Raw genomic sequence first — 72089 nt, 5'->3', positions numbered from 1 at the left:
GTATTTCCAACATAATTAGCCTTACAAACGTCATCAGAACAACATAATTAACCTTACAAACAACAGAATCACCCGAGATAGCATAAAACTACATCGAACCCTATGTTCAAATTATGCATCAGATTCACTCGGCAACCACCAGTACTCATCGCTATCGTCGCCTGTCGTCAAACTATTAGAACTGTTGTAGTCATAAGGAAGAACGTCGTTCGGGTCCACGCTAGAATGTGCATCATCGCCCTCAAGGTGGCCAACATCTTGACGGTCCAGCAACTCGGCTGATTGAATTGCCAACTTCTGAAGGCTACTCACTACCTCCTCAAGTTGGAGTACAAGCCGGTTCGCATCCATGGAGCACTTGCACGAACATGGATCGAAGCTTTCGTTAGCTATCTTTCTTAGGCCTACAATTATATCATCGATCTTTTCAATGATCCACGCCCATCCATCAGTCATTGTTCTACAACCATCCATCAGTCATAGGAAAACAACAGTTTTTTCAGTTAACAAGGATATGATAACAATTAATTGATGATTGATTTAACTGATGCACTAATAAGATAGCACCAGACTATATCAAAACTCAGAAGTGATATATTTCATATAAATTTAATGACCACTGTAGTAGTACTGGTACTTGATCAAGTCAACAACTATATGTAGGCAGGAGGTAGAATTGCATGTTTCCGATAAAGAAACGCTAGTCATGTGATGTGATAATGTACAAATTTTAATTACGGATATATGTTATAATCTATGGAATTATCTTTTCTTGTCACTTCATAAGATCCCGAAGTAATGTGCACAATTTTAATCAAAGCATTAACACATTGCAGAAAGACAAGGGTTCAAGACTATCGTGATAAAGGTGACCTAGTTGGACAGATCTTCAAGATGTATGTGCCTGTATCCTGTCCACATTCATCCAGGGGTCATGGCCTTTTTCGGCGCATATATCAGATCCTACGCGGCTTGCCTTGAGAAGGAATTAAATTTTGGTAGTAGGCAGTAGGCACAACAGCTTCACCAAGAGCAAGTAGTATAACAACAATTAGTTAGTATAGCATATATAGAAGAACGGAAAATTAGCGCTCTTCTCTTATTTTAAGCAACCAGGTCAACCACACCACTAGATTCACTTGTCAAGTAAAATGGTGCACCTAGCTTGCCTTGCCTTTGCTAAAAAGTCTGTTGTAACAAAATTTCTGTTGTAACATCTTCATCTACCTTATAATTTTGTTTGATGTTTGCTTCATCTATCTTTCATAGTATAATAATGGCCTGGCATCTGTCAGCCGGAGAGCAGTATGACCTGGTTTTGGCTCTGAACAATGGCACTGGTTAACCCAGCGCATAAATTTTGCTTGTGAAAAATTGAATAATTTAGATGGCAGGGTTTGAGGCCTCACACTTGTTGAGGTACGTGTACATAGTTTACCCTAATAATATGAATTCTTTGCTTTGCACCATAATATATTCTAGTCAACCATGAATGTAGGTGCTACTGTGCCAAGTGCCAATGAATCAAACAGCAGAGAGCATGGCTAACTATGATAATTAGTGAATGATAACCAAATTAATTAGTGACAAGGGAGCACATTGATAAACTAAATTAGATGCCACCATAGAGCAAAAGAACAAACGACCACCAACTCAAAGCATCTCCACGGTCACGGCACGAGGGTCGGCCGGATCATAGAACACAAGAACGACGCCATCAAAGCAATCTCACGTGGTCACGGCACAAGGGCCGGCTAGAACCCTAAACCTAATTCGGGCGGAGGCTCACCTACAGGCGTCAGGTGGTCGACGGAGAGGGGGTTCGGGGAGGAGGCGTCGGGGGGAGGCGACACGTCGAGGTGCTGTCGGGGAGGAGGCGGCATCAGGGGAGGCGGTGGCGCTTGGGGAGGAGGCGGCGTTTGGAGAGGCGGCAACATCCGGGGATAATGCGGCGCGTCAGGAACTCGGGATGAGGAGCGGCGTCACGGGTGAATGGAGGGTTCCGCGAGCGGCGTTAGGGAGACAGCGGGAAGAAGCGGATGCGCAAAGGAGGATTGGAGAGGCTACGGCCAAGTCCGCCTTATATAGGGATAAACTATCAGTGCCGGCTGACTGATACTTGTATTAGTGCCGGTTGTATACCACAGTCGGCACTGAAAAGTCCCATATCAGTGCCGGTTTATTGATCCAGCCAGCGCTGATAGTGGAAGTATCAGTGCCGGATCCTGCATACAAACGGCACTAATAATTATTTTTCACCTTGAAGTACAATTAAAAGTTTTAATGTTATAAAATAAATGTTGTAATCTGGAAAATAGTTTTAGAAAATCCAAATTAATTCTGATAATTATTTAAATTCTAGAAAAATGCAAATAAATTTTATAAAATCATTTTAACTTGTTTTATAATTTTTATTACAGTTTTCATCTTCTTACTTTAGCAGTCAAAGCATACACTTTGAATATTTAGATACATAATTAGCTTTCTAACGATGTTTGAGACGGTCGTTGACTGTAGATCGATTTCGAGTGAAATAACACAAGAAGAAGGCTGAACTATTCAATCATCAACTTGTTTTGTCAAAGCCCCAATATCGGCCTCACTTTTTTACATGCCCCCGATACAAATTACAGTGAATCCTAAATTAATTATTACATCAAAGCTGCTTTCATTTAACAATTATAGCTTCGTTATGATTGTGGTGTATGTATGTAGGTTCCTCAGTGCCATCAATGAGAGGTAGGTTGACATTCTCTCCGAAAGGAGGCATGTCGTCAAATTGTTTGTAGTCTTCCTCGTCGACGACATCCTCAACACCGATAATCTTTTTTTTCCTTTTAGAACCACATGGCGTTTCTCCTTGTTAACTGGGTCCGTGTCCTTTACATAGAAGACTTGAGTAACATCTTTTCCAAGCACAAATGGTTGTTCTCTGTATCCAATGAGTTTGAGGTTGACGGTAGTCATACTGTACTTGTCGGTATTCACTCCACTTGGGAGACTGACCCATTGGCACCGGAACAGGGGGACCTTCAACTGTTCTCCATATTGAAGCTCCCAAATCTCCACTATTAATCCATAGTAGGTCTGCCTGTTGCCACCGCGGTCGTAGGCATCAATACGGACACCGCTATTTTGGTTAGTGCTCTTGTTGTCTTATGCTCCCGTATAAAATGTATAGCCGTTAATGTTGTATGCTTTGTATGTATGAATTGTAGTTGATGGCCCATTAGCCAGCATTTCCAACAGTGCATCATCTGTATCTTTATCCATCATCTGTCTACATAACCAACTGCTGAAATTATCTCTATGAGCTCTTGCAATCCAATCGTCTGACTTTGTTGGATTTGTGGACCGTAGCATTTGCACGTGCTTATTGACATACGGGTCCACTATAGTTGCTTGTTGCAAAACTGCGAAATGTGCTTGAGTGAATTAAACATAATCGTTGGAACGGATTGTATTATGACCTAGCATCCCTTTCCCCTTAAGCCTTCCTTCATGGCAAGATACAGGCTTACCAATTGCTTTCAGATCCATGTAGTTGACGGCGTACTCAATGACCTCCTCCGTTCCTCACCCTTGGGCATGCAACCTTTTGGCCGACCTCGGTTACGAACATATTTCTTCAGAACTGACATGAACCTTTCGAAAGGATACATCTGATGCAGAAACACGGGGCCAAGGTACTTTATCTCATTCACGATGTGAACAATGAGATGGGGCATTATGTCAAAAAACGATGGAGGGAAAATACTCTCAAGCTGGCATATAGTATGGACCACGTCTTCCTGCAGCTTTGTTAGTTTGCTCGGATCGATGACCTTCTGTGAAATTGCTTTGAAAAATGAACACAACTTTATGATTGAATCTCAAACCTTATTCGGCAGAATACCTCTAATTGCAACAACAAGCAACTGTATCATCATCATGTGACCAACATGGGACTTCATGCCAACTAACTTCAAAGTTTTCATGTTCACTAATCTCTTTACGTTGGAGGAGTAACCAGTCGGAACTTTGATTCCATGCAAGCAACTGCACAAGCTCATCTTCTCTTCCTTGTTCAGGGTGTAACAAGCTGTGGGAAGTTTGTTTGCCCCGTTGCCTAGGATTTTAGAATGCAGAAGTTTCCTTAGCTTCATATCTTCCAGGTCCAACCGTGCATTGAGTGTATCTTTTGTTTTGCCAGGTATGTCCAGTAAGGTACCAATCAAGCTGTGAAACACATTCTTCTCCACATGCATGATGTCGATCGTGTGTCGGACCATCAAGTGCTTCCAATAAGGTATGTTCCAAAAAATTGATCTCTTCTTAAACATAGGAGCGAGTTTTCTAGCTGGGAATTTTGTATTGCCTTTCCCCTTTCCAAGGACAACTCTAAGATTCTTTACCATATTATATACATGCTCCTCAGTGTGAACCTTCAGAGCTCGATGAGTCTCCATTGTTCCGTCGAAAGCTCTTTTATTCCTGTGGTACGGGTGATCTGGGCGCAGAAACCTATGGTGACCCATGTAGACCATTTTCTTATAGTTCTTTAGCCACAGCCCCCCTGTTTCATCCAAGCACCATACACATCCATTGTAGCCTTTTAAATTCTTTTCCGATAGGTTCGCAAGAGCAGGCCAATCTTGGATCATTACGAACAGCATTGTGCGTAGGTTGAAATGCTCATGTTTGTATTCATCCCACACCTGTACGCCATCTGTCCATAGTACAAGGAGATCATCAAGCAATGGTTGGAGATACACATCGATATCGTTGCCAGGTTGATTCGGGTCACTGATTAGCAAAGGCGTCATAAGGAACATCCGCTTCATACACAGCTAAGATGGAAGGTTGTAGATACAGAGAGTCACGGGCCAAGTGCTATGACTATCGCTCATGTTGCCAAAAGGATTCATCCCATCCGTACTCAACCTGAACCTTATATTACTCACTTTAGCTTTGAATTCCTTGTATTTTGTATCGAAGTTCCTTCATTGCATTCCATCAGCAGGGTGTCTAAGCTTTCTGTCTTTCTTGCGCCCTTCGGCGTGCATCAACTCGGCACTCGCGTTGTTGGCAAACAATCACTTCAGACGGGAGATTATAGGGAAATACCAAACCATCTTAGTGGGGGTCTTTTATCCTTAATGTTCTCTCCTACGTCATCTCTATCGATATCATCAATGTTGCGCTTGTACCGTGATGCACCACAAACGCGACACACTTCCAAGTTTGCATCCCCGTTGCGAAACAACATGCAGTCATTTCGACATGCATGTATTTTCTCCACTTCCAACCCCAATGGACAGATAACCTGCTTGGCATGGTACATGTTTTTAGGCAACTCGTTGCCCTCTGGAAGCAAGTGCCTCAAGAATCGTAACAACTCGTTGAAGCCCTTATCAGACCAACCATTGCTAGACTTCATTTGCAGCAATGTCAGCACAACATGCAACTTGTTGTACTCTTCCTTATAGCCCGGGAACACCGGTGTTTATTGTCCTCCATCATGCGTTGGAACTTTTCGTGTTGCCTATCACTGGTGCTCTCTCCGTATTACGCAACATTTCGTGAAGGTCGTCATCATCGTTGCCGACAAAAGTATCTTCGAAAACTGACATATTGATGTCTTCGTCAACCGTCATATCGTTGCTTCTATCTTCCTCGACTGTGGGCTGCTCTTCATGCACAACCTCCTCATGTTCACCATGCACGGTCCAGCGAATATAGCCAGTCTTGAAACCCCTACGAAGCAAGTGTGCACGGATCTGCTCTATGCCTGAGAACTGCTTCTCATTCTTGCAATCAACGCACAGACAACATATATAGTGATCATCACTCTTGTTTTTTTGGCTTTCTGTACACTGCGGAAGCCCTCAAAAAAGCATCCACGCCATGAAAGAACTCTTGACTGCGACGGTCAGACTTGTACATCCATGTCCGGTCCGTCTGCAAATTTATGATTTTTCTTTACTTTTTAGCAATCAATAAAAAACCAATGGAATGATAACCATGCAATATTTCAAGATGCACATCTAATTTATTGAATTACCTCACATCTTGATTGCTCCATATTAGATGGCCCATCACCTTCCGGTACTTGGTCTCGGTCGGAGGACCCACCTTCTAAATACTGCCGCGTCCACTTGCAACTAGTGGGTGGATTTGCCATCCCTACAACACAATATTCATATTCAATATGTTGATCTACTTAGAGGTAGTTTTAATCTTTTTTACTAAATCACTACTAATTCACAATATTCATATTCAAACACTAAAGCTTCATCTCTTCTCTCTTCCAGCCATCTTTCACAAAGTCACAAATAAGCAGCTCAACACTTGTATCTCTTCCACAATTATGTAATTAAAACAAGATATATATACTCCCAATCCCAATCCCAAGATATCATGCATGCAAGATATGGGTTTAAGGTAGAGATATGAATGAATTAGTGTACATGCATGGCATATCTCGATCACTATGTTTTTGGCTTCCATCCCAATCCCAATACATATATGCATCTCAAATCATTTGAGCTTTCCATGATGGAAAATCTCCAATTATATTATTTACCGCAAAATTCCAGTTTGATAGCATGCAAGAGAACAAAATAATATATCAGTAATATATGTTAAAGTAGGTAGCAAGCTAGCTAATTACATCTAGTGCTGCTGCGTCAGATCAATTCAGAGTGACCACGAACATGCATATGCCATTAAGTTTCTCACTTGGCTTTTCTTTTTTAGGGGCATCCAAGCTCAGCGATAACGAGTGGTATTTCTTCAGTTTTCGTGACTGAAAATAAGTGACGGGTTCATGCACGAACCGAGCAACAAAGCATGGCTACTGGAAGGGGTCGGACCGGCAAGGACAAGGTGATCCATGGCTACTGGAATGGGTCGAACCAGCATGGTGATCATAAATTCCTCCACACAAATGGTGTGCTTTCGATCAAGGCATAGATTTCCAAGTTCAGATGAGCTATAGCCTGCCTCTTCTCCATCTCCTTGCCGAGCTCGCTGGCCCATCCATCCATTCATTCTGGTTGAGCTCGCAGACAGTGAGGCAGCACGGTAGCGCACGACGCCGAGGGAGGCTGCGCCGGCTTCGAGTCGAGGGGAAAAAGAGGCGTGTGAAAGGAAGAGAATGACCCTGCGAAGCTCACTGTGTTCTTGGTGGGTGCAAAGACACGATGGTGAGGCGGCTCAACAGAGAGGGGCGCAAAAGGTTGCCACAAAGAGCTTGTGGAAGAGGAAGACGCCTTATATAGACAGTCAACTTATTAGTGCTGACTCATAATATGAACTAGCACTGATACTGCCAGTTCATAGTTATCAGCCGGAACTAAAGTATCAGTGCCGGTTTGTTTTAAGAGCCGGCACTGATACTGAGTGTCAGTGCCGGTGCAACCCAGCTCGATCATTGATCGAGGGCGACAAGTTATGAACCGGCACTGATACTTCATCAATGCTAGTTCTTTCATAACCGACACTGATGGGGCAGCATGAATGACTGTTTCTGGTGTTGTGGTTAGTCGAAGAAAGAAAACAACGAAAGATAAATTATCCCTATCAACTACTAGGTGGTGGAGGTGGAGTCACACACTCTCAAGCGTCTTAGCACACTCTTGCAAGTGTTCTTAACAATCACCGCAGTTGGTATAACCGGTGGCTAGTTTATGATACCTTATCGGGTGCGAGTGAGGTAGTTGCAAGGGGAGAAACCATTCTGATCGAGAGAAGGTGTAGCTTGGATAGGCAGTATTTAATAGCAAGGAATAGCAATAATTGAAATTAGATTAGCAAAGTTGAATAAAAGTTCACAATACTTGTCACAGTTGCTGGCCTGAACACGTTCCTAGAACTTGCTCAAACAAGCCGAAAACTATAACAGACACAAGCATATTGGAACAAAATTTGCAATGCAAATTGATTCTATTTTTTTAATTCTCTCTCTTTTTTTGCACTCTTTGCTTCTTCTTTTTTGCACTCTTTTGTTCTTGCTTGCTTTTCCTTTTTTTATGAATGTGACACAAACTCAAAACTCTTCTACTTCCTTTACTAAGACCAGTGAGGTACGTGGGTCACAAACTTTTTCCGGAGAGCACGAGTATAAAGGTAATAAAAAGATACTCTCTCTCTTTGAACTTCGGCTACCTCTGTTTGGGCTATCGAGTGATACTGGAACTTTGTCAGACAATGCTCGATATGATGTGTACGTAGGGTGCCCGAGAGTAGCCAGAAATGGATAGACTCTGACTAAGTTGTGGAGGCAAAGACCAGTGGATAGTTGAATCTGACTAGTGGTCAACCCAAAAGGATGGTCGAATCCAACTAGGTGGTCGAATCCAAGGAGATGGTCAAAACGACTAGTGATCGAACCCGAGTAGATGGTCGAAACAACTAGTGATCGAACCCGAGTAAATGGTGGAAACAACTAATGGTTGAACCTGAGTAGATGGTCGACTCAACTAGTGATCGAGCTCGAGTAGATGGTTGAAGTGACTAATGGTCGAACCCAAGTAGATGGTCGACTCGACTAGAGACACAATCTCGGCTATTGCAGACAAGGACATGCCGAGATACACAACGACTAAACAGAAAGACTCGACACTAGAAACTAATTCACGATGACTCGACCAACAACAAAGACACCGATGATAGACTCAAACTCAACAACGCGAATACTGAAAACAAAATTGTGAAGGCACAAAGTGATTTGGATAGCGGAAAACTAAGATCTAAATATTTTTGTGGGGAAGTTTTCTGGACTCTAGGTAATGGAAAACGATCAAACAAAGGGGATAACTAAGGTTACCCAATGGGCTACCGAGGCCATGATACCACTTGATGCGCGTTTGCCCGATCTTCTGAAAGGTAATATGATAAGTCAATTGGTAGAGTTTCGACATTGATGATCAAAAGGCTCCGAATAGAACAGATCGAGAATCCCCGCAACTATTACACCACTACTCTGTAGTTATCAACCGTGCCAAGATGCGGTTGACCTCACTAAGAAGGTTTTCCTTGCAAGCGAATCGAGAACACAAGCAAGAACAGATAGATGCCATCTAAATTTTACTAATTACCAATAAAGTGCTCGAGTTGGGGTTCAACAAACCGATAAACGGCGAAACTGTATAAAACAAAATAATCTAAGCTAAACCCAAGCCTAAACTACGACAGACTGTGTCTATATAGGGGGTGAGGAGGTTGACCTAGGGTTGTGCAGCCATGGAAAGAGGTGTACACAATCTAGACTCCGACCCCGACACGATTACAAGGCCCAACTAAGTCCAAAACGGTGGTGCAGCACATTACTTCTTTGACTCTGACAAAACTATAAGGAATATTTGGTCGAGCTCATATCCATTGAAAAGGGCTCATCATAAGCTTTCCAGAATGTCCAAGATTTCCTAAACTGGATTTCGTATAAGAGAGTTATATCTATTTTACTGACGTGCTATCCTGCGACTCGACTACGACCATGACTTCTACCACGACCACGACTAGAGCTCAGCCTCGAGTCGAGTAGACTTGGCCTTCGAGGGGTGACGTCCGGATAAGGTTGTGGTGTTTCTCCCATGTTCCTAAGCAACAAAACAACACAAAACTTAGTAGTATTTTATTCTCTACGAAGAAAATATGAACAATAAAGAACGAATTCACCATGTGTGTATCCAAGAGAGCCATGGGCTCATCAAGCATTGAAGAGGGAACGCAGATAACCCTTTCTATAGTATTGGCATGAGTCACATCAAAAGTTTTGAGGAATTTTCGTTAGAAGTTGGTTGATTAGCATCAAAATGAAGTCATTTGCATGAGCTACCCTACATTTACATGGTGTCGCAATTTACATATAGAACTGAATAAAGCTATATCTTGGGTGTTAATCTGTTCTGGTTACTGTATGAATGAATCAATGGTTTTTTCTATTCAATTTTATCCCGACTCAATTACACTTCCGTGCTTTCACCAAAATGAGGTACTGCATGGTTTTCAAGACTATAAAACTTCTGAAAAAGAAGGGAATATGCTCCAAACGCTTACTTATATGCACGTGCAGTTTGTTATATTTCATTTTCTGTTGTATAGCCATTTGATATCTCATAATCATATGTCATGTTGTTATATGAGACTTACATGTGATTTTGTTGATGATCTGTTTTCTTAGCCTATGCAGTTAATTTATTCTGGATATAACTGCACTCAGGGGTGGTTCTGTACACCTTGTGCAGTAGGTCCTTAACTAAGGTAAATTATCTACTTTTACATGGATTTTAATATGGCTTCAAACTTTTTAGAAGTATCAAGTATTAATTTTTCTTATTGCACACCCCAGCCTCAACGACGGGCCACACGGAGTGCCAAAGGATAAACTTTGTAGGGTCAGATAGAAATGGATTGTACAACATTTCAACATAATCACATATGGATAATGAATAGTTATTGAAGTGAACAGTCTTGTACTCATCAACTTCGTTATGCACAGTGACTTCTCCTTAGTTCTGCAGATCAGCACCTATGTAAGTGACAGTAGTCGCTTGCTCACTCTGTTGGATTACACAGTTGACTTCTGCAGATTTTGGTGCTGGGAAAATTGAAATTAGTTCGTGAGGTATTTTTGAAAAAAAAAAGGATAGTCAGAAGGGTCCGAAGGTAGATGGTGGTAAGGATGATGTTTGGTTATAATATGTTGCAAGATTAGTCCAGAATGTTACACTTAATCCTTATCGTAGACCTCAGGGACTCATTTCACGACAGTGCGTAAGCAAGGAGTTCGTATACGGCTATAGCGTCGTTCGTATGTGTGCAGAGTTTGAGTCGGAATCGGACCGTAGGATGGCACGATTCGTGTTAGGATTCGGAGTTATCTGGTCGCTATAAATATGAGTTATAATCTCTAAATTGTAAGCAAGACACAGAGTCGTGCAAGTCACAAGTTGAGTAGAGTCTAAAATTTTCTCCAGAGAGTTTTTTTCCTTGTTTCATTGTTCTCGTCGAGTTTCTACTGTTTGACGTTCTATTTGCTTCTCGTCGAGATACGCAAGTTCGTTCTCGCCGAGTAGTACGCGACTTAGGAGTAGCTGAGCGTTGCTGGTCGATGAGCATGATCAAGAGCAGCACGTACATGGCGGATAGCCAGACTAGTCATGGTCGACCATGTACGACCGGTCACTCAAGCTGGTCGTGAGTTGGCATGCTCCATACTTTGGTCGCTCGGGTGGATAAGAAGCTTGGTCGCTTGCGTTGTCGCGAATCCGGAGTGATCGCGCACGTGATCCTGTGGTCGGACCCAACATCTGGTATCAAAGCTCCTAGTGCGTAGCACTAATTCGTGAAGATGTCAATCATACCTCAGGGCGAGGTGGCGCGGGAGAGCGGTGGTGGGCCGTTCCTGTACTCGCAGTTGACGACGACGAACCACACGAGGTGGGTGATTCGCGTTCAAGCGATGATGGAAGATCAAGGCATATGGGAGGTAGTCGAGCCAGCAGCTGGTGCGGCCGTTGAAGAGAAGAAGGACAAGAAAGCGAGGTTGCATCTCTTCCAAGCGCTCCCGGAGGATCTCCTGATGCAGGTGGCAAGGATGAAAACTGCGAAGGAGGTCTGGGAATGTCTCAAGATAAGGTTCGTCGGTGCGAATCATGTCAAGAATGCGCGGCTTTTCACGTTGAAGAGCGACTTCAACGCCATACGCATGCAGGAGGGAGAGAGCCTGGACAAGTACGTCGGAAGGCTCAATAGCATGTCCATCAGGTACGCAAACCTAGGGGATATGCTCCACAACGCTGCATTGGTCAAAAAGCTATTCAACACCATGCCAGATTGATTCCTGAGTGTGATCGCTAAGATCGAGCAGTTCTACGACCTCGACAAGATGCCATTGGAGGAAGTTGTGGGGCGGCTTAAGGCGTTTGAAGAACATACTCGCCCGTGTGCACTCGGTGGCAATAGCATTAGCGCAGCCAGCTCCTGTTCCCTCAGACCGAATGGCACGCGTGGTAGAATAAGGATGGTAGCAACTCCTCATCAAGCAACAAGGGGAAATCCCACCTTGCTGTAGATAGCAGCAACTGTGACCGGGGTGGTCGTGGACGCAGCAGAAGCCATGGCAGATGTGGTTGTGGCGGGATGTCACGCAATGACGAGGAGAGTGGCTCGGGTGGCGGTCGCTGCAACAAGAGCCACATCAAGTGCTTCAACTGCCACAAGATGGGGCACTACGTGAACAAGTGCAAGGCATTGAAGAAGAAGGAAGAGGAGACACATCTCACCCGTGCTGGCGGCACCGAATTGGCCCTGCTACTCGTGGTGTCAGAAGAGCCAGCACAAGAACAGCAGCACCAGAGGGGAGCCGTGCTGCTGAATGAGGAGAAGTTGAAACCAAAACTGCGTGACACAACGGATGGAGGCTCCAGCTCTGAGGTCTAGTACCTGGACAATGGGGCTAGTAATCACATGACTGGTGACAAAGAGAAGTTTAGAGAGCTAGACGAAGGTGTCACTGGCAAGGTGAAATTCAGGGATGGCTCCACGGTGCAGATCATGGGCTTAGGGTCTGTCATGTTCTGCTGCAAGAACGGTGACCAGTGGCTGTTGTAGGAAGACTACTACATTCCAAGATTGTGCAGCAATATCATCAATTTTGGATAACTTACCGAAGTTGAACACAAGGTGATCATGGATGTCGAACATCTACGTGTGTATGATAATAGTCCTGCACGGTTGGTGATGAAAGTGAGGCAAACTCCAAATCACCTCTATAAGATCGAGCTGCATCAAGCAATGCCAGTGTGTCTCTTATCCAGCTTTCAAGACCCAGCTTGGCTTTGGCATGCTAGACATGGACATGTCAACTTCATTGCTATGAAGCTGCTCGTCGACAAGGGGATGGCAGCAGGAATGCCGCCGATCACACACCTAAATGAGTTATGTCACGGGTGTTTGCTGGCAAAGCAGGCGAGGCAGCTGATCCCAGCAGCGGCAAATTTCAGGGCGGAGAAGCCACTGGGGCTGCTACATGCTATCCTTTGCGGGTCGATCACACCTTCGACACTCGTAGGTAACAGTTACTTCATGTTAGTTATTGATGATTACTCATGGTGGATGTGGGTGTTCGTAATCAAGTCGAAGGACCAAGCTTGCTATGTATTCAGAAAGTTCAAGTTGCAGGCCGAGAACACGAGGAAGCAACGCATCAAGACGTTGAGGACTGATCATGGCGGGGAATTCCTCTCTGGTGAGTTCACTCAGTTATACGAGGAGGCTAGGATCAAACATCACCTCACCGCACCATACATGCCACAACAAAATGACATGGTGGAGTGGAGGAATAGGACCATGATGGCGATGGCGAGGTCCCTCCTCAAAAGCATGAACGTGCCTGGAAGGTTTTGGGGGGAGGCGGTGTGGCACGCAGTGTATCTGCTGAACCATTTGCCGACGAAGGTGCTGGACGAACACACCCCGTTCGAGGCTTGGAACAGAAGGAAGTCGCATTTGGCGCACCTTCGTGTGTTTGGATGCACTGCGCACGTGAAGGTGACAACGCCACTTTTGAAGAAGCTCGACGACCGAAGCTAGTTGATGGTGTATCTTGTCATTAAAGATGGCTGCAAGGCGCATCGTCTTTTTGATCCAAGGCACAGGAAAATTCATGTAAGCCATGATGTTAAATTCAATGAAAGCATGGAGTGGAGCTGGGTACAAAAACAGGTGGCAGAGAGCCGTTTGATTTCTATGTTGAGGAGGCGATTAGCACTGAGCCACCGATGGGCAGTACTATGCCACTCGCGGGTGGTCCGATAAGTGTGCCAATGCCCACGGCATATGATAATCAAGTTCCTTCATTGACTCCACTGGCCGGCGAGGTAACGTCGAAAGGGCCAGTAACCATGAGACGTGCTGCGGCACGCACGACAGTCGTCTCTCCAACAACCCCCACCAATCTAGTGGTGCTGCTGGTACCTGAATTGCTGGTGGATGATCGGGCCACACCGCTATCGAGCGGGAGCAGCAGCACTGATGAGGGCCCTGTGCGCTACAGGCACATTGACGACATCATGAGAGATGCTCCAAAAGTGGATCTCGATGGGGACATCGAAGAAGAGGCCATGCTCGTGGAGATGGAGGAGCCGTCTTGCTACCTTGAGGCTGCTGGACAGCAGGTTTGGGAGGACGCTATGGCCAAGGAGATCGAGTTCATAGAGAAGAATAACACATGGACTCTCACAGAGCTGCTAGTTGGTCACAAGCCGATTGGGCTCAAATGGGTTTACAATCTAAAAAAGAACTCAGAAGGAGATGTGATCAAGCACAAGGCAAGGCTAGTCGCGAAGGGATATGTGCAGCAGCAAGGAATCGACTTCGAAGAAGTGTTTGCACCGATGGCTAGACTAGACACCGTACGCGTCATCCTTGCTATTGCAGCCAACCGAGGTTGGCAAGTTCATCATCTGGATGTCAAATCGGCATTCTTAAATGGTGAGCTCGAAGAGGAAGTATACGTGACCCAGCCGGAGGGATTTGTAGTGAAGAACAAAGAGCATCTTTTGCTCAAACTCAGCAAGGTGCTGTATGGACTTTGACAAGTGCCACCGGCCTGGAATATCTGGCTTGATTGAAGCTTGAAGCAACTTGGATTTGTGAAGTGTGCTCAAGATCACGCCGTATACACAAGAGGAATAGGCCGACATGGAATTATTGTTGTAGTATATGTTGATGATCTCATTATGACAGGAGAAAGTCCAGAAGAGATCATCGGATTCAAGTAGCAGATGATGAGTGAGTTTGAGATGACCAATCTCGGATTGCTCAATTACTATCTCAGGATTGAGGTAACGCAAGAAGATGGGCGAATTACAATCAAGCAAATAGCGTATGCGAAGAAGGTTCTTGGTTAATTCGGTATGCTGGATTACAATACCACAAATTCTCCATGGAACAGAGGGCGCAACTGCATAAGGATCTAGATGGACAACTGGTTGATGCAACTGAGTATTGTTGCATCATCGGTTGCCTGAGGTATTTACTCCATACAAGACATGATCTTCTTTTACTGTCGGGGTGGCAAGCAGATTTATGGAGATGCCCACGGTGATGCATTACAAGGCAGTAAAGCAGATTGTTTGGTATTTGAAGGGCACCGTGCATTATGGTATTGTGTATACCAGAGGAGGAGAAACAGAGGTGATCACCGGCTACACAGATAGTGATCTAGCTGGTGACATGGATGACAGAAAGAGTACTGGAGGTATGGCTTTCTATATTAATTATAGCCTGGTGTCATGGAACTCGCAGAAGCAGAAAACGGTGGCTTTGTCTTCCTGCGAAGCTGAGTTTATGGCGGCGGAATGCCAAGCACTGTGGCTTAGAAGTCTGTTGGAAGAGCTGACAGGAGAAGAGCCTGAAGTAGTCAAATTATTTGTTGATAACAAATCAGCGATTACTTTGATGAAGAATCCATTGTTTCATGGCCGCAGTAAACACATTGACACCAAATTTTATTTCATCCGTGAGTGCGTTGAAGAAGGCCAGATTGAGGTAGATTTCATCTGCACGAAAGAGCAACAAGCTGATGCTCTAATGAAGGCATTACCTGCGGTGAAGATATCGGTCATGCGACATCTTTTGGGAATTCGTGATGTCGACCCACGACAATATTAAGGGGGAGTATGTTGGACTTAATCCTTGTGTAGACCTCGGAGACTCATTTCACGATAGCGCGGAAGCAAGGAGTTCGTATACGGTTCATAGACGGCTATAGCGTCATTCGTATGCGTGCAGATTTCGAGTCAGAATCAGATCGTGGGATGACACGATTCATGTTAGGATTCGGAGTTAGCAGGTCGCTATAAATATGAGTTGTAATCTCTAAATTGTAAGCAAGACACAGAGTCGTGCAAGTCACAAGTTGAATAGAGTCTAAAATTTTCTTCAGAGAGTTTTTTTGCCTTTTTTTATTGTTCTCGTCGAGTTTCTACTGTTTGGCGTTCTATTTGCTTCTCGTCGAGATACGCAAGTTCATTCTCGCCGAGTAGTACGCGACTTAGGAGTAGCTAGGCGTTGCTGTTTGATCAGCGTGATTGAGAGTAGCGTACACGACGGATAGCCAGACTAATCGTGGTTGAGCATGTACGACTGGTCACTCAAGCTGGTCGTTAGTTGGCGTGCTCCATACTTTGGTCGCTCGGGTGGTCGAGAAGCCTGGCCACTTGCGTTGTCGCGAATCTGGAGTGGTCGCGCACGTGATCCAATGGTCGGACCCAACACAGAAGGAAAAAAGAGTTTGTCCAAAGTTGAGGCCTGGCGAGGCCTTTGTTGCAAGCATGCTGTTTGATGGCTCTAAAATATTTGACTTGTGGGGTCCTTTCATTTGTATTTCGTTGTGATCTAAAATATTTGCCTTGTGGGATCCTTTTATTTGTATTTTGTTGTTATGTGATATTTTAGTTTCATCTGGCAATTGCAAAATTTGTTTCTTTCTTTGTTGATCAGACGAAAGAGCGGGCAAGGTGGCAAAGGATAGTAGCATCACCGACATGGCTTGGGGGCTGAGGGCGAGCTGTGGCAGCAGGCACTGGACCCAGGTGTGGCCTGCCTTGGGTGAGCTGCGACGGCAGGCACGAGCGTTTGGCGAGTGCAGCCGCACAGCATAATAGCTGCCCGTGGCATCAGCGGTGAATGCTGCAGCACCTACCACGCCATGTGCGGCTATCCACCTGACCTTCGTGCCCACACCTTGGAGTTTACTTAACCAAGGGAGGAAAGAGTTGATGGATAGATCAAACAATATCCTCAATCATCTTGGTATCCTTTCATGTGAAGTATCGTTGCAGCTATTATGTTTTTTTTTATTTGGTTTAGTTCCTTTGGTCCAAGCTTTATGTGTGCAGATGTCATAATGTTTTTGTCTTATTTCACCATTGTTCAGAATTATTTTGTTTCGATTGCTTTGGTTATTCATTTTCTTCAAATAATTTATTTAGTTTTGTACATAAGTGTACCTCATTTTTGTGCCATCTATTGTTGTGTGTTTTGGGGGAGGGGGTTTGTTTGGTGGTCACCATGAAGAGGAAGTTCACTGGGATTATCTACAGACATGGTTAAATGTTTGCTCTTGTTGTATCAAGAGTCCTACTGGCAGTGATCATATTGTCTCTTGTTGTATCAAGATGATAAACTCACTGAGTACAGAGCCAATGAAGTTTCTGAATTACAAGGAGAACAGCTTAAATAAGAAACCGAAGGAAATTGATGGTACCATATTGTGTCGACTGGCAGTGGTAACAGAGAAAAAAACAAGGTGGTTACATGATTTTTCTTAAATATTTTTTTATCAATATCAAGTGCACATTTCTGGAATATTCATTTTTTTGTACTCTTTGGGAATGCATGACATCTCACATACCCATGATGGTGACTTGGTGAGTACTTAGTGGTTTTTAATTACAAATTCAGTTTTTTTGTTAGATGGTGCATTATTTTCTTTTCTTCGAGCAGCATATAATATATGGGATGACTATCATTCTTTGTTATGTCATACATATATTTGGTAGGAACACACACAATCAAATATGGATAACATGGTGTATTTCTCTATAGATAATTCAAGAGTCCTACTGTTATTATTATAATAAATGACAACAATTGGATTGTATGTGACTACCCATTTTCAATAAACATATGCGTTATCATATAAACATCTCTTTAAGATATTGGTCATCTTCACATATTTGTGTTTTTAGTTGATTGCCATTTTGTTACCATCGTGGTGCATTCTTCGTAAAGTATTGTCTGGTTTAAATCACGTATGTTACACATGTACGCTTACTAGTTTTTATAAGTGCTACTGTTTTTATATCATATCAGTCCTGGTGGTGTTGTTTCCGTTTTTTCGATAGATAAATGCTACAATTTTCATATTTTATCAATCCTGATAACGAGATATTTGATTTTCCTATATTATGTAACACGCTGTGTTGTATAAGGCTATAAGGCTAGGGTAGGGCAACGACGATGCTGTCGGACACAGGAGACGGAGGACTACCTATTGGGCAGTGTTGGGCGGGGGCATCACTGCTAAGGCTTGGTGGTAGGAGCGTCCAAAGACGATAGAAGGAGGGCAACACAGGGGCGAGGGTGCAATGAAGAGGTGTCAGGCGGTCGTGGTGGAGGAGAATTAGGTATAATCGACAAGGGAAAGATCGAGATGAAAGAAAGCAAAAGTTGCAATATATGGCATTTTCTTTATTAAAAAATGAATATTATCCAAACTAATTTGCATATAATCCTACTGCAATGTTACTAATTTTATGTGCATACTCTCGTTGCAATATTATTAATTACACGTGTGTTACATGTGCATGCTTAGTAGTTTGTAAATGGGGCTCTAGTAGGATGCACAGCTGTAGCGAAAATAACCCTATTAGGCTATGATTGTGATTTTAGTGATTAATGATAACATAGTCATTGGGACTAACATGTTTATCAAGTATATGCTTTAGTAGGTCTCATAGATGCAACAAAAGAGAAGTCGCCGAAGCCGGAACAAAGAGAGGAATGAATTAGACTTGTTCCATGAATTTTGATGTGATCAAATGGAATGGATTTCTGTATAATCTTTTAGAGCTCTTCACAAGCTTTCCATAGAGCCAAAGATCATCAAAATTGGAGTTCGGAGCGAAAAGTTATGCCCAAAATACATAATGCTGTTATGCTGAATTTTTTTTGACCGGATAGTCCGGTGCTCACATAAAAATTAGTTCGGTACTATATAGGATAATCCAGTGAGTACAATGAAAAATAGTTCTATGTTCACAGAAAATTTGAAACGGAATCTTTTGCCTCACCGGATGATCCGGTGTTCACAAAATGAGCACACTGGACTATTATTTTCAGAGAGCATCAAAATGAACATGTACACGTAGGATAATCCGGTGCATTTGTCCGGTGTTTAGTGAGTCATCACAGGACAATCCGGTGTTCACAGAGGCTTGAGTGGGGTTCCAACGGCTAGTTTGTGAGAGTATACTCATCGGATGATCCGGTGTTAATCCTACTATTCTCACTGGATCATCCGGTGTTACTAGCTTTTTAGAGCCGTTGGGTTAACGGCTAGTGCGCAAGTTTGAGGCTATAAATATCCTTCCACTCAGTCATTTGAGTGTGCTGAAGTCTAGAGAAATTCATATACACCTGAGAAGATATCCAAGCCACCAAAGTGCTTAAAGTGATCATCCAAGGCGATTAAGCACAACATTTGTGAGCGATTAGTGCTTATAGGCCTAGAGAGTGAGTTGCTAGGTGATTGTTGCCTAGAGAGTAGATCAAGGAGTGATCCAACAGTGTACCTCTTGGTACGCCAGCACTTTGGCGTCTTGGTGACTCGCCGGCAAGCTTGTTGACCCTACGACTTGGTGTGGAGCGGCGGCAAGACGATTGTGCGGGGACACGGAGACCCTTGCCTTTGTGGCTCAAGCTCCAAAGTGATCACAGCGGCGAGAAAGCATAAGAGAGGCTAGTGGTGAGATCTTGCCTTGGTGGCTTGGTGACTCATTTGGGTGGAGACCTTGTCTTTGTGACTTGGTGGCTTAAGGCCTTATAGGGTGCCGATCGAGAGCATATCCTTTATGAAGCTCCAACGTAGACTAGGAGTGTTATTCATGCCATCGATACCACAGAAAACAATCCTTATACCGAGTTTGCTCTCTCTACCTTATTTACGTTTCCGTATTTACTTACATGCAATTTACCTTCTTAGATAGGTTGCAAACGTTTTGATCGGTAGAGTAGACACACTAGATAAACCTAGAGCATATTTAGATAGAAATTGATAGAGGTTTATCTTGTGTTATTTTTTGAACCGAAATAGTTTTAAGTATCATAATTCATCCCCCTCTTAGGACATCACCGATCCTTTCAACAACAATAATTGGGTCATACCCACTTGACCTTCTGAGAACTATTCTTGCATCGCAGGGTGAAGCAATGGTAAATCTGATCTTATCTGTGTCTTTCAATGCTATTTTTATTTCTTTTAGTTTGAACACTTACCTCTTGTTTAGTTGGGCACAATTGATTGTAGGAAATTGGGAGTTTATGGTTCAAAAGGGATCGGAAAAGGATAGCTAGATCACGCCCATCTCTCAATGGAACATCCTGATTGCTCGATTGTGCTTACCTTAATTGTAACATGGAAAGTTCAGACTCAACGGAAATATACGATGCTAAATGCATTATAGCGACTCAACTGTGGAAAGTCACTATTACCGAGCTGCATGCTCATGATAAGTATTGGTAAGATGCGTAATGTCTCTAACTAGCTAATGTTCAGCTAATTGCTGGAGGTAGATAGTTGTTTGGAGATGGTGAATACTGGTGCTGTGGTGGTGGAGTGTTGTAGTAGTATGGAGGTGGTAAATACTTGTGGGGCGGTGTTGGAGATTTGATGCATTGTGGAGGTGGCACATAATTGTGATATGCTGGTGGAGATGGTGAAATGCACTACTAGAGAAATAATTTATATAGATGCTTTAGAAATCCCGTGTGGGATATTTTTTTAACTGTATGTGAAAAAGAGTTTATAAAAATTGGATTTATACATACGGTTTTTGAACCATTTGTACAAATCTTTTGTACAGACGGCTCGTGATTGGAGCTGTCTATACTATAAGAATATCACAGATGACTCGCAAGAAGAGCTGTCTGTGAACTTGGTACTATACATACAATTCTTATTTCGAGCCGTCTATACTATAAGAATATCATAGATGATTGTAGGCCTAGAACCGTTTGTATATTCATTTATACAATACTAGATTTATATATTACTGAATGTACTCACAACAGATCATTCAACAAAGTCATACATAGATCATACAAACTCCATTCACAAAAGATCATACATAGATCATACACACAGCAGGCCAAACAATTTCATTCAATGTCACAAAGTCATACACATATCATGCAAAGTCGTTATAAAAATCACTACGTCACAAACAGAAGTAAAATGTCAATATTGTTGATTTCGATCACTAAGTCATCAACAAAGGCTCACAACATTTGCAGCCTTTACTGCCTCATATGGAGGCTTCACAGCACATTTGACCTCCAGATTTGTCATTTTCACTCAGAGCAATGCAAAGCATTCTTCATTCTTCATTCTTGAGTCAACCCCGTGCTTGACAATATATAAACCAAAAAATTAGATTAGCTTTAGCACACTGAATTAAAAGGAGGTAATGAGTTCATTTGCTTCATTTTCTAAATCATTGGCCATAAGGGTATAATAAATCAATAGACTACAAGATGTAAGCATTTTCGATTATTAAACTGACCAGCTTCTATTGAGATTACAACATTGGCTCCTAAAGTTGTCGCGGTCATAAAATTTGCAGCTATCCTTTATGATCTCCGCATTTATGAAAACATGAGCCATTTTTTAATATACATGTGATTGTCCTTCTCGAGAATATTTGTAGGAAATTTATGTCTCTAGAAGAAAATTAAAATAGTTAGGCACAATAATGAAAACATAACGATGAAAAATGCAATTTAATATACTATAATTACACTAACTGACAGATATATTCGTGGACTAAACCCAACGATTTGCATCATATACTGGGCAACATAGTACCCACAGAGGTTGGTTTCCTACGGCTACTTGCGACACTACAAAAATTTATGCACGATAAATTTAGTTCTATAGAATGCATATTATAACGGTAAATTGATGTGCGTGAAGGAATTATTACTGAGAACTTATGTTGGTAGGTCGTCAAGGGTTTTTCTCTCTGTACAAGCCCGCCCATCAAATCATACATCGCGAACGCCCTTGTCAGCAAGTCTGTCAGATCTGAATACCTCTCTGTGTCATAGTTTCTGGGGTCGAAGTATATGTAGTGTTGATTATGTGTATAGTTACAAACTAGCATCCAATGGTCTCGGTAGTTGTACGGTAGAAGAATAAGGTCCTTTGTTTCATAGAGATCGAGCATGTTATCTGGAGCACTAAGTTGCACAGATGCGTAGCTACTCTAGTGCCGAGTTGATGGAGATTCAAGTGTCGTGGCTACATCCTGCTGCCTGATAGCCCGTACTCACTCTTTGTCCTGTTGTTCCATCCTTTCTTCTGTCCTTTCTTCAAGCATATCCATCTTTTCTTTCATCCTTGCGTTGACCTCAGCGACAATCTCCATTCTCATCCATTCACACTTGGCTGCTTCGCGCTCAACTTTGCTTCTCCTTCAGCTCCTATATGAATCGATGTCATCAGGGAATCCCAACTTCCATGGAACGGTAACACCTATGCCAGGTGCTCTTTGTTTTCCAGAGCCGAGGTTAGTATGTCTTTTTCCTGAGATGACTGGAATGATCCTTGAGTGGATGCTTCTAAAAGTTGCAGGATCCTTTGAGCCACTTTCTCGGTTTCTAGCTTCCTAAAGGTGACAGAACTATCAGACGAGCATACGACCCTTCCTCCAAACCAGTTTTGAGCCCGCCTCTCTAGGATCTAGGAAAATGGTGTGGAGCAGTTCTCCCGAGCTACCACCTCATCCTTCTTATCTTAGTCTAACTCTTTGTGCGTGTACCCACTTGTGCTAAGCCTATGGGGGTGTGTGTTGCATGCCTGGTGCGCCTTGTTAGCCAGACTCTGCTGTTGAAATTCCTTAGAGTGGCACTTCACCACAAACTTTGTCTATTGATCTACCAAGTACCCATAAGTAATATTATTGAGGATAAGATCCTACTTCACATATGTATTATACAGCTCGCTCTTAAAGGTGTTCAACGTCTTGCCCATCTTGGATATTGCCTATCTTTCCACAGCCTCCAAGGAGCATCCTTTAGGGAAGTTAAATTGGTCTTTACTTGTTTCCCACAAGAAGTTTTTGTCGCTCTACGGCATGGCCTTCCAGTTTGGGTAAGTTATCCTGATCCTTGCCCTTCCAAGTGAAGCGCATGCTCTATGGAATGCCGCCTAAGCTTGCTGAGGCTTTGTTGGCACACCTTCCTCATTGACGTGAGTTATGGTGTAGTGACCCATGGGCATTTGGTTTTTACCTCGGCCACCTCACTTTTGCTTGTGCGCCTAAGTTTGTTCTATTTGCTCCTAAGAAGTGGCCCCCTCATCTTGTTGAGCAGTGACCTCTTCTTGTTGAGGAGAAGATGTATGAGACTTTTCAAGTTTATCTCTAGATGCCATCTTTAAAATAGTAAAAGCCATATCCTTATTAGAAACTTGTTATAATAGCACAAGTTTGTTATTGCTATTGTTTGAAGAATTTCTATTTAGAGAAGTTGCTTTAGTAAAATAATAATAACAAAGGAATACATATTCAAAAGTATAATGGAAATATTTCTATACTCTTTTAGGATACACAATTATCTGCGAACCTTTAAGAGCGCATACATTTTTGCTATTGGAGGTCACATAGTTTATATTCTGAAAAAGAAAACCCAAATTCGCTGTTCAACAGGATTTCACTGTCCATTGGAAAAGCGCCTACCATTTTGGTGCACAAGACCCATTGGACGTGTGTTCCAGAGGAATACATTTTCAAAAGTAGAAAGACAAATTGTGATATAATTCTTCTAAATATCCAGCCAAGCCACTTTTGCAAAAGGCTCTCTGGAAAGAAATTAAACACAATAAAATTGAGTGGCTACAGAAATATCTCGCTTGGCCATATAGTCAAACCTCCATAAAGGAAATCATCAGATATCTTTTGCAAGACACCTCACAGCTAGCCCTTGTTTCAAGTCAAAGAAAATATCAAGGAAGAGAGGAGAACCCTAAACAAAGAAAGAACACTAAGAAAAGTGGAGGACAAGCAGCTGGCCAGAGAATGACATAGCGCCGGTCAAGAGAAGAGTAAAGAAGTAGCCAGATCTCCCTAAGTCAACCAACTGGTCCACCATTCACACAAGCACAACCATCTACCTCAAAAGTGTTGTGTATAATGCGATAATAAGAACAGGGAGACCAATATTCCATAAATAAAAGTACAAGAGCAGAACAACATATTGTAAAACCCTAATTTTGAAATTTGCAAGTTTCTAAAATTGGCTAGACTTTAATTTGAGTTTGAATTTAATAGCTTAGGTTTAAAATCTAATTTATAAAATTAAATTCGAAATGAACAAAGGCCATAATTGATTTATATGCATTCTTGCTGAGTATAGGCATGTAGGTTCTTTTTGGAGTTTATTTGGCTTTGGTTGAGTTGATTTTGCTTTGAATTCGAATTTCAAAGCGAATAAAATAGAAAAAAAATAAAGTCTTCCCGGGCGGCTTCGTCTCCCTTTCTGCCCGCCCAGCCAGTCGGCCCGGCCTGCTTGGCTCGCGCTTCCCCTCTCTCCCCAGCCTAGCCAATCCGTTGTCCTCCCCTCCTTTCCTCGCTTGGGCCTGAGCCTCCCTAGCCGCCTATATATGTCCCCGGCCCCTCCTCGACCTTTTCCCCAAGACAAGTCGTTGAGTTCTAGAGCAAATTGCTGAGATCGAGTTCGTTGTTGTTGCCTTTGCCGCCGCCCTCGGTCGAGTTCGCCGTTGCACCATTCTAGAGCCTCGAACTGCTGTCCAATCCCACCGGAAGAGCCACCTATCACCGCTGAAGCTCGTGCCACCGTCGCCTTCGTCGATCGACTGCCAGAGCCGCCGTCCCGATGAGATCTGAGCTGCTCCGCTGCCTCTCCTGTCACTAACGCCCTTCTTGTGCCACATCGCCCGTGGTTCGAGATGTAGCATGTCAAGCCATATCCCGTGTTCGAGACCAATACAACAACAAGATGGTCGACTCTCCTTTTACATATTGTCCCCGAAGAACTCATGGGAGTGATGAACCGTTCATGAAGCGCCCTTTCAGAGAAAGCCCCAAGCTACGTGAACAAGTTGCGCTCACAATGGCCTCGGAAGATGAACTAGACTACGCCCTATGGGAATTGGGAGATGTTCGTCAATGCCTCACTTTTGTCACTTCACTACTCAAGGATGAACATGATGCCAACCAAGAAGAACTTGTAGAAGGTGAAGAAGAAGTCCTATCTATCTGCTCACCTCCGTGTAAGAGGATCTGCCTCAGCATCCCCGCCATAGAAGAAGAAGGATGAGTCGATTCATCCCCCTCAAGATCACGCACTAGAGAGGAGTCCCAGTAGTACAGTCTTTAGTACATCGTCTTAGTTTTGCTAGAGTCGAGCGTCGATGTAATTGTTAGGGATAATAATAATTGTGTGAGAATTGTTATGGTGCAAAGTGTGTGATTTGGATATTTTGCTTGAGTGTCAGTGTGTGCTGTGGAATGCTTTGGCACCTTGTCCACAGACGTATATTTAATATCTATAATATAATATAGTTGGATTTCCTTAGTTAAATCCTTTTCCAGTCTTACTTATCTACTCTTGTCCCTCTTCCCAACCCTAATCAAATGGTTAATACAAGAAGGAGCACCAATACCAACGAGGAGGACAACAACAACCAGAATCCACTGCTATCTCTTCCAACAACCTTGGAACAAGAGATGGCTATGCAAACTCAGATCTTATAAGTTTTAGTTCAAACTATGGTGCAGATGCAGCAACATCAGCCAAATCATGTTCCTCAACCCCATCAACCATCAAGACTTGGAGAATTCAAGAGAACTAAGCCCCAAGCCTTCAGTCATGCAGTGGAACCTATGGATGCAGATGATTGTCTAAAAGATATAGAAAAGAAGCTGCAAGTTGCACAGTGCAATGACAGAAAGATGGTAGTCTATGCTTCGCACCAACTTGCAGGCCAAGCTTTGGACTGGTGGGAATCATACTGTGCTGCACATGACAACTCAACAGCTATCACATGGATGGAGTTCAAATCTAGTTTCTGCACTCATCATGTGTCATCAAGAGATGTTCATCTGAAGAAGAAGGAATTCATGAGCTTGAAGCAAGGACAAATGACTGTAAGGGAGTATGTAACCAAGTTCACCCAGTTGTCTAGGTATGCTCCAAATGAAGTGGATATGAGAAGAAGCAAGAATGCTTTCTGAAAGGTTAGAACGATGCTATTGAATATGCTCTACTTCCTCAAGAGTTCCCTAATTTCCAAGCAATGGTGAACAAAGCTTTAGTGGTTGAACACAAGTGTCGTCAACTAGACGAGAAGAAGAGGAAGATGTCTTTTCAAGGACAAGGTAGCAACACAGATCCCCATGTGGCAACTCAAACTCCCCTGCAAGGTCCTATGTTCCGTACCAATAATCAGTATAGGCCTCAGTCTCAAGCCCATGTTCAACACTTCAACTATCAGACACCTTGTTCAACTCCACCAACTACTCCTCAAGTCAAGAACTACCTTGCTACTTCCGCCTGAGGCAAAGGATGTTTTCACTGTGGAGAGATAGGACACTATGTGAATCGGTGCCCTAAGAAGAATCTAAATTAGTCCAACACCAACACCCGAAGTCTACTCAGTTCCAACCCTAAGCACGAAATAGAAATCAAACCCCTGTTCAGAACAACCATGGACAGCAGAACTTCGTTCATAGGAAGCTCAACCATTTGATGGCAAAAGAAGCTCAAGATGTTTAGGATGTGGTGTACATTATGTTCCTCGTCAACTCTCAGCCTGCATCAGTTTTGTTTGATTATGGAGCTTCGCATTCTTTCATAACTACTCAGTATGTTGCCAAGCATGGTTTACCTATGGTTATGATGAAACAACCTATACTTATTAGTTCTCCTGGAGGAGAATTGAAAGCACAATATATGTGTCATAGGATGAAGCTTAAAATAGGGGGGGGGTAGACTTTCCAACAAATCTTGTAGTCATGGAATCTAAGGGCATAGATGTTATCCTCGGAATGGATTGGTTATCCAAATTTGATGGAGTAATTGAGTGTGCCAGAAGAGCAGTCCACTTGACCAGTGGAGATGGAACCAAAGTTGAGTTCGTAGCTACTATCCCAACAGCAAGGGATTGTTCTCTCAATTTACTTGAAGAAAACCCCATTGATCAGATCAGAGTGGTTCGTGAATTTCCTGATGTTTTCCCTGATAATTTGCCAGGTATGTCACCTGATCGAGAAATTGAGTTTCTCATTGAATTGATACCCAATACAGCCCCTATAGCTATAAGGCCATATAGAATGTCTGCTAATGACCTAGCTGAGTTAAAGAAGCAAATCCAAGAACAGTTGGGTAAGGGTTTAATTAGACCAAGTGCGTCACCTTGGGGAGGTCCAGTTCTTTTCCTGAATAAGAAGGATGGTATTCAAAGTATGTGTGTAGAATACAATGTGCTCAATGATGTGACCATTAAGAACAAGTAACCATTACCTTGGATTGAGGATTTTTTTGATCAGATGAGAGGAGCCCGAGTGTTCTCCAAGATTGATCTAAGGTCTGGATATTATCAGTTGAAGATTAGATCATCAGATGTACCCAAGACCGCTTTCAGTACTCGATATGGACTATATGAGTATACTGTTATATCTTTTGGATTGACCAATGCCCTAGCCTATTTCATGAATCTCATGAATAAGGAATTTATGGATTATCTGGACAAGTTTGTAGTGGTGTTCATTGATGATATTCTAATTTTCTCTCGGAGTGAAGAAGAACACGAAGAACATTTGAGAATTATGCTACATACACTCAGAGAGCATCAGTTATATGCCAAGCTTAGCAAGTGTGATTTCTTGTTAGATCAAGTCACTTTTCTTGGCCATATCATAATAGCTGGAGGTGTAGTAATAGATCCACGCAAAGTGAAGGATGTGCTGAATTGGTTACCGCCTACCAATGTGTCAGAGATCCGAAGTTTCCTTGGTTTAGCAGGATATTATCACCGATTCATAGAAGGATTCTCTAAGATAGCTCAACCTCTTACCTCTTTGCTACAGAAAAATGTGGTTTTTAAATGGAGCCCAGCTTGTCAAGCAAGTTTTGAAGAATTGAAGAGGAGATTGACTACAGCCCTAGTGCTAGTTCTACCAGACATGAACAAGAACTTTGATATCTACTGTGATGCTTTGTGACAAGGACTTGGGTGTGTCCTTATGCAAGAAGGTCAAGTCGTAACTTATGCATCAAGCCAGTTAAGGAAGTGATGGGCACTCATCTATGGATCACGTGTGACGAGTAGTTGTGGCCCGATCTTCTCGAAGGATCCACGAAATTGATAACTATTGCTGCGTGACCTGGTGAAGAGGCAGTGCACCGCGAGTCTGCACACGCGACGAACTACCGAGACAATCACCCTTCCACGTACCGACGAAGCCAGCCCACGCAATCACACCATAAAGATGTGAAGGCACAAACTGGGTGAACCGCAGTTCGGCGTTCTACAACTCCCTCAGGAATCGAAAGAACAAGTTTGCAAGCCTCTCAAGACTCACATGGAAAGAAGAACTCAAATAGTTTGTACTTCTGAATTGACAGCCAAAAAAAAAAGTCCCCTTGTCATCTATTACATGGCTATATATAGCACTAGTGGAGTCTTCAGTTCAGATTAAAAAAATAAATGAAAACATGCAGTAGGAAGTCGTAGCAATCCTTGCATTCATGGCCTAGTGGAGCTCTCTTGATGTTTGGACTTCATTTGCATGCAGCTCCACATGCGAAACAGCAATCTGAAGGTTTTATTTACTATGTATAGCAGCTGAATGGTTCCTCTTTTCTATGCACGTCCAGGCTCCTTAGTCCATATATTTGGAGGGCAGAAACCATCATCATCCCATGTCCGTTCGTGCACTCCATCATTCCTAAGAACATTAAAACAAGTACTCAAAAGCATAGGCTCATCCAAAGTAATTTGATTATTTAACACAAGGTTAGCGTTCACCTGAGAGTAAATTTCCTTCTCCAATTGTTTGGCTCTGGTCCTTGTAATTGGACCCACTATATCAGATGCACTTTTATTAGGAGGTGGAGAAGAGTGGCTGCTAGGGATGTCCTCATCAGCCTCCCCCTCTTGAGAAAGAGTCGTCCTCGACTCAGACTTACCAACAAATGGACACAAATCTTTGACATTGAATGTTGCACTCACATTGGTATATTCAGGAGGGAGCTCAATTTTGTAAGCATTATCATTTATCTTTTCTAGAACCTTGAATGGACCGTCACCCCGAGGGGATAACTTACTCTTGCGCTGTTGGGGAAATCGATCCTTGCGTAGATGCAACCACACTAGGTCGCCGGGCTGGAAAATAACAGTTTTCTTACCCTTGTTCGCTTGCCTTGCATACTGTGCAGTTTTCTTCTCAATATTCCTCCTTGTGTCGGCATGTAGCTTCTTAATGAATTCAGATCTCTTTGCAGCATCCAAATTTACTTGTTCCTGTAATGGTAAAGGCAAAAGATCCATGGGCGTATGTGGTTTAAAACTATAAACAATTTCAAAGGGACAAAATTTGGTTGTGGAATGTACTGCCCTGTTATAAGCAAATTCAACATGTGGAAGGCAATCTTCCCACATCTTTAAGTTCTTTTTCAGCACAGCCCTTAGCATTGTGGATAGAGTACGGTTGACGACCTCAGTTTGCCCATCAGTTTGTGGGTGACAAGTGGTGGAAAATAACAACTTAGTGCCAAGTTTACGCCATAATGTATTCCAAAAATAGCTAAGAAATTTTGTATCACGATCTGAAACAATAGTCTTTGGCACTCCATGTAGACGAACTATCTCCCTGAAAAACAAGTCAGCAACATGTGACGCATCATCGCTCTTATGACATGGAATAAAATGTGCCATCTTTGAGAAGCGATCGACAACAACAAAAATGGAATCCCTCCCCCTCTGAGACCGAGGTAACCCCAGAATAAAATCCATAGATATATCTTCCCAAGGTACATTTGGAATTGGTAATGGAGTATATAGACCATGGGGATTAAGACGAGACTTAGCTTTCAAGCAGGTTATGCACCGCTCAACGTGTCTCTGGACATCACGTCGCATATGTGGCCAAAAGAAATGATCAGAAAGCATGTCCAATGTCTTTTTTACACCAAAATGACCAGCCAACCCCCCAGCATGTGATTCCTGCAAAAGAACATTTCGAATCGAGCAAGCTGGAATGCACAGTTTGTTAGTCCGAAATAAGAATCCATCATGCACATAGAATTTGTCCCATCCTTTTCCCGCAATACAATTAGAGAAAGGTTCGTTAAAATCCGGGTCATTAGCATAAAGTGTTTTTATTGATTCCAAACCAAGCACTTTTGTATCTAATTGTGTAACCAAAGCACATCGTCTAGACAAAGCATCTGCAACAATGTTATCTTTGCCACGCTTATGTTTGACAACATAGGGGAATGTTTCAATGAACTCAATCCATTTCGCATGTCGACGGTTCAGTTTGCCTTGGCTTTTCAGATATTTCAAAGCTTCGTGATCAGAATGGATTACAAATTCTTTAGGTAATAAATAATGTTGCCAGACTTCCAAAACTCGAACTAAGGCATAAAGCTCTTTGTCATAGACAGAGTAGTTCAGATGTGGATCATGTAACTTTTCAGAAAAGTAGGCAACATGTTTACCTTCTTGAAGTAGCACACCTCCAATGCCAATACCACTTGCATCACATTCGATCTCAAAGGTCTTACCAAAGTTTGGTAGTTGTAGCAGCGGTGCTTCACAAAGCTTTTGTTTTAGCTCTTCAAAGGCATGGTCCTGTTCAGCTCCCCACTTGAATGGAACATCCTTCTTTGTCAAATTGTTAAGGGGTGCAGCGATGGTGCTGAAATCTTTAACAAATCGTCGGTAGAAACCTGCAAGACCATGGAAACTTCGAACTTGGCTCACATTTTCAGGTGTAGGCCAATCCTTTATCGCTTTAATCTTCTCTTCATCAACCTTGATGCCATCTGCAGTCACCACAAAACCAAGAAAAACAACACGGTCTGTGCAAAAGGTGCACTTAGCAATATTTCCATACAATTTCTCTGTTCTCAAAACAGCAAGGACTTCACGGATATGGTCAAGATGTTCATCAAATGATTTACTATAGATCAGGATATCATCAAAATATACAACCACAAATTTTCCAATGAAAGCTCTTAAAACATGATTCATTAAACGCATAAAAGTGGAAGGAGTATTCGTCAAACCAAAGGGCATCACAAGCCATTCATATAAACCAAATTTAGTCTTAAATGCTGTCTTCCATTCATCACCAATTTTCATGTGAATTTGGTGATAGCCGCTGCGTAAATCAATCTTGGTGAAAATAGTTGAACCACTCAATTCATCTAACATGTCATCAAGCCTAGGAATGGGATGGCGATATCTAACAGTTATAGCATTGATAGCACGACAATCAACGCACATGCGCTAAGACCCATCTTTCTTAGGGACCAAAAGTACTGGAACAGCACAAGGTGAGAGAGATTCACGAACATACCCTTTGTCCAAAAGCTCTTTTATCTGTCGCTGAATTTTTTTTGTTTCTTCAGGATTGGTGCGGTAGGCTGGACGATTGGGAAGAGAAGCACCCGGTACCAAATCAATTTGGTGTTCAATTCCGCGTATGGGAGGAAGACCAGCTGGCACCTCATTGGGAAAAACATCCTCAAAATCCTGTAATAAATCAAGAACAACACTAGGCAGCGACAATGGTAAGTTGTTAGCTGAAAATAGGACCTCCTTGTGCAAGGGCACAAAGAATGGGGCTGTGGTGTTCCTCACTTCTCTCAAATCACTCTTGCTCACAAATAAACACTCATGTTGTCGTGGCAGTCTTGTATTTTCAGGAGGCTTTATGTGGCTGGATGGTTTAGGAGTCTCTCCCTTACTATTTTTGTGGCTCTCACATAATTTTCTTTTCTCACTCTCATCTCTTTTCATGCGAGCAACATCGGAAGAGTGTATGTCTTCAGGAGATAATGGAACAAGAACCACCTTCTTCTCTTTGTGAATAAATGTGTATTTGTTCGACCGGCCGAAGTGCATAGAATCCACATCAAATTGCCATGGACGACCCAGAAGTAAGTGGCATGCTTGCATAGGAACAATATCACAATCAACCTCATCATGATAGTCACCAATTGAGAATGACAAGCGGACCATGGATGAAACCTTCACTGTCCCTGAATTATTCAACCATTGCATATGGTACGGGTGTGGATGGCGACGTGTTTGCAGGCCAAGCTTCTCAACAAGCAAGGCACTAACAATATTGTTGCAGCTCCCACCATCAATTATAAATCTGCACACCTATCCTTTCACTTTGCATCGTGATTGAAACAAATTATGGCGCTGCCCTTGCTCAGCTGCAACTAATTGAGTAGAAAGAACTCGTCGAACCACCAACGACTGGTCTGGTGCATTCAAAATATAAGCACGCACGGTGGAAGTTGTAGCAGACCCAAATGAACTATCATGTCGGGGCGAAATAGGAGCCTCCAAATAATTAATATCAGCAAGCAAATCATCAAAATCGGCACTAGTGATTTCCTCTGGATTTGGAGGAATAACAGCTTGTGGTATGTCCTCCTGAGCAACATGTGGAATAGACTGTATGGCCAAACAATTCAATCCCAGCTCATATTCACCATCCTCAGCGTGATACTCACAAGTTTTGAGATTCTCATCTGCTAATGCCAGGATATTGTGCTCCTCCTCCTCGTCACTCTGAGAATCATAAGAACCATCAGCAAGTGCTATAATTGTACGCCTATTGGGGCATTCAGCTTGCTTATGCCCATGACCACCACACTTAAAACACTCAATCCTACTTGTCTTCCTTTGGGCTGCTGCAAGAGAGGAGTTGGACTGATTGAAACTCACAGCTTTCCCTTTCGCATCAAATTGTTTGGCAGAAGATGAAACAGAACGAGAAGCTGCACGAGAGGAAGGTGTAGAAGCTGCATGAGATGAAGGTGTGTGTGCCCCTGATCCGTGCTGTTGTGAATTGCGCCATGGAGTAGAACTGTTATGAGCTGAAAAAGAAACATGGTTTTTATAAGATTCAACAAGCTGCCGTTCTGCCCGTTTTGCAAAATGAACTAATTCTGTTAGAGTTGTGTAGTTTGTCATGTCCACTTTATGGACAATTGGTTTATTGAGTCCAACCAAGAACCGAGCCATCGTGGATTCCTCATCCTCAGTGATTCCTGTACGGAGTAGGCACATTTCCATTTCTTGAAAATATTCATCAACGCTGCGAGTACCCTGCACAAGGCGTTTGAGCCGCAAATGTAAGTCACGGGTATAATATGCAGGAACAAAACGACGTCTCATTTCCCTCTTCATTTCATCCCATGTGATACGATCATGTCCAACTCGATGGAATTCTGCGCGAACTTGGTTCCACCAAGTTAAAGCATAACCTTTGAACTCAATGGCAGCAAGCTTTGCTTTCTTTTCAGCAGGGTAATCATACAAATCAAATATCTGGTCCACCTTGGTCTCCCACTCAAAGTAATCATCTGCATTCTCCTTCCCACTAAAAGTAGGAATAGACACTTTGACTCTCCCCAAACCATCGTCCTCACGACGACGTTCATGATCACCATGTCGCGGAGCACGATGGCCATCATGACCAGCAAACTGGTGGGCACCAAAAGCACCAAAGCGACCAAAGTGAGCACCTCCACGGTGTTCATAACCACCACGATGACCATGGTGATCTTCACGGTAGTCGTCATGATCATCAAAATCACCATCAAAACCTGCAGTCTCTAACAAAGGAACACGCCGTGCACGGCCAAAAAAGTTTGGCCTCATATTAGGTGCACCAAAATTGTCAAAACCAGCACCATGACCTCGACCACCACCACGTCCTCGTCCACCGCCTCCTGCAGCTGCACGACGTGCAGCCTCAGCCTGAAGACGAGCAGCCTCGGCCTCCAAGGCAGTAGGATCATCATCCTCAACATGTTGTCCATCATCATGTTGGTCCTCCATGTTTGGTGCATGGCCGAAATCATGCTGAAGTGCTTGCAGTTGTTGTGTCAATTGATTCATTTGTGCCCGCATTTCCTGAAACTCCGCTGCCGAAATTGGACCATTTGGATCTGCCATGTTAGCGTAGAAAAGAAAAGATATATATAGATGGGGAATATATGTGGAGTCACTCCCTCATCACTTGCTGAACAAGTTCTTTCTCTTCCTGAAGGGTCAGTAACCAGGGCAGCAATCTGCAGTGGAAGAGTGATTGTAACAGAGACGACGGTGCAACAGCTCACGATGCTTTGAGTAGAGTGTGGTGGGGTAAAATATATGTGTAGTGCACTGAAAAGGAGTGATGCAAAATCGAATAATAATCCAAAAGAGAAACACAAGTCTAAGTTGCTGATCACAAAGAAAAAATAGGTGGAAAGTAAAGGAACAAGGTAAAATAAGTGGAGGGAAAACAACAATTGGCACCAATCGAACTGCTGCTCAAACCCCTATTTTCTTGCAAATACTCATACGTCTCTTTTTTTTTAAAACAGAATTCTTTTCTTTAGCTGAAACACTTTTTTTTTGTTCTTTCTTTGTACTCTTTTTTTTTTTTTGGGAACCTCTTGACAAACAGCATACAACTTTCAATTAAGGGTGGTGCAGAAATGACAAACAAAGTGTCGGTGCCGATTGTTAGACTGATTTGGAAGCAATCAAGGGTGGGATGGGTGGGTTTCTTTTTTTTTTGTGTATGTTTCAGAGGGAAAAAGAAGATGAAAAGATCAAAGGTAAAAGTCAGGATAAAACTGGAGAAAGGAGAAAAACGAAATTCAGATCAGGAGAAATCAGACCAAGAAAAATCAGCAAATAGACAAGCCTCAAAGGATTGAAAACTCGATGATGCAAACTACAATTCAGCGCAAAAGAGAGAGGCTATAGGTCTGTATATATGTATTTTTTTTTGGGGCTATTTGTGGGCTGTAGGTATAAAAAAAATCTATCCTACCAAATTAAGAACGATCCTACCGAGTAAACGGAGGCTCTGACACCAGATGATGGGCACTCGTCTATGGATCACGTGTGACGAGTAGTTGTGGCCCGATCTTCTCGAAGGATCCACGAAATTGATAACTATCATTGCGTGACCTGGTGAAGAGGCAGTGCACCGCGAGTCTGCACACGCGACGAACTACCGAGACAATCACCCTTCCACGTACCGACGAAGCCAGCCCACGCAATCACACCATAAAGATGTGAAGGCACAAACTGGGTGAACCGCAGTTCGGCGTTCTACAACTCCCTCAGGAATCGAAAGAACAAGTTTGCAAGCCTCTCAAGACTCACATGGAAAGAAGAACTCAAATAGTTTGTACTTCTGAATTGACAGCCAAAAAAAAAAGTCCCCTTGTCATCTATTACATGGCTATATATAGCACTAGTGGAGTCTTCAGTTCAGATTAAAAAAATAAATGAAAACATGCAGTAGGAAGTCACAGCAATCCTTGCATTCATGGCCTAGTGGAGCTCTCTTGATGTTTGGACTTCATTTGCATGCAGCTCCACATGCGAAACAGCAATCTGAAGGTTTTATTTACTATGTATAGCAGCTGAATGGTTCCTCTTTTCTATGCACGTCCAGGCTCCTTAGTCCATATATTTGGAGGGCAGAAACCATCATCATCCCATGTCCGTTCGTGCACTCCATCATTCCTAAGAACATTAAAACAAGTACTCAAAAGCATAGGCTCATCCAAAGTAATTTGATTATTTAACACAAGGTTAGCGTTCACCTGAGAGTGAATTTCCTTCTCCAATTGTTTGGCTCTGCTCCTTGTAATTGGACCCACTATATCAGATGCACTTTTATTAGGAGGTGGAGAAGAGTGGCTGCTAGGGATGTCCTCATCAGGAAGCATAAGGAGCATTACCCTACGCATGACCTGGAATTAGCAGTGGTTCATGCACTGAAAATTTGGAGACACTATCTCATTGGAAAACGGTGTGAGATATACACGGATCACAAGAGTTTGAAATATATATTCACCCAACCAGATTTAAACCTTCTTCAGCGCCGATGGCTAGAGTTAATCAAGGACTATGATGTGGGAATCCATTATCACCCAGGAAAAGCTAATGTGGTAGCCGATGCTTTGAGTCGAAAGAGTTATTATAACTCGATGATGGTTCAAGATAGTCAACCCGAGTTATGGAAAGAGTTTGAGAAGCTTAACCTTGGCTTTGTGGTAGATGTAGAAGAAACTACCATGGAAGTTGATTGCACATTAGAGCAAGATATTCGTAAAGGTCATCTTGAAGATGAAAAGCTCAAGGAAATAAGGCAGCTTATTAAGGATGGTAAAGCACCAGGCTTTACAGAAGACAGTCAAGGTATTGTGTGGATCAAAAAGAGAATCTGTGTGCCCAATCATAAGGGCATTAAAGAGTTAATTTTAAGGGAAGCCCATGATTTAGCATATTCCATTCACCCTGGAAGCATGAAGATGTATCAAAATCTCAAGGATTGTTATTGGTGGTATGGAATGAAAAGAGATGTTGTAGAATACGTAGCCCTGTATGATACTTGCCAGAAGGTCAAAGTAGAACATCAGAGACCAGTAGAATTTCTATAGCCTTTGAAGGTACCTAAGTGGAAATGGGAGAAAATCGGTATGGATTTCATTATCAGATTACCCCGTACACATGGAGGATATGATTCTATATGGGTTATAGTTGATCATTTGACTAAAGTCACCCATTTATCCCGGTTAAGACTACATATAGTGCAGCCAAACTAGCAGACCGGTATATGCCAAGAATAGTGTGTTTGCATGGAGTACCGAAGAAGATTGTTTTGGATAGAGGAACTCAGTTTACTTCCAAGTTTTAGCAGAAGCTACACGAGTCTATGGACATGAAGCTGAATTTCAATTCTGCTTATCATCCTCAAACAGATGGTAAGACTGAGAGAGTAAATCAGATACTCGAGGATATGTTAAGAGCTTTTGCTCTGAAGTATGGTAAAAGTTGGGATAAAAGTCTGCCATATGTAGAGTTCTCGTACAACAACAGTTATTAGGCAAGTCTCCAAATGTCTCCATTTGAATCCCTGTATGGAAGAAAGTGTAGAACACCAATGTTCTAGAATGAGACCGGAGAAAGTCAAGTTTTTGGTCCAGAAGTTCTACGAGATGCAGAAAAGCAAGTTCAGATAATTCGAGAGAATCTAAAGATTGCACAATCGAGACAGAAAAGTTATGCTCATAATAGACAAAGAGAATTGATTATTGAAATTGGAGATATCGTCTATATCAAGGTTTCGCCCATAAGAGGTCTTCGTAGATTTAAGGTCAAAGGGAAGTTATCACCAAGATTCATTGGACCTTTCAAGATACTAGATAAAAGAGGAGAATTAGTTGATCAGTTGGAGTTACCACCTCAGCTGGCAGATGTGCATGATATCTTTCATGTGTCTCAGTTGAAGAAGTGTCTTCGACTGCCTGAAGAATAGTTGCCAATGGAAGAGTTGGATGTTCAAGAAGATCTCTCCTATACAGAGTATCCAGTAAAGATAATTGAAAGATCAGAAAGGGTTACTAGAACCAAAGTGATACCAATGTGCAAGGTGCAGCAGAGTCACCACTCAGAGGATGAAGCAACAAGGGGAAGAGAAGAAGATCTGAAGTCAGAGTTTCCTCATCTTTTCTCCAATCCGTCCGAATCTCGAGGGCGAGATTCATTCCAAGAGGGTAGGTTTGTGTTGGGATCGAAGTCCCAAACAAGATGGGCCTTCGGGGGTGGAACTAGCGTAGGCTCCTTACGGTGACGTGTACTGGAAGTAGAACAGTCTCGGTTACCGTTCATGTTTACACTGTGGCTCTATTTATAGCTCGTACCCGGCGATCACGGACCCGGTTTACACATATTACCCCCTAACCTGCTACATTCCCGGAATATCCGGGGGCAATATAGTACAAATAAGCATGATCCCATAATTACAACAGTGCCCATGACCATTGGACCCACTGTCCAGCTGTTTTTCAACCGAAGGGTATCGAAGCCCTCTCCGTCCGACCTCTTGACGAGCTGCCTTCGCCGCCTCCTGGCGAAGGCCTGGTCTTGTCTTTGCACCGAGCGAAGGGCGCGGGACGTGAACTGGAGCTTCGCCCGACAGTCGAGGCAGATCAGTCTTCGCATACGCCAATTCGGTTATGGAAGATGCAACCAACACAACGGTTGTCCTGCAGCACCTCCAACTAACTTCGTAGTTGCCTTCGGGTACGAGGACGGCAGGAGATGATCCAACAGTTTGTAACACCCTAATTTTGAAATTTGCAAGTTTCTAAAATTGGCTAGACTTTAATTTGAGTTTGAATTAAATAGCTTAGGTTTAAAATCTAATTTATAAAATTAAATTCCAACTGAACATAGGCTATAATCGATTTATATGCATTCATGCTCACTATAGGCATGTAGGGTTTTTTTTTGGAGATTATTTGGCTTTGGTTGAGTTGATTTTGCTTTGAATTTGAATTTCAAATGAACTTAGAAAAGGAAATAAAATAGAAAAAATAAAACTCTTCCCTGGCCGCTTCCTCTCCATTTCGGCCCGCCCAGCCAACCGGCTAGCCTGCTCAGCTCACTCTTCCCATCTCTCCCTAGCCCAGCCGAGCTGATGTCGTCCCCTCCTTTGCCAGCTTGGGCCTCTGCCTCGGCCCGAGCCAACGTCGCAGCCAGTGCCGCAGCCCGCCTAAGACGCCCGCAGCGAAGACACCTTCACCGGTCAGATTCGTCGTCTCCGAGTCAAACTCGGTCGGCCTCCGTGTTTGACTGGGATTTCCGCTGCCGCCTTGGAATCCTAGCGCAACCCGAGTCTCCCTTACCGCCTATATATGTCCCCCAGCCCCTCCTCGACCTTTTCCCCAAGAAAAGTCACCAAGTTCTAGCGCAAATCACCGAGATCGAGTTCATTGCCGCCGTCCTCGGTTGAGTTTGCCATCGCGCTGTTCCAGAAAGAACCGCTTGCGATCGCTGAAGCTCGTGCCGCAATTGCCTTCGCAGATCGACTGCCGGAGCCACCATCCCGACGAGATTCGAGCTGCTCCGTCACCTCTCCTATCGCCGACGCCCTTCCTATGTTGCACCGCCCGTGGTAAGCCCCTAGATTGACTCCCCATACGCTTGTCGTCGTGTTCCACCGCTCACCGTCACTACTACAGAAATAGGCTTATATATCGGGCCATCACTACCGGTTTATTATGACCAGCAGTGATGAAATATCACTGCCGGTTCGTATCATGGACTAGCACTAAGAGGCCATTCGAAAAGAACTAACAGTAAAAATCCACTATCACAGTCGACTCTAGCTAGGAACCGGCAGTGATAGTATCACTGCTGGTTCGTGTTATGAGCCGACAGTGAAATCTTGACAATCACTACCGGCTCTAGCCACCAACCAGCAGTGATACTATCACTACCGGCTCATGGTTAGAGCTGGTAGTGATAGTGGATGATAGCTTATTTGAAAAAATTCATAACGTTTTCACACGAAGTCGGCTGGGGACAAACTTTATATCAAAACTATTGCCCTCGATGAGATCTACAACTTTGTAGTTGAAAACTTTTTCATTTTATGTCATTTAGATATCTAAATAATCATTTGAAGTTTTAGATAGAAGATGTTAAAAGGATTGCATATGCTAATGTATCACTAGTACTTCTGTGGTAGGATGGTAATGACGTATCATACGATCTGAGAGGTTTCGAGTTTGAGTGCCATGTACCGCACACGTGTGTATTTCGCGCGACTTGTGACTTGCGACTGCGTGGGTGTGGGGGTTCCTCGGGTGCAATATATATATATATATGTTTAATTTTTTTCAACCCCAAAAAGATCGATTCGGCGCCCGACATCACTGTCGACTGAAGCCTTCAGCCGGCAGTGATAACCTCTTCACTTCCAATCCCCGCAATGGCAGTGATAGTCAGGGACTATCACTGCCCGTTGCCCACTGTTGGCTCCAAAACTGGCAGTGAAACCCCTTTATGGGCCGACGGTGAAGGGTTTTCTTGTAGTAGTGCATCGTCGTCAGCGAGTCAGAGCGTTGTTCCGTCAACCATCCAGCGAGTGCGCCGCTGCGATTCACTCGGCTCCACCGTGTTGCCCTACTCCGGCCGTCCCCTTCGCTGTGCACTGTCAGATCTTTTCTCTGTGGTATAGATTAGATCTGTCCTGTAACCCTTCGGTAGCCAACCAGAACACACCACATATCGATCCTTAATCCCGGTCAGTGCTTTAGCCTAGTCACCTGCCACATGTGCGCCACCTCAGCCTATCTAGTATGCGTGTTAGCCCAGTCATGCCCATTCAATAGCCACACAATAAATCAATGTTTTTCAGTATGAAAAATAATTCCAAATATTCCTAGAAATTTGTAATTTTGCAAATAAGCCCCTAGACTTCTTATTTTCACAAAAGAGCCCTATCTTTTTACACTTTAGCTTCTAAACTTTTCCATAATTACAGTTAGGCCTCTCTATTTTTACAAAAAGGACCCTAGAACTTTTTGTTAATTATAAATTAGTCCTTTTTTATAAAATAAACCCTAATCTTTTTTTAGCATATCCTTTTTGTCGTAGCTCCTTTTTCAGTGTTTCTTGGGCTGTTAGATTCATTTTTCAGTACTCTTTCTTTCTAGATAGGTTTTGTCTTGTTGTTATTTTGTTTTGTGTATTGCTCTTAGTGTGTTTTGTTTATGTTCTCTACCGGTAATCGTGGGATTAGATATCAACGCCCCAGATCAACTTGAGGAACGTCAAGACCAGGAGCTAGAGTGCATTAAGCATTAACAAGGAGAAGGCAAGTGTCCTTGATAATATTGAATCTATGTTTTAAATGTTATGTTTTACAAAATTGCACGTAATGTCTGTCAACTTGATAGGTAGTCACTTATGCTAGGGTTTACCTAGTTCTTCCTTTACATTCCTTGAAGTCTAAGTGGTAGTGATATGAGTCTCTTGGGTAGAATTGCTTAGCCATGCTTTTGGGATGTTGGGAAGTGTCATATACATGTTTAGTGGACATTTGCAATGGTGATGATGAACTTGTTTTAGTAACGTGGAACCCTAGGACTTGGGCAAGGAGTTAGTTTGATAATGGTGGTTCATGCGGTGGGCTTGTGGATATGTTCCTAGAAAAGGAGTTAGGTTTTTTTGGTTATTTCCCTGTTGGATAGTTTTTGCCTAAGTGTCACATATAAGGACCTGTTTGTTGAGCGACAACTCAAGAAATATTGTACCAAATACGAGGTCGATATGGGTAAGGCTTAGCATATCAATTAGACACCTGGCTGGCATTCGTTGGAGTACCAGGACCTAATTGATGGACCATGCTTCATAGTGATCTCATAGCGGCACATCACTGGCATGTGTTAAGTGTCTTGGAAACACGGCAACATGGACATCACGACTGATGACTAAAAGTTGGACAACCTCTGCAGAGTGTAAAACTGATATAACAGTCGTACCCACAGTTATGGGAGACTTGGATCCTCACATGATTAGTTGATTATGGTTTATGGGATTATTAACCTTGGATGGTTAGTTGTCGGGTTGTTGGGTTATATTCACTTAACAACTGCTTAATGCTTTTCAATTAAATTACTATTTTCTTTACTCACACTTACACAAATAGACCATGTGTTAGCATATTCTTGTTGTAATCCTACATATCATTATCTTTCCCACACTTGCTGAGTACTCCATGTGCTCACCCTTGCTATCTCCCATAATATATATGTTACTCAGTGGAAGACTTTGAGGACTTTCAAGATGACGACCTGGTGTACTAGGAGCGTATCTTCTAGTCAGTGCCTGTGGAGTTGCTAGTCACCAATGATTCTGTTTCGCTGTCATCATTTAGTTGCTGTCGTTTAGCTAATAGGTTGTTTAGGTAAAGTCTTTAATGTAAGAGTTAAACAGTTGTAAGTTCAAAGATATGCTTATGTTACTTCATCTGTGATGTCCTTATGTGTGTTGAACTTCCTAGGCATACATAAGCCGTACTTGGTTTTGTTCGTTAAAACCATGTGTAACACATATATTGACTAAACATGATCTTGCAAGAATGTACCAACAATCCATAAGGAAAAGCACCATCCATCATGTACAAATGAAGTACTAAACAACATGTAGATGTAAAAAGCATTGCTCTCAAATAAATAATAACAATTGGCCCCAGGATAACATGAGTCCTGCTCCCTAAATGTCCTAGTAACAACATCATCAATTCGGCAGTGCTCCTAAGCTTTTAGCTAGTAAAAGGACCTGGACAGAGTTCTCTAGCATTAAAGACTCCTCTTGGACATTACTGCAGTGCCAAGACAAATTGTACTAACTCGGCATAGAAGGGGCAAACCACTGCCGAGACAAAGACAAACAGATTTCAAAAGATAGTAATAGGAATTTGAACCAGCAATTTATCTAGTATCAAGTATGTAAATCACACTTTGAACTCACTGCAGCATTGATACAAGGAACAACTTAATAGGCGGTACAATGGAGAGCCAATCCATTAGGTGTTTATCAATGAACAAGAATAGAAATGAGACACAATAATTAGTCTCCAAGTGGTGTCAAATCCAACCAACAACTAGAGAATTCACATACCAAAACTTAGTGTACTCAGAGAACATGCCCAATTTCAGAAATTTACTCATCATCCAGCAAGTATAAACATGTTGGATTGGATTGGAAATTCTAATGCAGAGATCTCTCCAACAGCAATGGATCTAAGGATAGAGAAGGAGGCAGGGAGAGTGGGGAGGGAGGCATTGTACTTGTTGTCGAGGATGGCGATGTGAAAGGGGCGGCGTGGATGCATGGATCCACCATCGGGGAGGGAGGTCACTGGGGTCGTCGAGGAGGGAGGTCACCGGAGAGGAGCGTGGTCGCTGGGTGTGAGGAACCATCCAAATAATATTCTAATTAATCACCAGAAGGATTATTATTCATAATCACAACCTCGATGATTAACCAGAATATCATCCCGGTAGTCCCGGCACGTGTTTTGTGCCCAAGATCAGAACACATGCATTCCCAACATGTACATCACAACAAAACTTAAGAAAGAGCGAGTAATTAAAATTATATTACAAGTTCTTAAGCATGCAACAAGTTAGCACAATTTTCAGCAAAAGAGAGCTAGGAGGAGACTAAAACCTGCTCAACTCCTAACTAGCAAAAGAACTAAGCAGCGGAAGACTGAAAGCTATACAATAAAAGGGGGATGGAGCCATATACCCTTAGGCTCCATCACAAAAGCACGACCACCCAGAGTAGGATGCACTACTCTTGCCCATCACAAACATCAGCGGGCACGAAGTAGCCAAACATCGCCTCTCCCTCAGCAACAGGAGTACCTGAAAGCACAGGCATGAGTACGAAGGTACTCACAAGACTTAAACCATATAGAGCACATATACATAGCTCGACTCCAAGGATTATGCATTGATCATTAGCAAGGATGAACCATATGTTAAGTAAAACATATGCACTAAGCATCCTAGACATATGTGTGAGCGACTGAAACTTTACCAAAACTTAAGAAAACTACCTTGTCTCTAACAACTGAACAAGTGTAACTGTAAACAACATGTATATCAACAAGTAACAAGTGCCCACGTCACCATCTCCCACATACCGAACCACAAACCATACTTGAAACTCTACGACTGGGTGCAAATGAAATAATAGCATGCTCATGACCGAGAGCGTGGCAGTTTGAGCTGTTTATACACCATGCAGGGGGATACTCCTGGACCCACACAACACGAGGACCATACGACTTATGCCACCCGCTAAAGTGCACACAAGGGGGTACTCGTGACAACCTTTTCCAACCAGCCCCAACCGTGTGGGGCATGCATCGCTCAACGCGATGATACTAGAAGTACTCCCAGAGCAAACTAGTATCGCTTATAAGCCCACCCGCTCACACCGTCGATGTCCACGCCCACAAAGCCACAGCTGCGAAGGTATTCGGCTCACCTTACCATTAGATTGGCATGTGGTGAGTAAGGTAAGTGCTAAAGCCAACTACCCTGACGATCGGCCTTAAACGATGAAAGCGGTCTATGGTGCTCGGGTTTCCTCCCTCGACCTGCCCCCTGGACTTTCCACTGAGGCAGACGACACCCCTAACACCGCCCACATCTCGTCTCATACTCACCACTCATACAACCATGTCAACCTCAACAAGTGTATATAATCATAAGAAGGTCCTATGCTCACGAATAATGGGATGCGCCGTCGTTCGACTTCTATCGAATGACAATCGGCATACCTAGACATTGACAACATCTAAAAGGAATGTAAATACACAAGTATTCAAAGTAGAAGAATGCAATCGGCATAGGTTTTACCCATTGGTACCCAACACTGACTCACTAAACATGCATACATACATAAGCATAATTTATCAATATTTAGACTTCTCCAATTACACAAGAGGGATCAATATGCTTAGTTGCTTGCCTTGATGCACTGGCTCACAAAGGTGGGGTGCCTCCGGATCGCCCTCGCTCGCCGGGATCATCGGTTCGGCGATCTCTAAAAAGAATAACGTGTGCAATGCCATGAGTATGGATGAAATGCAACAATGCATGCCATAAGAAGCACAAAACATGTTAAAAGTGCAAACATGCGAGCTAGAACAAAATTGGGATTTAAACCAATTTGAAAAGTTGCTGAAAGTGTGGAACCTCCGGACATATGCGGACTATCCGCAAAATTATGTGGAACATCCGGACATTGCTCAACTCAGGGATTGTCCGGACTATCCGGAGATTTCTCCGGACCTTCTGCATTTACGCAGACCTTCCGGACATTTTTCCGGACACTCCGGACATTGACAAGAAATGTGTTTTTGCCGATTCGTTGATCGATTCAACTTGAACACAAGACACACTCTACCTAAACATGGTCATACACTATATAAGGGATTTAGATTCAATTAATTACGAAATATTAAAGACTGAAATCATTTCAATAACTCATTAAACCTCAACGCGTATTTCATTAACCAACGGAATTCAAACACTCATCTCATGGCTCATAGTATTTTTAAAGTGTAGAGCATGTTAATACAAGGCTAACAAAAGTGGTTTCATAATTTTAGGGCATGGCAACAACTAACCGTGACCTAAACAAGCCAAAACACATTTAATTAACTCACTAATTCTCAAAAATATTTTTTGGAGTTCCAACATGTTTAACACGTAGTTCACACTCATACGAAGCTAACGCAATTGGTCTCACATCGTTTGGAGTTCGGATAAATTAATTATGAATTTTACAAGCCTCAACGCGCTTGATGAATAGTAGCTGCAGACCCTCCGCACTTTTATGCAGAACCTCCGCATTTTTCCGGACTATCCACACTTTTTTGTGGAGGTTTTGAACTGCGGAACCTCCGGACAATTTTCTGAAGGTTCCAGACTTTCCAGAACTGCTACTATTTGAGAGGAAACTTTGCCAAATCGATTTGCGATCTTTTCCACTCTAAAGAGGGATATGTTTGGGATGATTTATGGAGTCTAGAATTCACTCATCAACCTACCAACTCAATTCCTAGCTCAAATCTTATTTAAATCCTCATTTTGGTCCAAAACCTCAAAAACTCATGAACTTTGCTAAAACTCGAAATCGACCAAACAAACCACGAATTCTTACCATTGGGAGCCTAAGAGACTTACTCAAGATGCTTGTGTAGCTGGGTGACCGTTGGGAAGTGGAGGAAATGGAGGGAAATCGAAGAACTCCATTGTTTCTTGTGCTTCAACCATGAACCAAAAGACATCAAATTCGGCTCGAATCTTTCGAGAAAACGAAAATGAATTGGATGGATGAGTAGCTTATGAGCTCTAGAATGCAATGGTACCACATGCATACCTTCAATCCTTCTCCAGAGCTCGGATTTGAGAAGGAATGGAGAGAGGGATTGAGAGAGAGAGGGAGAGGGAGAGCTCCCAGCTACTGCTGCACATGTGGGAGTGGAGAAGGTGTGGGGCCGGGTGGGTCCCACATGTTAGAGAGAAAGAGGTCCATTTTAACTGCGACTTTAATTCTTTTCTCTCCCGAATTTCTTTCTCTCATCTGAATGACTTTAAACGAATCGCTCTAGAGTCACAAAACAAATTACACAAAATTAAACATAATGCTTTAGAAGCATAGTTATGCTTAATTATGTGATTTTGGAATTTGGGACACGACACTGGGGTCATCAGCGAGGGAGGTCACTGAAGAGGAGCACGGTCACCGAGTTCATCGGATGGGTTGCACAAGGACTTGGTGGTGGCTAGGGTTTAAGAAAGCACTTGGTGCGGCGCGAGTTGGACGAAATGATATTTATACCCGCCTAACTACAGACGGGTCATACTAAAACACCATCTATAATAATAGTAGTACAGATGAGTCTTCATATAGGACCATCTATACTTATTTAATAATACAGACAATCTCGTACTTAGAACCATCTATAATATCATTAGTATAGACAGCTTGTTACTATGACCCGTCCATAATAAATAGTACAGACAGTGCCATTTTACGAACCGTCTGAAGTAGTAATTTTCTAGATAATTTATTATAATTTGCAAAATTCATATCTAGTTAAGACATTTGGGGAGGCCATCCACTCCTTCATCCAGTGGTGGAGGAAGTTCATAACACTGGTTGTCCCTCCACTGCCTCTATCTCCAGTATGCGACGACATCAACTTCCTCTTTTCGTCATGCTCCGTCAAAGGTCAAATCTCTTTCCACACCACATGAGGAACAACAATTGTCCAACAAATCTGACTAACCATCCGCCAAAACGGCACCTCTTGGAAAGTGTAGAGCTAACAAATAGTTGGACAAGAGCAAGGATGTAAAAGACGAACCTCTATCAAACACCTATGTGGCCGGCCAGCCATTACTAAGCAAGAAAATGTTAGAGCAATTGGCCTGGGCAAGTATGATTCTATACGACCTATACATGAATAGGATCCATGAGGAGAAATATCTTTCTCCTTATGGTTTCAGCACTAAGTACCAGTGGCAACATTTACTGATACCAGTCAGAACCTTCCACATGACCTTCGAGGATTTATTCCTCCTCTACCATCATGACATACTGTACGTTGATGTAATGAGATGCTAGATACTATAAGTGTTATTAATCATGATCTATGCTTAATCAACCATCTAACTCATTAATACACTTATTCATCTACATTACTCTTATGTGCAGATATATGATTCAAGAAGCCTGGGGAGAGAATCTGGGAATTGGATTCCTCGACCCACAGGTCCTATGTGGGCCAATGATCACTTGGTCTCCGGGGGGTCGAGAAATACTTCGCGGAGGCCATGGTCACTCTCTGTGGATCGAAGAACCTTATTCTTCTACCGTACAACTACTGAGACCATTGGATGCTACTTTGTATCTATACACACAATCAACACTGTATATACTTCGACCCCAGGAACTACGACATAGAGAGATATTCAGATCTGAGAGACTTATTGACAAGGGCATTCACGATGTATGTTTCAATGGATGGGCTTGTAGCGAGAGATAAGCCCTCGGCGACCCACCAACATAAGTTTCTGGTAATAATTCCTCCATCACACCTCAATTTACCTTTATAATATACATTCCATAGAACTAAATTTACCATACATAAATCTTTACAGTATCACAAGCAGCCGCGGGGCACCAACCTCTATGGGTACTATGTTGCCCAGTATATGATACAAATCGTTGGCTCTAGTTCACCAGTATATCCACCGGTTAGTATAATTATAATATATTAAAAAGCATTTTTCATCGTTGTGCCTATTTTCTTCTATATACATATAAATTTCCTACAAATATTCTCGAGAAGGATAGTCTTATGTATATTCAATAATGACTCATCTATTTCATACAAGTAGAGATCATAAAGGAGAGCGGTGAATTTCATAATCGCGACAACTTTAGGAGCCAAGGTTTGTAATCTCAACAGAAGCTAGTGAGTTCAATATATTAGAAATGCTTGCATCTTGTAGCCTATTGATTTATTATACCTTTATGGCTAATGATATACAAAATGAAGCAAATGAACTCATTACTTCTTTTTAATTTAGTATGCTAAGGCTAATTTGTTGGTTTTATATTGTTAAGCATAGGGTTGACTCAAGAATGAAGACTGAAGAATAAAGTGCTTTGCTTTGAATGAAAATGACAAATTTGGAGGTCAAGTACGCTGTCAAGCCTCCATATGAAGCAGTAAAGGCTGCAAATGTTGTGAGTTTCATGCCTTGCATGATATGTGTATAGAGTTTGAATGAAAATGTCAAATTTGTTGTTGATATGTTTGATATGTTATGTGTATGATCTAGTGGATGATCTGTTGTCAATTTACAATTAGTAATATATAAAATCAATATTGTACAAATGAATGTACAAACGGTTCTAGGTCTACAACTATCTATACAAAATATGTATAACAGACGGCTCAAAATCAGAGCCATCTATAATGTTCCTATTTCACAGATGGCTCTAAACTAGAGCTATTTGTATTGTACCATGTTCACAAACGGCTCTAAATGAGAGCCGTCTGTATTGTTCCAAGTTCACAGATGGCTTGAATCTTTAAGCCGTATGTGATATTCCTATAGTACAGACAGCTCCAGTCACAAGCCTTCTTTACAAATCTTTTATATAGACGGTTCAAAAATCATCTGTACAAATCTGATTTGTGCAGACTCTTTTCCACAGACTATTCGAAAAAGCATCCCGCACGGAGTTTCCGAACTGTTTATACAAATCTTTTCTCTAATAGTTCCCGTGTCATCAATTGATGGCTTGCAACTTACTGTAAAAGTGCAAATCTTACCAATTAGGCCAAGTCACCAGCAGAAATAATCTAATTGCTTCAAAAGTGTAATCTATCAAGTCATCACGTGTTGAGTGCTGACGTGCTAATTGTTAAATTGTACAAAAGATCAAATGCAATCTTAGGATCGACCCTGCTTGCATGGCCTGCTTCAAAGGTGCTACAAGTATGGGCCTATGACTAAGGTATTGAGCATGATAGAGGCATATAGCATGATAGTTGGGAGAGCATCAGGTTTTGTATATGAATGTAGTAGCACACAAAAGCACAATGTGAAACACACATGAACGGAGGAGAATACATCTGTGTTTTGAATAATCACGAGTTGTACATAATGCAATATGCCATACGGAATTATCTACCTTAATTTGAAGAAAGAAACCATGAGTATATATTAATATGCCATACAGACACACGGTAGAACAAATATGACCCCTGATCAGTACCTTGAGAGTTGAAACTTCAGTCTTCAAACTTTAGGCCTTTAGGTCACCACTGTCGGCCGTCAGCAGCACTGGACGCTACGGCCAGCGGTTTGCTCTGCGGCCTACGTAGACAATGAGACCAAGAGTCGAGGAGACGAGAGAAGACACCATATCAGATCGTGAGATCGGTACTTCGGCTAATCGGCAGACGTGTGCGACGTGCTATTGGCTAATGGCTATTGCGAACCGCAAGCGCAAGATATAGGCTGCTGAAAGCTGAATTGCTGATGATGCACCACACAATATGGGCCATATGGCCTCTTGCCTGATGGGCATATGGGGGCCCTAGGTTTTGGGACCCGGGGCGGCCGCCCCGCTTCCCCCAGGCCGGCCCTGACTAGATCATGCAGGCGCGGGCCTAGATTATGCTGTGCGCTATGTAGCACTGTTGCTTTGCGCTTGATCATGCACGCATTGGTACCCGATCATCATCAGGCCTCTCTCAGTCTCTCTACATAAAGAAATCCACAGCTGTGGCACATGCAACGCGAACAGCTTGCTGTAGGCAGTTGGAAATAAGCAGTAGTCAAGAGCTGCAGCGGCGATTAGCTCCGTAGCACGGCACCATGGCCTCTGGCGTCGTGGTAGGCCACGTTAGCCTGATCATCCAATGCGGATCCTAGGTGGTCACGGCAGCATCAGAGGAAGAGAAAGGGTACATTTCTGTACACCTTATTTTAGATGGTCAATTTACGAAAAATGTTTTCTAGAAGGGCTGAAAAGTAAAAATTTCACCATCTTTCATACTGTGTATATTTTTTTCCGAAATGCTACAGTCAATCCTATACGACTTATCACACAGTTATAAAAAAGAACAGTTTTTTTGAAAAAGAACAACCTAGCAAGTCAAGGCATTTTGGAGACCCCAGATGCACCTCAATTTCTTATGGTGTATAACACTTTCAAATTTTATGTGTTTTCGTATTTCCACGAGCTTTCATGTTGCCAGTTCGTACCAAACTCAATCTGAAATATGAACACAGTAGGTCAATCATAGAGTCTAGGAAATACACAAAAATACTTTTCCAGTCATCATAGGAATAATGAAGCTCCGCTTTTATTCTCACCAGATACTTCATAAATTGAAAATGTACATTCTAAATTACAAATAAAATTTGAACAGACATCTAAAAAATCAAATTTTAATCGGTACAACGGCACACAAATTTAATCACAAATATTGATCTCTACAACAAAATCTGCACAACTTGCCACGGACAAGATAGTTCAGATCTCTCACACTCTCTTGTTCATCTATCTTATTCCCAAAAAATGTATAGATATAAAAAGTTTACAAGGGTATCATAAACTGATTTTGTTCAATTTTTTGTGTTGCTATAAAATGTACACAAACTTAACACACGAAAATGCCCTAAGTTACTTGTCATGAACAAGAATATGAACTGGGCCTGTCCATTCGACCCCTAGAATTAGAAAATAAACTTGAACACAATGGAAATTTACATGTATACATGAACTCATGACTCGTTTGCATGAAGATATCGACCCTAAATGCTTTCTTACTTAAATTGTAAGGACATTGGGTCATCAAAAGATTTGTGCACATGAACACTTCATCAAAGATATAGATTCAATCACAATTTTTATATGTGCCTTTTCCTTTGAACATAAACTTCACAAACAGTAGATGTGAGCACACATGATTACATGAACTTCACACCAGAATATCAATTATTCAATTTTGTACACAATTGTACACAGCAGATGTTAGAATATATTTGAATAATTCTTAATAAATCTCAAAGGCACAATATGTGAAAGGAGGGTGTAGTTCTTTAGTCCCACATTGCTAGTGGAGGTGAAGGTAGACTAATTTAAAAGGAGTTCTTTCCCTCACCCCTTAGCTCATCATGACTAGAAGAACACACGAGCGCTCGCTCGCCTCACCTCACCTCACCTCATTGGGATGGGTAGGCTTGTGGCTCGGGCTGGGGTGAAGGGCACGGACGAACGACACCTATGTGAATGGTCCACTAAAATTGGATCTAGTTGTTTGCGCAGATGCAGCATTCTTTTGCAGTTTTATTCTTTTCTATGTAGGAAAATGATCAATACGGTTATATATATAGAAATTGTAACACCCTAAATTTTTAATTTTTGCAATAATTTAAAAATTTGCTAGAAAGTAAATAGGAGTTGCAAATTTTGTTCAATAGAAGAAATTAATTTCTAAATTTAATTTTACCATAGGTTATATATAAGTTTGATGCATTCATGCCGTCGTAGTTGCAATAGGTTTTTTTTTGCATGGAAAAGTTTGCAAAAGTTCGCTAGAAGTCGCTCGTTTAATACCTCTTTTGAAAAATAGCTCAAATTCATAAAACAAAAAGGATTTTAAAATTGATAAAGCCTCTCGGGCCAATTCCTTTTCCCGGGCCCACTTCTTCCCTCCCCCTCGTCCTTTTAGTCTTCTCACGTGGGCCACCCATCTTTTCATCTCGTTGGGCCGCGCCCGAGCCGGCCCCCCCAACCCTCTCTCGCTGCCGCGTGGGCCCGAGCCAAGTCAAGCCGCGCAGCCAAGCCACCCGCCCAAGTCGCCGGCTCGATTTCTTCCTCCTCCCGCCCCCAATCTCCTCCGACTGATTCAATCCGAGCCTCCCCGCACCATTTCTCGTCAACTAAAGCCCGTGGCTGTGATCCTCGCCCCCTAATCATGAGCTCCCGACCGTTTCCCCTCCTTAACTCCTCTCAAATGCGGAAACCGTCAAATTTAAGGAAATTAAGGCCACCGGCCAATATCTTCAAATCCGGTCGATTCGTTGCCTCTCTCGCGCATATAATCTGTCCATTGACTTCATTGCGACGTTCCACAACCAATCCACCCCTTTTCTTTTTTTCCCCTCTCGGTGTCGTCCCCGGTGCCTTGTTCTTCCCGACGTCGGCAAGGAGCTCTGTCGCCGCAATTCTTCGTGCCCGAGCCACTATTGGTCACGTTTCTTCCCTCTTTGGTGTCACAGGACCATCTCGCCACTTCCTGGCCATATTGTGGTGTCGCCCGACCTCCAGGAGCACCACTGCCCGAGCTGAAATGCCGCCGACCGATTCTCTCTGTTGGTGTGAAGCCCATAGCACCTCTCCGCTGGTGTGAAGCCCACAGTGAGCTTCCCCGTGTCGCCCTCTTTCTTTTGTGCCGCTTCCCGTCGAGATTTGTGGCCGGTAGTGTATTTCTGCACTACTTCAACCGCCTCCCTGTTTAGCGTCGCCCGACCAAGCTCCATTGAACCTCGGCCGTCCGATCTCCATCCTACGGTCGAAATCACATACCCCTTTATCCATTCATATTCAATCCACCGTGGACCTATGGACCAGCCTCGAGGCCATGGTCCATGGGCCCATAAACCTTTTCCACCAGTTTTTGAATTGAAAAATAATTTGGTATTTGATTTATGGCATCATAAATAAAATTTTCAGTATAAAATCAATTCGCTTTATTCTAGGAATCAAGTAAAATTTGCAGATTAGCCCCTGAAAAACTTCAAAAGCTCAATACTTTTTGCTAGTAGCTCTGTTTTGGGCGATTTTCACGCCCAAATGTTCGTAGCAACGTGTAGAATCTTTTTACTGGGTTTTTACCTAGTTTTAGTACTATATTGTGAACTGTTCTTAGTATTTTCCATTATGTTCTTTTTCCGGTATGTTGATTAGGTGGTGAGCAGTTCGGGAATCTTCAAGATCAAGCTTTCAAGGACTTTGAGAACCCCTCCACTAAAGGCAAGTGTCCTTGAACATTATGGCCTGTTTTAGGATTCATGTGTAGCTATTTTATTCGTTCTACGCATGCTTGTCTAAATTGGAATCCTATGTTAGGGTTTACTAGCTCTGTATGATTATTCCTTGTCGCCGTTGTTTAACTATGGGTTAAAATGAGCATTATATGCTAGTGCAGTCATTGATAGGGAAATGTTAATCTTGACTAATGTCTATGCAACCATAAACGGGTATGGTAATCTTGTAGCAACATGGTATAGGGATCCTAACAGGATGGTTGGCTTGAGGTGATGCTGAACAACAAGCTTGTGTTGGTTCCTGTGTGGGGTCCTAAGGACCAGTTTTTGAACATGTAACCATGTGAATCTGCACAACCACAAGGCCTATATGGGTATGGCCTGACCAACTAATTAGCCACCTCTCTAACTCTGTGGGCACCATTGGACGGTTGAGTGGCACAAGAGGAGGCTTCTGTACTGATGCAATCGTCTGTCAGTGGGTGCCTGCAAGTTGGCAGGAGATATGTAAAGGCCTTGTAGTGAGACCCAAATTCCACGCCCAGGAAGTGTGAAGCAACTCGGGAATCATGACTCATGGGGAAAGCTATGCAAACTCTACAGAGTATCAATCTGGTCGATCAACCGTGCTCATGGACAAGAGCGGACTTGGACTTCTTCAGTATTAGCTGGGATCAAGGTTTTGGTATAGTTGGTCGGGTAGCCGGGTAATGGAATCCGATGAGTTGTTCCCCCTTGTCATAGTTGTGTCTTCTTACTTAGTAAATAGGATGTCATTGTTGAAATCATAGGTCATAGTTTCTTAGTGCAGTTAACCAGTGTCTAACCTTTCCTTGACTTAGCCCCATAGCATGTTTTTACCACACTTACAAAGTACATTTTTGTACTCACACCCGTTGTCCCCTCTCTTGCATTCTACCATTGTTCACAAGTCATCATTGAAGCTGCAACCTTTGATGAAAACGACTTCGACCCAGAGTTGTTGTTCTAGGCAGGAGTGCCCTCGGTTGACGCCTGCGGAAGATGAAAGCCCGCTGGCGCTAAAGATCTTTAGTTCTACTGTGTTTTCTTTTAGACCCTTGGGTCCTTTTGTATAAGTTAAATACATTATTGTAATAATGGTATTGTGATGATACACTGATGATGTAACACATGTATGAAACTTTATTCTAACATACATGTGTTGTGCCTGATTTTTTTTTCCTTTGAAACCGAGTGTTACAGAAGTGGTCTCAGAGCCGTGTTGATCATAGGACGCAGCCTAGATAAAAAGATCATGCTAAGGACTTATGTTTGTACAAACTAATTATGTAAAATTGTTTTTCTTTCAATTTTCCTTACTATGTCTATTGCTCTTTGTAAAAGTATTACTATTTTTTTTCTTTAAAATTTTAGATGGCTTGCACGAAGATCACCCCGCACATACGCGTACTGGTTCCTGAGCTAGAGATCCCCGCTGGAGCTGGCTAGGCATGTCAACCCCTACTCTCATTGTACTTCGACGGACAGCGTGCCAGCTACTTCGTATGTACGCTATGGTACCTGCTTGAGGAACTAGGCTACCATGACAGTCCACTCTACAAGGGAGTTAGAGTACCACTTGGAGGTCATGGTTACTCCTGGTCAGTGGAAGTGACCATGGTCGAGAAGCCCATAGCACCCGTCCACCATCGTCGCCCTCAGAGCTACCTTCAAGGCAGGGATCGAGGAGCCGCCCATCAGGCTTTGGTTGTTCTCTGCAGGGAGAACAAACAGGCCATTTGTCTCACTAAGTTTGGCAAGTTCCTGCAGCACCTGTCCGGCAATCTGGAGGTCATCTTCGCGCCTGTCAACAATGAGCCAAATCTCAGTCTGAGTGAGCAGGTCCGCCTCACTACTACCCTGTACGCTGAGCTCGATAGAGACCTCGACGAACTAGAGGATATGCATTAGCATCATGCAGACCAGAAGCAGAGCATCCATGAGCTACAGATTCGGCTGGAGGACCCCGACCAGTTCCCCAAGGAGGCTCCCGAGGCACCCGTTGCTGCACCACCCCGTTCCCCGTTGCGCAAGAAGCTTCGTCTACCAGATGCAGCAGGTCCTTTAGGCACAACAAGCAAGGAGTAGAGTTGAGCTAGAAGGATGTCCTTAGTTGAATAAATCATTTATTCTCATGTGTTCTAGTTGTCTGGTGTCGTTTGTGCTAGTGTGTGCTTGTGCCTGTGTCTGTAGTGTGAACCTTGTATTGAGTTGGATGTTTGATTGAGTGTTGGTGTAATGTGGGGGTTTCCCCTCTACATTGCATCAGTTAATAATATAATAATAGTTGGGAGTCCCTTTCTTTTTTCGTGCTATAGCTGTTCTTTTCTATTTTTGTCTTGTTTATCCGCCCTTACTTTCCCCTTATGTTCCCCACCCGTACCTTGGCTACCAATAGATGGTGAACACCAGGCGTGGCAACAACAATAACAACAACGTCAACAACAATGCTGCAAACCAACGTGATCTTCCATCCCCGCCCCCTCTGATGGACACCAATCAAGTGATGAGCATTCTCCAAGGCTTAGTCCAGGCTATCAACCAGCAACCCCAAGGCTAGCAAGCACCGCCGCAGTCCAGGCTCAGAACTTTCTTGAGCACTCAGCCACCCACCTTCTCTTAGGCAGGTGAGCCCATGAAGGCTGATGACTGGCTGAAGACAATAGAGAGCAAGCTGCAGATAGCTCAGTGCACTCAAAGGGAGAAAGTTCTTTTCGCATCTCATCAACTGATTGGTCCAGCTCAAGAATGGTGGATAGCTTACACTGCCGCCCACGAGGATCCCCGGGAGTTCACTTGGGTAGAGTTCCATAATAGCTTCCATGCACACCATGTCCCCGCAGGTGAATTGAAGCTGAAGAGGAAGGAGTTCCTCAGTCTGAAGAAAAGACCCATGCCAGTAAAGGAATACCTCACCATGTTCACCCAGTTCTCTCGCTACGCCTCCAATGATGTGGATATTGGTGAAAAGAAACAAGATTGTTTCCTGGAGGGTCTCAACACTAGCTTATAGTATGCCCTCTCAGCCAACGAGTACCCCAATTTCCAGAAGCTGGTGGATAGAGCTTTCATCATGGAGAAGAAGTGACAGAATCTAGGAGAAGAATGCAAGCACAATCTGCAAGGTCAGTCTTCTGGGAGCAACACTCGTCCCCGCTTTAACCCTCCTGCCACAGGTCCAATGTTCCATCATGGAGGGCAGAATCAGCAACAGAGGCCACCATAGAAGATGCCTAATCAGGTTGAAGGGTAGTACAAGTTGTTAGTGTAGCCAGCGTCATAGCAACAGCAGCAGTCTTGTCCCAACTTTCAATAGTAGCAACCCAACAACAACTAGCCCCAGCAGCAAAATCACACTGGTCAAGGATTGGGCAACATCAGCCCATGTTTCAGTTGTGGCAACTTCAAGCACCTTGCCAACAAGTGTCCCAACAAGCAGCAGGGCCAAGCATAGGCCCAGGGAAACAACAATCAGTAGCGGTAGCCTCAGCAGAATGCAATGCATGGTCTTGTCAATCACGGTGCAATGGAAGAAGCCCAGGATGCTCCTGATGTAGTGCTGGGTATGTTTTCTACAAACTTTCATCCTACTATAGTTTTGTTTGACTCTGGTGCTACGCATTCTTTCATATCATCTCAATTTATGAATACATATAAATTTCCAAGAGCATTAATGAAAAATTGGGTGCTAGTTAGTTCTCCTGGAGGAGAAATGGAATCAAGGCATGTATGCCCTAAAATAAGTATATGCATAAGGGGGTAGACTTTCTTGCCAACCTCATCATTCTGAATTCCAAGGGAATTAATATTATACTGGTAATGGACTGGTTGACCAAGTATAATGGAATTATTGGATGTGCTACAAAGTAAGTACAGTTGACACACACATATGGTACTAAGGTGGAATTCCAAGCCACGACGGAGTCAACTATCAATGCCAGTCTCAACAAGGCCAATGCAGTGGAAGATAGCAGAGTGGTCCAGTGAATTTCTAGACATCATCCTGGAGGATTTGCCAGGTATGCCACCTGATCGCGAAATTGAGTTCGTCATTGAGTTAGTACCTGGAACGGCTCCTATATATAAGAGAGCATATAGAATGGATGCTAATCAGTTGTCTCAGCTCAAGGAGCAAATCCAAGAGCTACTAGACAAAGGTTTTATCCATCACAGTTCTTCGCCCTCGGGAGCCTCAGTTATCTTCGTACTAAAGAGGGATGGAACCCAAAGGATGTACATAGATTATCGAGCCCTGAATGAAGGAACAGTCAAGAACAAGTATCCTCTACCCCGCATTGAAAATCTATTTGACCAATTAAAAGGAGCATGTGTGTTCTCCAAGATCGCCCTTCGGTCTGGGTATCATCAACTGAAGATTCGCGCCTTGGATATTCCTAATACAGCATTTGTTACTCGGAATGGTCTATACGAGTACACATTAATATCTTTTGGGTTGGTCAATGCCCCAGCCTACTTCGTGTATCTGATGAACAAAGTCTTCATGGAGTATTTAGACAAGTTTGTCGTGGTATTTATTGACGACATCCTGGTTTACTCCAAGAACAAAGAAGAGCATGAGGAACATCTAAGGATAGTAATGTCGAAGCTCAGAGAGAATCAATTGTATACTAAATTGAGCAAACAACTTCCCATTATATCAGCAGGAGCCGTGTCTGTGGACCCATCCGAAGTTAGGGATGTTCTGAGCTAGAAAGCATTGTAGAATATTTCAGAGATCCGTAGTTTCTTGGTTCTAGTTGCATATTATCATCAATCCATATAAGGTTTCTCCAAGATAGTGAAGCCAATGACAGAATTGCTAGAGAAAGGAGCAGACTTCAAGTGGACAGTCGCTCGAGAAGCTAGTTTCAATGAGTTGAAGAAAAGGTTAACCTCAGCTCCAGTATTGATCATGCCCGACACCTAGAAGCCATTTTTGGTGTATTGTGATGCATCTCGTCAAGGACTAGGATGTGTGCTCATGCAAGAAGGTCATTTAGTAGCATACACATCTAGGAAGTTAAGGAAGCATGAAGAGAACTACCCAACACATGACTTGGAGCTAGCCACAATAGTTCATGCACTCAAGATCTGGAGACATTACCTGATAGGTTAAAGGTGTGAGATCTATTCAGATCGTAAGAGTATGAAGTGTATCTTCACTCAACCAGAGCTTAACCTCAGAAAATGCATATGGTTAGAGCTTATCAAGGATTACAACTTGGGAATCAACTAACACCCAGGAAAGACAAATGTAGTAGCTGATGCCTTAAGCAAAAAATCTTAGGTCAACGCTATAACTCTTCAAGAAATAAGTCCCAAGCTATGCAAGGAGTTCGAGAAGTTGAATCTGGGAATGGTGTGTAACACTGAGATAGTTGCAATGGAAACAGACTCAACACTTGAACAAGATATAAGGAAGGGTCAGCATGAGGATGAAAAGATTTTGGAAATCAAGCAGCTGATCAAAGTTGGAAAAGCCCCAGATTTCAGTGAAGATGAGCAAGGTACAGTGTAGTACAAGCATAGGACATGTGTTCTGAACATAAAGGCTATTCGAGATACAATTTTAAAAAAAGCTCATGATTCGGCATATTCAATTCACCTAGGGAGTACCAAGATGTACTAGGGTCTTAAAGATCAGTATTGGTGGTATAGAATGAAACATGCAGTAGCAGAATACATGGCTTTGTGTGAGTTCTATCAGCGAGTCAAAGTGGAGCATCAGAGACCAGCAGGTCTGCTATAGCCATTGAAAGTACCTGAATGGAAGTGGGAAGAAATCACCATGGAATTCATAGTGGGTCTACCTCGAACTCAGTCAGGATATGATTCCATATGGGTCATAGTTGACCAGTTGACAAAAGTAGCTCACTTCATTCCAATCAAAGAATCCTACTGAGGTCCAAATCTAGCTGAGTTATATATGTCTACAATTGTGTGTCTGCATGGACTACCCATGATCATTGTATCTGATCATGGCAGTTAGTTTACTTCACGGTTCTGGCAACGCCTACATGAATCCATGGATACAAGGTTGAACTTACGGTTAGACGGAAAGAGTGAATCAAATCCTTTAAGATATGTTGAGAGCATATGCACTAAAGAACGGTAACAGTTGGAACAAGAAATCTGCCGTATGCGGAGTTCTCCTAAAATAACAGTTATCAAGCTAGCCTCAAGATGTCTCCTTTTGAAGCCTTATATAGAAGGAAGTGTAGAACCCTATTGTTCTAGAACCAGACCGGGGAAAGCCAAGTTTTAGGCCAGGAAGTTCTGAGAGAAGCAAAAAGACAAGTGCAAGAGATCAAAGATAATTTGAAAACTGCTTAATCCAGACAAAAGAGCTATGCAGATAATTGACACCGAGAACTGACTTTGGAAGTAGGAGACTTCGTGTATCTCAAAGTATCACCGATAAGAGGTCTACGCAGATTCAAGGTCAAAGGCAAGCTTTCACCTCGGTTTATTGGTCCATACAAGATATTGGGAAGACGAGGAGAAGTAGTTTACCAGCTTGAGTTACCACCTCCACTGTCAAGAGTACCTAATGTTTTTCATGTGTCACAGTTGAAAAAGTATTTGAGAGTTCCCGAAGAGCAGCTACCTGTGACATACTGAATTTAGCATATTAATTAAATAGCAAAATCTAGTGCAAATTTAAAATTTTTATAGTAAATTAAAACCAAAGAAAATCAAAGAAGTAGGTGTGTGAGTATTGCTACTGGTATTAATTAGCTAAGTATTCCAAAATGCTCCAAATTTATACTAAGGTAATCCCTGCCTTAAGTTGATTCGTTCGCGTTTGGTTGTTGATTTTGATGCATTTTTGAGTGGTTGTTTGAATTGGATATCTCCCGAATTCAAATCTGTACATAAAGTTCTTTCCATCCCAAGTCCAAATTCAAATTGAAATCATATTCCCAAATCTAGAAGTTTTGACTCTAACTCATAATTAAAAAATTTCGAATTGAATTGATCTTAGTCCAAAGTCAAAATTCAAATTCAAATCTCTCTTTTGAATTTAGTCCCTTATCCTTTTCCTTTGTCTTTTTCACTCCCAGGCCGATTCTTCCCTCTCTCTGCTTTCAGCCCTCCAGCCAGCCCGCTCTCCTTTCCTTTCTTCCGCGCACTCAGCCCAACAGCACGCTGGCCGGCCCAGCCGAGCGGCTGGCGTTGCCCACCGGCAAGCCACCTGCTCCTTTCCCCCATGCCGCCGTCCTCTTCGTTTCCCCCCTCTCTGCTCTCTCTTCCCGTAGCCCAACGGCCAAGCTTCGCACGACTTTTGTGCCCTACCCGCGCGTGGCTGGCATAGAGCGCCCATGCCATAGGAAAAATGGTGGGCGTTGCTCTGCCACCTCACCGTCGCGCTGCCCACCGATGACCACTCGACGTCACGCACACACCGCCCCCTCCCGTGCTCCCTCTTCCGCTATAAATAGCGCCGACCTAGCCTCTCTTCTCCTCCTTTCCCCACATTCCATTGCCGTTGTTGCCCATCCATGCTCTCACACCTCACCGTCATTGAAACTTCAGGGCCCTTCCGCCGTCCCTAGGCCACCATCCGTTTACCAGGAGCTCGACGGTAGCCCGCTAGCGCCAGCAGCCGATCAGCGCCGCCATCACCTCTTCGACGAATCGTCTGCCGGTGTCCCGCTCCTCACCGTCCTTGAGCACAATGAGCATCCCAAGCCCCTGACGCCCCCTCCTAGATAGCGCGTAGATACCCCCAAGCTCTCTCTTGGCTGGTTGCAGTGCGCCGCCATGTGTATGACTTCCACCGCCAGTGTGTTAGTACCCCGTATGTATCGCCGGTCGTCGTGCCGTGATGTCTAGAAGCCATAGGCCCCTCCTTCGGTGCGGATTGGTGCCTCCTAGTATAGGGGAGCGCCACCTGATTTTTGGACACGCCGGTGCCCCCCTTCGACCACCGACTGGCACCGAATTCGTTGTCGACCACCGTTGACATGCTCCTCACTACGTTCACCGTTTCGCAAAGAAGCTCAATGTCAATTTCCCATCGTGAAACGCCATCGGAATCCCACTCCGACGAGTTTCCCTGAGCGCGCCGTCGTGAGATTTCTCACCGCCGGCCACTCCTGCCCCTCCCCTCCGCCGGTCACACTACGCCAGCCATCGCTGTGAACCCATGCGCTCGTGTGGGCGGGCCAATAGGCGTGACGGCCCGAGCGCTGACAGCCTGCCAGACCGGCCCAGCCATTCAAGGGCCACACCCCAGCGGGCCAACCCAACACTGTGCAGCCAACACTGGGCAACCCAACACTGTGTAGCCCAATACTGTGCAACCCAATACTGTGCAGCCAACACTGTGCAACCCAATACTATGCACCCAAATACTGTGCAACCTAATACTGTGCAGCCCGACCCGGACTCAACCCAATCTGGGCCCATCTTGGCCCAACTAGTACTGTTCATGTGGGCCTGGGTAACATTTAGTGGGCCCCACCAGTGTTTCCCACTCATGAATAGTGCCATTTAGTTTTTTTTTCGATTTAATTTGTATTAAAACTTCTGGGAGCCGTAACTTCTCCATTCTAGCTCTGATTTCGGTGATTCTTTCGCTAAAATTCGTCTAAAATCGAGATCTACTCATCTGTCACATTGTGTTGTCCATTAGGGCTCATTTGGTTTTTCATTTGGTATTATTTGGTTCTTTTCTAGTATAGCCGTTATTGATCGTAGTCGTAATTGCAAAGCAACCAGAGTTCTGCGAGTGCTGCGCAGGAAGCATCAGGAGCGAAGAGGATTCAGACTACAACCAAGACTCTAAAGAGAACTTCGGAGAAGGCAAGTCCTATCTCTGTGATCATACTGAACCTATGACTTTCAAATAATATATATGACCAAGTAAAACCGACTTATTATTGCATGTGTTATATATTGCGTTTTCTTTCAAACCACTTGTAGTAGTTAATCCTATCAACATTGCCATGCCTTACGTGTCATCATCCAGAATACATATCACCCTAGGAATACTTGTTGTTAAATATATTAATGATGGGTGACGCCTTGATATCTTGCATGCTTAGGATGGAATACGTCTCCTTGGAGATGTCGCTTTTGAAAACACTTCTCCTCGGAGATAAGATTTACTGTTATCAATGATAACTCATATACCATGAACCATTGATGGTTATGAATTCCAATGGATGTGAAATCCTTAACATCGTGTGGGATATGGTGGGAGATGTGTAAAAATGGGTGAAAACTGTTTTGGCAGGGGCAGGTGGAGTAGTACTCTGGACGAGGATGTTCGTGGGGGCTTGAGTCACCTTTGTAGCATTCATTGCCAGAAGATACCTACTCTAACCGATTAAGAACCGAATCATTGCATCGTCATGCTTAGCCACCCCCGTGCAACCATGCATCCTAAATGGGTAGGACTTGACTCTTCTATCACCGGACTGGGTTGAGCATAATACTAGGCGACTGGGGAGCAGCGAGAAACCAAGTGTCCATCTGGCCCTCTGTTGAATACTTAGAGAGATGGCATAGCCAATCTGGTATTCTGAACATGGTCTCTGGTACTTGGGGTGTCTCATAGAAAAGCCCGACAGGAAAGGTGTTTGGAGGATCTCAGTATGATTTGCTCCTCCACTTGCAATGGTTGGAGGCTGAGCATATCGCATGGGTAAAGTTGTACAACCTCTGCAGAGTGTAAATCTATTTGAATAGCCGTGAACACAGTCATGGACATGCGAAAGCAGTAACCCTGATGACTAGACTCCGGGAGCGTGTGTCGTGATGAGTGAGTGTGTGGACTAGATGTCCATGTGATGAGGTTCCTGGCTCACTCCGCTAGAAGCTGTATGATACTAGAGGTACACCAGATGTGATAATAGGGACTGCGGAGTAAGATGTAGCCCCTCCCAGGACCGAAAACACCAGATAAAGCTTGTTAGCAGGTTTTAAACTATTTAAAAGTCAATAATAAATAATACAATAGTATACCTGCATAAACCGCTTGATGCATAAAACTAAACTGTAAAGCCTTATCATTGAATTACCCATTTATACATCTATCAACACCTTGAAATAGTATAGGGCTTGCTGAGTGCCTTCTGTGCTCACTCTTACTCATTCAGATGAAGAGGCGGATCCCGCCAACGCCAGAGGCGAAGACGGAGCTGAAGAGTAGTCTCTAGAGTCGCATTCGCACCCTAGCTGCCTGTGGTTTGGGTTCTGTTTTCCGCTGTGCTTTTGTTGGCCATTTGGCTAGGTTTGTAATATAGACACTATGGATTGTAACCTTTTGTACTCTGTAACTTTAATACTTATATTCGAGTTTGACTGTGATATTACAACTGTTATACTATGCGTATCAGCTACTTAATCCAGAGACTAATACAGGAGGCACAGGAGATCCTGAGAATGGGGTCTTACACTACCGGGAGAAGAACTGGATGTGCAAGAAGATATCTCTTACTCAGAGTATCTGGTCAAGATTCTTGAGATGTCAAAATGGGTTACCAGAAACAGGCGAGTCCATATGTGCAAAGTGCAGCGAAAGCATCATTCAGAAGAAGAAGCAACATGGGAAACAGAGGATGATCTGAAAGCAGAGTTTCCCCATCTCTTCTTCTATCCTTCCGAATCTTGGGGGTGGGATTCAACCTAAGGGGGTAGGTTTGTAACTCCCTAAAGTTTCAATTTTTTCAATAGTTTAAAATTTTGCTAGAAATTAAATAGGAGTTGCAAATTTTGCTCAATAGAAGAATTTAATTTCTAAATTTAATTTTACTATAGGTTATATATAAGTTTGATGCATTCATGCCGTTGTAGTTGCAATAGGTTTTTATGCGTGAAAAAGTTTGCAAAAGTTCGCTAGAAGTCGCTCGTTTAAAACCTCTTTTGAAAAATAGCTCAAATTCATAAAAGAAAAAGGATTTCAAAATTAATAAAGCCTCTCGGGCCGATTCCTTTTCCCCGGCCCATTTCTTCCCTCCACGTCTCCCTTTCATTCTTCTCGCGTGGGCCGCCCATCCTTTTCCTTGCGTTGGGCCACGCCCGAGTTGGCACCTCCTCACCATCTCTCGCTAATGCGTGGGCCCGAGCCAAGCCAAGCCATGTAGCCGAGCTGCGCGCCCAAGCTGTTGGCTCACTTTCTTCCTCCTCCCGATGCCCGCCCAATCCACCCCTAATCTCCTCCGGCCAATTAAATCGGAGCCTCCCCGCACCATTTCTCATCAATTAAAGCTCGTGACCGTAATCCTCGCCCCCTAATCATGAGCTCCCGGCCGTTTCCCCCTCCTTAACCCCTCTCAAATGCGGAAACCATCGCATTTAAGGAAATTAAGGCAGCCGCCCAATCTCTTCAAATCCGTCTCATTCGTTGCCTCTCTCACGCATATAAGCCATCCATCGACTTCATTGCGACATTCCACAACCAATCCACCCCTTTTCTTTATTTTTTTCCCCTCTCGATTTCGTCATCGGCGCCTTGTTCTTCCCCGACATCGGGAAGGAGCTCTACCACCACAATTCTTTGTGCCCGAGCCACCATTGGTCATGTTTCTTCCCTCTTTGGTTCGTAGGACCATCCTATCGCTTCCTGGCCACATTGCTTCGCCTGACCTCCAGGAGGACCGCCGCCCGAGCTCAAGTGCCACCGACCACTTCTCTTTGTCACCGGCCGCCCACAGCTCCTCTCCGCCAGCATGAAGCCCATGGTGAGCTTCCCCGTGTCGCCCTCTTTCTTTTGCACCGCTTCCTGTCGAGATCTGTGGCCGGTACCGCATTTTTCCACCATCCGATCTCCTTGTTCAGTGCCACCTGGCCAAGCTCCATTGAACCCCAGCCATCCGATCTCCATCCTACGGCCGAAATCACATACCCCTTTATCCATTCATAACCAGTCCACTGTGGACCCATGGATCGGCCTCTAGGCCATGGTCCATGGGCCCATAAACCTTTTCCACCAATTTTTCAATTGAAAAATAATTTGGTATTTGATTTATTGCATCACAAATAGAATTTTCAGTATAAAATCAATTCGGTTTATTCTCGGAAATCAAGTAAAATTTGCATATTAGCCCCTAAACTTCAAAAGCTCAATACTTTTTGCTCGTAGCTCCGTTTTGAGCGATTTTCATGCTCAAATGTTTGTAGCGATGTGTAGAATCTTTTTAGAGGGTTTTTTTTACCTAGTTTTAGTACTGTATGGTGTACTGTTATTAGTAGTTTCTATTGTTTACTTTTTCCAGTATGTCGATTAGGAGGTGAGTAGTTTGGGAATCTTCAAGATCAAGATTTTGAGGACTTTGAGCAACCCTCTGTTGAAGGCATGTTTCCTTGAACATTTTTTCCTATTTTAGGATTCATATGTAGCTATTTTATTCGTTCTATGCATGCTTGTCTAAATTGGAATCCTATGTTAGGATTTACTAGCTTTGTATGATTATTCCTTATCGCTGTTGTTTAACCATGGGTTAAAATGGGTAGTATATACTAGTGCAGTCATAGATGCGAAAAATGTTAATCTTGACTAATGTCTATGAAACCATAAACGGGTATGGTAATCTTTAGCAACATGGTATAAGGATCCTAACAGGATGGTTGGTTTGAGATGGTGCTGAACAACAGGCTTGTGTTGGTTACTGTGTGGAGGTCCTAAGGACCGTTTCTTGAACATGTAACCAAGTGAATCCGCACAACCACGAGGCCTATATGGGTACAGCCTAGCCAACTGATTAGCCACCCCTCTAACTTTGTGGGCACCGTTGGATGGTTGAGTGGCATAAGAGGGGGCTTCTGCAGCTATGTAATCATATGTTAGCAGTGAAACCTCAGTGAGTGCCTACAAATTGGCGAGAGCTTTGTAAAGGTCTTGTTGTGAGACGTCGACTCCACACTCCGAAAGTGTGAAGCAACATGGGAATCATAACTCATGGGGAAAGTTATGCAAACTCTGCAGAGTATCCATCTGGTCAATCATCCGTGCTCACGGACAAGAGCGGATTTGGACTTCTTCAGGATTAGCTGGGATCAGGGTTTTGGTATAGTTGGTCAGGTAGCCAGGTAATGGAATTACCTAGTGAGTCTTAGTAGTCTGATGGAATCTGATGAGTTGTTCGCCCTTATCATAGTTGTGTCTCCTTGCTCAGTAAACAGGATGCCGTTGTTGAAGTCATAGGTTATAGTTGCTTAGTGCAGTTAACCAGTGTCTAACCTTTCCTTGACTAGCCCCATAGCATGTTTTTCCCACACTTGCGGAGTACATTTTTGTACTCACACCATTGTCCATTCTCTTGCATTCTACCGCTGTTTAGAAGCCGTCATTGAAGCTACAACCTTTGATGAAAACGACTTTGACCCAGAGTTGCTGTTCTAGGCTAGAGTGCCCCTGGTTGATGCCTGTGGAAGATGGAAGACCATTGGCGCTGAAGATCATTAGTTCCGCTGTGTTTTTTGTTAGACCCTCGGGTCCTTTTGTATTAAGGGAAATACGCCATTATAATAATAGCACTATGATGATACACTGATGATGTAACGCATGTTTGAAACTTGACCATGCCATACACGTGTTGTGCCCGGTTTTGTTCCTTTCAAACTAGGTGTTACAGAAACCAATCTTGACATGTCTATGCCAAGTGACTTTCTCTATGTATACCTACTAGTCACCACCACCAAAAGAGGATACAACGAATTAGGGTTTTGCCTCTCTCTTTACAATACCACCACAGGTAAACTACTCTGTCCCACTGCACCGACATGCATCGATGATCATGAGAGAAGGTTTCCAGAACCCATTGTCCTTGAGATCATGTACGGGAGTGAGGGAACGATGCTTTTGGGAAGCACTCCACGTGACTACTCATGATCCGCTTCCTCATCGCCATCGACTGCTCACAATCTACTTCATGTTCTTCATCGTCATCATGGGGTCTTCTGTGTCTCCCGCTACTGACTGGTACATTCTCTATAATTCATCTTCTTTTAATCATGTTTGTCATGCTGAGCGGGTATTCCATTGTTTCTGTTTTTAGCATATTAGAGATGTGTAGCTTTGTTATATACATGTCTAGCTTATACTCTTGCTGCATAATAATTATGATATATCAGTTTTTATTCCTGATTTATCTAGGAATTAAAATAAACCTAAATGTGTGTTTTTATCCAACAACAGAATATCAAAAGATCAAATTGTACACATAAATAAAGAACCGGTGGTGCCACCACCATCTTTGTCATCGTGGCACAGTCACCGAGCATTGTTGTCACTGTTTGGCGCATGTACCGGTGCCACAGGGCTATTCCTGAGCTAGGGGTGAGTCAGCACCGTTTGTACTAGAGCACGGAGCACTAAGTGATGTTCTTGTCAGCACGTGAAGGGGAGGGGGTGCTCGCCGCTTGGCTCTGGTTCAAGTGCCGCAGGGACAAACTTGACCTGACGCTACCATCATTGTCCCCTACACTGCGATGTCCCCGTATCGCGGTCTTCATCGAGGTGTGCTCCAGTGTGGACCCAATCTACTGAAGTTGCTGGCGACCCAAGAGGGCACTCAAGCCCGATGGAGGAGGCCCGTTCAACCAGCGGAATCAAAGCATCCACTATATATCCCGAAGTTGACGAGTCTTTGATAAAATATCAAAAGTTGATGAACCTTTGATTATATGTCCCATAAAATATCAAAAGTTGACTCTTTTGTCTCCTTACTACCCTATATGTTCGACTATTTTCCCTACCCATTGGACTCTTTCATTTCACCACCATCGAATCCTCCTCCACCCCCGCCGAGGACATCCCCCCGCCCCCTGATCAACCCATCGGCCTCCCACCATCACACTCATGTCGCCCACAATGCTGCATGTGTACTCGATGGACGGGTTCTACCCAAGGATCCCTTCTGCCCATACTCGCTAATGGGCTCACTGAATTCAACATAAGTAGGATTAATCGATTGTTTGATTGGATCCTTCTATTTAGCTTCACGTTGGAGCATTGAGTCGTTGTTGCTTTAGTGTTACTTGCTAGTTCTTGTTGGAAAGCAAGAAGTGCATTATTTCGCTTGATCTGCTTATACATCGGTGTACCTTTGATGATTTGATTCGCATAGTGGTCAGCCCAAAATATCAGGTTCATACATTTGTGTTTATTACTTGCTAGATTTGCCCTTTTTCTACATTGCACGGAATAACAATGACCGTGAAATTGTACTATTTCATTGTGATGGGTAACATCAATCTCTGTGAGGAGGATATTGAGAAGGAGATTCAGAGGGCTTGAGAAGCTTGAGGAGGAGATTCAAAATGGAATCGATCAGTGATAGAGCAGAGCACAACCGAATGGAGAGACAAAAGAACAGGCCTGCAACTGCACACTGCACTGCTGACCAGACCACTCCATCCGTACTAATGCTAATGCTACCAAACGGACATGAATTAAGATCTTCGTTTGTGAAAGGTAAAATTATCTATTTATAAGGTTATTTTCTGCTCATTTGTAAAAGAAATCATGTAGATATATCATCAGACTATAAAATTAACTTTTGATATATAATTAAAGATTCATCAACTTTGATATTTTTCAAAGGCTCGTCAACTTCATCACATATATATAATCAGTTTCCCCTGTATCAAGAGGATAGCTCACGATATTGTTTTTACAGAAGTTAATGGCCCTCTGTAAGAATAGTGCTGCACTTTAACACTTGGATTTATTTGCACCCCCGGCGTGCAATTAATGTATGTTACAAAAAATATTGTCTTCTACAAACTGTCATAGGAATATTCGCAGTGCATTGTTCAGAATTTCATCAGCTAGTATCCTGTACGTCGCCTCGGATGGATGGACTGAATCAAAGAACACATATTTATTAGCATCTTGACACGTCAATGCTTGGTCCATGCCGCAAAGGACGGACGTCTCGATGAGTCCTGTGCCACAGCAACCTTGCGCTACGTTCTCAAACCCTGGTCATCGTAAAGGACAAACAATGTGAAAATCTGGCAGACTGTGCTCAAATCATTGATGCCGTTGTGCACTTGTTATCCTACAACTGCTTTCTCTCATTATATCATGACAGTTCATTATTATAAAAACTATTTATTAAAACACCTATTATTTATTTCTACATACGGTCGTAGGATAAATTGTTTGAGTACTTGGCTCGGGTCTTGTGAGGTTGTAGACTGCCAGTAAAAAACTTGTTTTCATAGATGATTTTTTATGTGAATCGTCTGTAAAAATAGTTACGTTTCCACAGGTGGTTCACATAAGGAACCATGTAAGGTTTTGTTTTTTGAATTCCTTAGAGGAGGCATGTAAGGTATGAGTATCTCATCTCTAGGTAGTATCTTTTTGAAGTATAGATTTAGATTTATGGCTTATTTAGGGTTTGAAAATGTTACAGAGCGCTCATGGTTCTAGCCATTTAGATCCTTAAATTAGCTAAATTTTGTAAAAATATTGATTTCATTGTGTAGATTCACATGATTATAGCATTATATTTCAAAATTATAGCTTCAATTTGATGTTTTGTAAGCCTCTAGGAGGTTTCATCGTGAATGAGAATTTTTTTATCTAGATCTAGATCTAGATGTAGAGGGAGAGAGAATAATGAATCCATATTGTTTTGAGCCATAAATTTGCATCAATGTACATTTAATTGCGTAGGCATATTATAATCAAAACATGCCCAATTTTTTATATTTTTTAAATTTTTTTTAAATTGATCATATTATTAATTAATTAATTTATGTATCTAATTCTATGGTTGAGGTTAAAGATGGACAGAGCATGGATGTACGATGCGCCAAGATATGGAGAAATATACATCAAAGGACTTCCTGTTTTTATTGAAGCCGCCGAGAAGAACGCTTTGACTAAGAAGATAAAGGAAATATATTGTCTATGTTATGACTGCAAGAACCAGAAATTATGGATCAAATCAAGCATAATCAAATCAAACTTGATCATGAGAGGTTCAAATCAAGCATAATCAAATCACACTTGATCATGAGAGGTTTTGTCGAGGATTACACATGCTGGTACAATCACGGCGAACAACATACAAGCGAACCAAACGACGACATCGCTGTTGATCAAGTGGATGGTGATGATGAGGGAGTCGAAGGCGACACTGATGTTATGGTGGATGATGATACCGATTTCGATCTGGAGGAAAGATTGCACTACGCAGAACCACATGTTTTAAGGAACATGAGAGGTGTAGATAATTTTGAGGCGTTATAGAAGGCAGCGAAGGAACTTTTGTATGAGGAATCAAAGAGCTGTGATAAGGAGTTTACGGTGTTGCATTCGGTGCTTGAACTTCTAAGGTTGAAGGCCAGCAATGGATGGTCCGACAAGAGTTTCTTAGATCTGTTGAGCCTCTTGGCAAACATGCTTCCGAAGCCTAACTTCTTGTCCACCACCACTTACCAAGCGAAGAAGCTTATATGTCCGTTGTCATTGGATGTGCAAAAAATACATGCGTGTCCGAACCACTGTATCCTTTACTGTAAAGAGTACGAAGACTTGGATAGATGCCCAGTGTGCAATGTGAGTCGGTACAAAAGGAATGATGATTGTGAGGACAAGATGCTTCCGCCAACACGAAGAAGAAGAAGAAGAAGAAGAAGAAGAGTACTACTAGTTGTGATGAAGAAGACACTTCTTCTGACGCGGAGAAGAAGAGAAAAAAATCAGTGATCTCCCGCTTGCAGTGTTTGTACTCAAACCATAGGGACTCTGAACTGATGCTTTGGTATTTCGATAAGCGCAAGAAGGATGGAACTAAGCTTCGATACTCCGCTGATGCAAGCCAATTGAGAAAGTTTGATGCCATGTATCCAGATTCGCTGAAGAACCAAGGAATGTAAGGTTCACGTTGAGTACCGATAGAATGAATCCTTTTGGTGACATGAGCACGTCACATAGCACTTGGCCAGTGATCCTGGCCATCTACAACCTTCCACCATGGCTATGCATGAAGCGTAAGTACCTTATGCTGTCGATTCTTATCCAAGGACCGAAACAACTTGGCAATGATATAGATGTGTTTCTGGAACCACTGATGGAAGATATGGCGAAACTGTGGAACGATGGGGTCCGGGTGTGGATGAGTTTCGACGACAGTACTTCATGCTGAAAGCCATGATTTTCGTTACCATCAATGATTATCTCACCCTTTTTTCCCTATCGAGAAGGGTTAAAGGGAAGCAAGGATGTGTTGTGTGGTTGGATGAAACCGCGTATGTGTACCTTCCGTACTCACAGCAGGTAGTGTACACGTGACACCAACATTTCTTACTTAGAACTCACAGATATCGCAAGATGAAGAAATATTTTGACAACACGGTTGAGCAAGGTACTAGCCCAAAACCTCGAAGCGGGGCGCTAGTGTTTTAAATGGTTAGGAGTATCAAGGTTGTTTTTGGGAAGCCGACGAAGGGTAAAAAGAGGAAGAAAAGTGAAACGCCGATCGGCATGCTGTGGAAGAAGACGCCGATTTTCTTTAAGTATTTTCCCTACTGAAAGGACTTGGACATTCGTCGCAGCATCGATGTCATGCACATTGAGAAGAATGTGTGTGATAGCATCCTTGGCCTCTTACTGGACATACCGGGCAAGACAAAGGATGGAATCAAGTTACGTAAGAACTTGGTGCATTTTGAAATCAGGCCAGAGCTACACCCTGAAGACAGACCAAATGGGAAACATTATCTTCCCTCGGCTAGCTACTCTCTGACACCTAAGGAGAAAAAAGCACTGTACAAGTGCTTACGTGGGGTGAGAGTCCTGACTGGTTACTCATCAAACATTAAGAAACTAGTCTCGATGAAAGATTTGAAGGTAATCGGTATAAAGTCTCATGATTATCATGTGATGATGATGTAGATGCTCCCTATTACAACCAGGGGTATCAAGCCAAGATACATAAAGGTGGTCATCATACGGTTGTGTCACTTCTTTAACGCAATTGCTCAGAAGGTGATCGATGCTGAAAGGGGTGCTCTACATAGTTACTTGGTAGAGACTCTGTGCCAACTTGAGATGTGCATCCCTCCATCCTTGTATCTTGAAAGGGCACAAG

Source organism: Phragmites australis, chromosome 17 (genome assembly GCF_958298935.1).
Source record: "Phragmites australis chromosome 17, lpPhrAust1.1, whole genome shotgun sequence".
Taxonomy (NCBI): Eukaryota; Viridiplantae; Streptophyta; class Magnoliopsida; order Poales; family Poaceae; genus Phragmites; species Phragmites australis.
Note: the sequence above shows the minus strand (reverse complement) of the source record.